Raw genomic sequence first — 72,089 nt, forward strand, 5'->3', positions numbered from 1 at the left:
GAATCTTGGACAAGACCACCGACAATGCGGTGTTGCACTCTCAAAGGGTAAAGAAGCCCAACCTTGCCTTGAAGGCCAATGTTATTGTAGAAGAAGAGGAAAAAGAGGAAGATGAGGAGAGCAACCACGAAGATACAAAATATGACTATCATGAACACATGGCTCTTGCGTGAAGGCAATTTTGGAGCAAGAAGAACACAAGTCCCAACTTCAACAAGAACAACTCAAGTGGGCTCAAGGGCAAGCAATGTGTGAGAACATGTTACAATTGTGGCAATGTGAGCCATTTTGTTGTGGATTGCCCTTAGGAGAAGCGGGAAGACAATGGTGGCAAGCTCATACGAAAGGACAAAGCCAAGTCTTTCCCTAACAAGAACAACTTCACCAAAAAGACTCCTACTCGAGGGTTGGTGGTTCAAGAAGAATACCATGAGGATGACAATGATGATGAAGATAATGAAGCCATGGCCATGGCCTCCGTTTCCATTGCCACAACTCCACGGGTGTCCCTCTTCGACTCAGCCAATGAGAACATCACCGCCAAGTGTCTCATGGCTAAAGACACCAACAAGGTAACCCCCAACATCAAAACCACCATCATTACTAATCCCTCCTTGACGGATGGCATTGATGAAAGTGAGGGATCTAATGAGGAAGTTAATGAATTTGAGTCTTTTATGAGTAAGCTCAAGGGCAAATCCAAGAAGCACTTTGTTGCTCTCTTGGAACAACTTGGTGAAGTCAATGACATGATCGAGGCTCACGAAGAAACCATCTCTAAGATGGAAGGTCATAGTCGTGACTATGTCGATGAGATATCGGATCTCTCTAATGCTCTTGAGGAAGAGCGTGGTCATCGTTTGGCTCTTGAGGAGTCACACAATGATGACCATGCTAAGTTAAAGAAAGATCTTGAGCATGCTCTTGTTGTGTCTCGTGTGCTAACTTCTGAGAAGGCTAAACTTGGTGTTGACCATGCTAGACTCAAGGAGGAGTTTGATTTACTTGACAAGTTCCACAAGGTCTTGAAGGGTGCTCATGCTAGCCTCAAGGAGTCTCATGCTCAACTCCAAGTTAAGCTAACCAAAGAAAAGGCAACCTTTCCTCATATGGTATTAATTGATAATGCAAATGCCACTAACCCATGTTGTGAGCATGTGCATCTTGTGGAGGAGAATGCCAAGTTGAAGGATCAACTTGAGAAAGGCCTTGTGACATGCATTCAAGGTGAGAAGAACCTCAACGACCTTTTGAGCAATCAAAAGGAAGTTGTGGCCAAGGAGGGAGTTGGGTTCGCACCCAAGTCCAAGAACAAGAACAAGAACGACAAGACCAAACGACCTCCTCCTCTCAAGCAAACTTTCGTAAAAGAGGGAGAGGGTGCTCCTAAGGAGAAGAGGAACAATGTGAAGGGTGGTAATGTCAAAAAGGGCAAAACCACCTCCTCCAACAAAGCCGGCGACTTTAACCCTTCTTATGTGTTGTGTCGTGCTAGTGATGGGCATGTTTATGCTAAATTTGTTGTTTCTCCTTATGAGTACATTGAATGGTATATTTGGGTTCCTAAGACCTTTGTTACTAACATCAAAGGACCCATTACTAAATAGGTACCTAAAACCAAGCATTGATCTCTTATAGGTGTTTGCTTCCGGTGGGGGATCATGGTTGCTCGATAGTGGAGCAACAAATCATATGACCGGGAGCAAGGACTTGGTGGTGGACATGCAAAAGATCCCATCTATGCCCACCAATGTCGAGTGGGGTGATGCCTCATCTTCTAAGGTATGGGTCTTGGCAAGGTTGTCATTTCTCAAGATCTAACGATCGAGAAAGTCATGCTTGTTGAGTCCCTTGCGTACAATTTACTTTCCGTTCGTCAACTTGCACTCATGGGCTTTGCCACTTTCTTTGATATTGATACCGTGGCCCTCTTGTGGAGCAAGACTCTTAAAGTAGCATTTCTTGGGCATGTCGAGAACGGTCTCTATGTGATTAACTTTTCGGAGCGACCCACTAAGACTGCGACATGCCTAATGGCTAAAGTTGATGTGGGATGGCTTTGGCATCACCGTTTAGCCCACGTCAATATGAGATCTTTGCAAAGTCTTCTCAAGGGGGACCATGTCCGTGGACTAACAAATGTTAGTTTTGCCAAAGATCGTGCTTGTAGTGCTTGTATCGAAGGAAAGCTTCATGAGAAGGCTCACCCTCCCACGACTATCATCTACTCGAAGAGACCCTTGGAGCTCCTTCACATGGACCTCTTTGGGCCTCCATCCTGTGATAGTCTTGGGGGTAGAAAGTATTGCTTGGTGATTGTGGATGATTATTCAAGATACACTTGGGTATATTTCTTCAAGAGGAAGAGTGAAACTCAACAAACCGTCATCGACTTTGCAAATGAAGCTCAACGTCAGCATGATGCAAAGATCTTGACAATAAGAAGTGACAATGGCACCGAGTTCAAGAACTACACCTTGGATGAGTTTCTTAGTGATGAGGTGATTAGGCATCAATATGCTGCACCATATACCCCTCAACAAAATGGTGTTGCGGAGAGGAAGAACCAGACGTTGATGGATGCGGCAAGGACCATGATGGCGGAGTTCAAGTCTCCATACAACTTTTGGGCTGAAGCCATCAACACCGCATGTCATGCATCCAATCGACTCTATCTCCGCAAAGGCTTGAACAAGACTCCTTATGAAATACTTACCGGTAACAAGCCCAACCTCAAGTACTTCTAGGTGTTCGGGTGTAAGTGTTTCATTATCAAGAAAGGTGTCCGTTTGTCTAAATTTGAGGCTAGAGCCTATGAGGGCATATTTGTTGGTTATGTTACAAACTCTCATGCTTACCGTGTCCTCAACAAGTCCACCGGACTCATTGAGGAGACGTGTAACGTGGAGTTTGACGAAAATAATGGCTCCCAAGTGGAGCAAAGTGGTACTTGTGATGTAGGTGATGAAATTCCTCCCCAAGCCATAAGAAGAATGGGTGTGGGTCATATCCTACCCATTGAGGAACCCCTTGTGGCCGAAGGAGAAGTACAATGCTCCACTCAAGTGGATCCATCACCAACCCAAGACCCACTCGCTTTCGAAGAACAAAGTGAAGGCCCTCAACCTCGTGAACAAGACCAAGGGCAAGATCAACCTCAAGATGGTGGTGAACCACCAAATGATGCCCAAGGTCAAGTTCTCCCCCTCGAGCAAGTTCAAGATCAAGAGCAAGCTCAAGATCTAGAACAATCTCAAGATGGCGCTCAAGATAATCAAGTTAATCCTCCTCCTTCCACATCCGAGGAGGAATTAGAGCGTTGTGCCGTGAAGATTGCTTCCAAGCTCACCAACCAAGGTCATCTCATGGAGAACGTGGTTGGAAGCCTAAGAAAGGGGGTAAGCACTCGTAGACAATTAGCAAACTATTGTGAACATCACGCGTTTGTCTCTTGTGTTGAACCCCAAAAGGTCTATGAGGCGCTCAAAGATTTGGATTGGCTCAATGCCATGCATGAAGAACTCAACAACTTCGAGTACAACAAGGTGTGGATATTGGTGCTAAGGCCGTCGGGGAACCACAACGTCATTGGAACCAAGTGGATTTTCAAGAACAAGCAAGATGCTCATGGGAACATCGTTCGCAACAAGGCAAGATTGGTAGCACAAGGCTACTCCCAAGTCGAGGGTATCGACTACGGTGAAACCTTTGCTCCCATTGCTCGCCTTGAATCCATTTGTTTGTTGATTGCTTATGCTTCCCATCACAACTTTAAGTTACAACAAATGGATGTGAAGAGTTCTTTCTTAATGGTCCTATTAATGAGTTGGTTTATGTCAAGCAACCCCCCGGGTTCAAGGATCCCTATTTCCCGGATCATGTGTATCAACTCGATAAGGCACTCTATGGCTTTAAGCAAGCCCCATGTGCGTGGTATGACCACCTTACCGAGTTGTTACAAGATCGTGGATTTGAGGTTGGGCAAATCGATCCCACTCTTTTTACTAAGAAGGTCAAAGTGGAGTTGTTTGTATGCCAAATATATGTTGATGATATTATCTTTGGTTCCCCTAACAAAGCTTTCAATGAGGAATTTGCCGCTCTCATGACCTCTAAGTTCAAGATGTCTTCGATGGGAGAGTTGAAGTTCTTCCTTGGTTTCGATATCAAGCAAAGAACAGAAGGTACCTTCATCAACCAAGCCAAATACACTCAAGACATGCTAAAAAGATTCAAGCTAAGTGATGTCGAGCCGACTTCTACTCCAATGCCTACCAAGTGCCAACTTGACATTGATCCCAATGGTAAAGTGGTGGATCAAAAGGTATATCACTCCATGATTGGCTCCTTGCTTTACCTTTGTGCATCTAGACCGGATATCATGTTGAGTGTGGGAATGTGTGCACGATTTCAAGCCGCACCGAAGGAAAGCCACTATGTGGTGGTCAAGCGAATCTTTCGATATTTGTCTCATACCACAAACTTTGGCTTATGGTACCCAAGAGGAGCAAACTTGAAGCTTGAAGGATATACGGACTCCGATTGGGCGGGAGACAAAGTGGATAGGAAGTCCACTTCCGGAGGGTGCCAATTTCTTGGTTGCTCTTTGGTGAGTTGGTCTTCCAAGAAGCAAAGTTGTGTGTCTCTCTCGTCCACTGAAGCAGAATATGTGGCGGCCGGTAGTTGTTGTGCACAACTCTTATGGATGAGGCAAACTTTAAAGGAGTACGGTGTCATTTGTGACAAAGTGCCTCTTTGGTGTGATAATAAAAGTGCGATCAAGATTTCTCTCAACCCAGTGCAACATTTCAAGATGAAGCATATTGAGATTCGGTATCACTTCATCCGGTACCACATTAGGCGAGGGGAGATCGAGCTCAAATATGTCAACACTCATGATAACCTTGCAGATATTTTCACGAAGCCCTTAGATGAAGCAAGATTTCGCGAGTTAAGGCATGAGCTAAATATCATTGATTCGAGCAATGTATCTTGAACCTATGCACATCCCACCACATTCAACATGTTGTCTAGTTTAGGTGTAGGCATGGACATAGGGGGGGTGTTGTTCTCTCAATGAACTCTCCCTCCCCCCATTATGCATAAATTGATCAAGTCTTTCACATTAACCATTTTTGATGGTACTTGTGCTTCAAGGACGAGTTTTGGTCATGGTCCCAAGGTTAAAATCTTCGTGGCGCCATACCTCTTGACCCAAACATAGGTGGCCTCGGCCACCGCCCTCTCTTGAAGAGCTGTGTCTTGGCCCTTGCTAGTGTGTTTGTTGCCGAGTTCGTTTTTCCTCCTCTTCTTGCCGTTGTTTTTCCCTTTTTCTGAGCCAAGCCATTGTTGTCTAGTTGCCGTGGCTTGCTGGGCGGTACTACCGCTGGTGGTGCATGGTACTACCGCTTATAAGCGGTACTACCGCCCACCAGAGCGGTACTACCGCTGCGGGGCGGGACCAGGGGGTTATATCGGGGCAGGGGGGTTTCTTCTCCCCCATACCCATTCGCTTCGCCCCCTCGTTCCTCTTTGTCTCTCCAGCAACTCCTCGCCGCGGGAGGGCTCCGGCGGACCTTCTTCTCTGGGGCGTCCCTCTCCATTTCCTTCGGTGGAGTCGATCCCCACCTCGTCCTCTTGCCATGGATGCCGGTATTGCCCCCGTTCCTCCTCTCTTTTTGTCTAGATTTCAGATCTAGCGTCTTAGGGGCAATAGTGGTTGAATCTCTAGATTTTTGGCTAAATCTAGGCTTGAGTAGGTTGGAGAAGGCAACTAGACTATTTGGATTAGTGTTTGGTATGAGTATTTTTGAATTTGGCAGGCCGGTAGTGTCGGATCTGACCACGGCAGTAGGGAACCGTTGTTTCCTCGCTTCAAGCGGTACTACCGCTTGGGCGGTACTGCCGCTTCCTGGTCGCGGTACTACCGCTGCCTGCCAAGTTCCATCATGTTCCTACCATTCCTTGATCTCTTTTGTTGTGTTTGTTGGCTTATGCTCGTTCTTTCTGGTTGTTTCGCGTGTTCTTGTGTTTCGTTCCAGGTGATGAACATCCTGAGCATCAAGCTCGCCGTGTCAACCCCGGTCGTGCCATGTCAAAGCACTACCGCACATCTGAGTCAGCAGGAGGTTCCTCTAGTGCTCCACCTCCACCTCAACTCAAGAAGAAGTCTGTCGTCAAGCCGAAGCCAAAGGGCAAAACTGTGCCTCAAATAAATGCCAAGGAGTTCTGGGCAAGGCGTCGCCGCAACCCCTATGTGGAAGACCAAGAACCCACTTTGGTCAACCGTCCGTTTTGGAACCGCTTTCAGTTTGCCATCTTCTTTGATGTGCTCAAGGCCAAGAAGAATCTCTATATTGATGTGCGCTCCATCGACACCGACTATATAGAGAAGGATCCTGAGTACTTTGGTGAAGCTCTTCAGATGTGCTCTCAGCTGAACATTCTTAGAATCATGCAGTTCAACAAGGACTATGATGCAGATATAGTGGCTCAATTCTATGCCACTGTCCATCTAGGGACTGATGAGGACATGACTCTGACTTGGATGACCAATGGCAAGTTGCTTTCTGTCAAGTGGAAGGCTTTCATGGAGTTACTTGGAGTGGAAGATCGTGGGCTTGAGATTCCTATGGGCTTTCGGCCTCGCCGCAACACAACCTCCACTCACAAGCAAGCCCTCTGGACCTACTACACTCTGAAGATCAACCCTGACACTAAGAAGGAAACATATGAGCTGCCTGCCTTTCTGGACATTCTTCACCGTGTCTTTCGTGAGACTCTCTTCCCTCGTATCGGGAATCTGGATATGGTTCACTCCTATCTCGTGGACATGCTTCTCTTCTTCCAGCATGAGAAGGAAGCAAACACTGGCGAGTCCCTGGACATTTCTCATGTTATGTGGTCTGAGCTCTTATCTACTACCTCTGAGCGCAAGTGCCCGATCTATGGACCGTTCATCATGTTGCTCATTGAGAAGGCCTGGGATCAGGTCTATCCCAAGGTTATGCTAGAGACTGGAGAGTTGGTGTCTCATGAGATCAAGCATCTGAGGAAGAAGGACAACTGGGGCACCCAGGTCCCTAAATCTAGGGGTACATCTTCTGCTGCTGCCATGGAGACCGAGGAGGAGGCTGAGGTTGATGATGACGATGACTATGAGCCTTCTGGGGCAGAGCCCTCTTGGGCAAAGAAGCTCAAGCTCATGATGAAGAAGCTTTTCTGCATGGAGTCTCATGGTCAGTACATGACTCATGTGGCTGAGAAGAAGGACAGGGGGCGTCACAAGGAGCTCATACGTCAGTTGGGTGCCACCATTAACAGTGGATCTGAGGACCACCTAACTGAGGAGGAGGAGTGAATTCAGCAGCACTGCCCATGGACAGATTCAGACGCCGAGCAGTTTCCGACCAATGACGGTGGTGCAGACGATCCTGCTGGGATATGATGTTCGAGTCCCTCGCTTGCTATCACCTAGAGCCGTAGCAAAACTCCTTCCCTTTTTGGTGTCTCGATGCCAAAGGGGGAGAGAGTTTAGGGATTTGTGTCGTTGTCTGATTTGCAAGTGTGTCTTTGTGGTGTCGTTGTGTTTTCTCATCGTTTGCTTTGTTTGGTTTTGTGCCAGTGAGACCTAAGTTCCAGACATATAGTGTGAGACATATGCTACCTTATCTTTTTTGTTCATTATCTATGTCTATCTAGTCCTTCGGTATCTTATGAGTTGCATGCTTATCCTATTATATACTCTGCTCTCATATATCCTGCTTAGGTTGTTGGTCTCTAAAATGTAGGGGGAGCGTTGATCCTAGTATGTGTGTCGTGCAGTCCAAAGCACTTATCTAGATAGCACACATCTAGGGGGAGCCCGTCTATATTTTAGAGTTGCGGGGTTTGCGCATGTCCTATGTCTTTTCTCGTTTGTGCAAATCCCGTATTGTCATCAATCCACCAAAAAGGGGGAGATTGTAAGGGCATATTTATCCCTAAGGTGTTTTGGTGATTGATGACAATGCTTTTACGGACTAATCGTGTGCATTGAACTTTTCAGAGATTCATCCTTTCGCACGAGATGATTCCCTCCTCTCGGTATGTTATTCAAGACGGTGCAGCTCTTTCGTTTCTATGTTGGTGGACTAGTTTCATAGGAGTCATCGTACTATCAAGAGGGGATCCGCTTTGGTAAGGCTAGGGTGGAATCAACATGTACACATCCTCATCGCACCCGCTGAACCTTCTCGCTTCAATGGAGTACTCTTTCCCCTCTCTCTTTGCTTTGTCTGGTTCCAGTGGTAGTACCGCGGGCCACAGCGGTAATACCTCCCAAGCACAACAAACGATAGTACCGCTCCTCAGCGGTAGTACTGCCTGGAGCCTTCCATCGTAGTACCGCTGCGACTCAGTGCTCCTACCGCCTCGACTCGAGGGCCCCTTTTCTCGTGTCGGGTTTTGCGGCACTAGCTGCGGCAGTAGAGGCGGTAGTACCGCTCCCAAGCGGTAGTACCACCCTTACCACCGCGGTAGTACCGCTCTGGGTCCAAGACCCCGCTCCTTTCCTTTTGTGCGGCAGTACCGCCAGGTGGGACGATAGTACCGCTGGCTCAGCGGTAGTACCGGCCACCCCAGCGGTAGTACCGCTCTCTGTAAGGCTGCTTGGGGGGTAACGGTTGGATTGTTCCCCCCACTATATAAGGGGGTCTTCTTCCCTAAAGTTGACCTACCTCTTCCCCCAAAAGCTCCATTGTTTCTCCAAGCGCCATTTTCACCCGATCTCTCTCTAAAAGCACAAGTGCTCCCTGGGTGATTTTGGTAATTAATGTCAACATATCTCTTGTTGGACTAACACTTTTACCTAGTATGTTTCAGATAAGTTCAACAATGAAGTGGCATGGACTAGAGGATGTGGAACCCCTTCAAGATGCTAAGGACAAAGGATTGGCTCAAGCTTCCAGGACAAGACTCTACATTTTCTATTTTAGTGGTCCAAGATCACATTGAGTGTATAGGAAAAGCCAATACTATCAAGAGGGGATGAGGTGTTGCTTAATGGCTTGCTTGCTCAAAGTGCTTAGTGATATGCTCCGAAGCCCTCAACTACCTTCTCACATCCACATATGACCAAAACCAAAAGTCAAAATCGGCCCCACCGATTCTTTCTCTCCGGCGCCACCGAGTTCAGATGTCATAGCCACTGCCACAAACCCTAGGCAAATCGGTCTCACCGATAGGGTCTCGATCTCACCGAGATGGGATTGTAATCTCTCTGTTTCCCTTCGTAACATTTCGGTACCACCGAGATGAGTGATCAGTCCCACCGAGATTGCAATGTAAACTCTCTGGTTCCCTTTCGTAACATTTCGGTCTCACCGAAATGAGCAAACCGGTCCCACGGAGTTTACCTGACCAACTCTCTGGTTAGCTTATTACCAAAACCGGTCCCACCGAGTTTGTGTAATCGGTCTCGCCGAGATTACGTTATTCCCTAACCCTAACCATATCGGTCCTACCGAGTTGCATGTCGGTCCCACCAAAAATCCTAACGGTCACTAGATTTGCTGAATCGGTCCAACCGAGTTTCTCAATTCGGTCCCACCGAGATTGGCAAGTTGTATGTAACCGTTAGATTTTGTGTGGAGGCTATATATACCCCTCCACCTCCTCTTCATTTGTGGAGAGAGCCATTAGAACGAACCTACACTTCCAACTTACATTTTCTGAGAGAGAACCACCTACACTTGTGTTGAGCCCAAGATATTCCATTCCTACCATATGAATCTTGATCTCTAGCCTTCCCCAAGTTGCTTTCCACTCAAATCTTCTTTCAACCAAATCCAAATCCTGTGAGAGAGAGTTGAGTGTTGGGGAGAGTTGAGTGTTGGGGAGACTATCATTTGAAGCACAGGAGCAATGAGTTCATCATCAGCACACCATTTGTTACTTCTTGGAGAGTGGTGTCTCCTAGATTGGCTAGGTGTCACTTCGGACCCTCCGACAAGATTGTGGAGTTGAGCCAAGGAGTTTGTAAGGGGAAGGAGATCGCCTACTTCGTGAAGATCTACCGCTAGTGAGGCAAGTCCTTCGTGGGCGACGGCCATGGTGGGATAGACAAGGTTGCTTCTTCATGGACCCTTCTTGGATGGAGCCCTCCGTGGACTCGCGTAGCCGTTACCCTTCGTGGGTTGAAGTCTCCATCAACATGGATGTACGATAGCACCACCTAACGGAACCACGACAAAAACATCTGTGTCGCCAATTGCGTTTGAATTCTCTAATCCCATCCCTTTACATTCTTGCAAGTTGCATGCTTTACTTTCCGTTGCTCATATACTCTTTGCATGCTTGCTTGTTATGTATTGTGATTGTTAAACTTGTGCCAAAACTCCACTTAAACTCAAAGAAACTAAAAACTACTACTTTTAGCACCTAGTGTCTAATCACCCCCCTCTAGAAACCTCTTCTTGATCCTTTCAATTGGTATCAGAGCGTTGGTTTCCATTGCTTTGGTTTAATCACCATTGGAGGAAGATGGATGAGTCTACTTTGGGGAGTCTTAGACATAGAGTGCCTATACTTGATGGAGAGTATTTTCATGAGTGGAAAAATGAGATGCTTGTGATTTTCAATCAATATCATTTGAACAAGTACATTGCTAGCCCTTGTGCACCTCATGTTGATCCTATGCATCCTACCCTTGATGAGTCAATTGACATGATTAGAAATCTTAGAGTTGTTAATCTTATCACTAGAGACTTGCCTAGAAACTTGATTGGAAACTTGTCTACTCTTGAGTGTGCCTACACTATATGGAAATTTCTTGAGGAACGATTTCCGGATTATTCCTTGAAAAATCTAGATGAAATTCTCCATAAGTCTATTGCCTTGAGTAAGATGAATTTCAGTGATCCTATGTTTGGTGATTGTCTATTTGAACTCACAAATCTTATGCGTGCCAAAGGAAATGTTGGAATCATTAGCGATATTATTTCCGAAGCTACTAGACTTCATAAAGGAGATCATTGTCAAACTCACTCTAACGAATCACCTTCTCTAGGAATTGATCCACCACATGACGATGTTGAACATGGATACTATGATGAGGATGATGATAGTGACTTTGATCTTTATGATGCAATGAGACACTTTGCTCTTATGGCAAATCTTCGCGGATATATGGCAGGAGGAAAGGAATGAGTTCTTGATAGTGGGTGTACCGATCACATGACCGGAGATAATACATGTTTCGTGAGCTTGCTGAAAACGAAGGTCCTCAAAAGTATGTCACCTTCGGTGACAACTCAAAGGTAAGGTGGTTGGCCTCGGTAAGGTGGCCATATCACATGATAGCTCCATACAAAATGTTATGCTCGTTGAATCCCTTGGCTACAACTTACTTTCAGTATCTAGACTTGCTGATTTCGGTTTCAATGTCCTATTTACTGAAGTAGATTGCCAAGTGTTTCAAAGGAGATAATCATAAAATGGTCTTTACTGGTATACGTAGAGGTGATCTTTACATTGTCAATTTCACTAAAAAGGCTCAACCTAGAACTTGCTTTATTGCTAAATCTTCTAAAGATTGGTTATGGCATAGACTATTAGGTCATGTTGGCATGCAAAACCTTGACAAGCTTATTAATGAAAATCATATCCTTGGCGTTAACGATGTCATATTTGATAAGGATAGACTCTACAACGCTTGTCAAGCAGGTAAACAGGTTGGAGGAAGGCATCCCGTGAAGAACATCTTGACCACAAGGAGGCCACTCGAGCTACTTCACATGGATCTTTTTGGTCCCAACGCTTACAAGAGTCTCGGTGGAAATTTTTTTGGTCTAGTTATAGTTGATGATTTTTCAAGATTTACGTGGGTGTTCTTTCTCGATGATAAATCGCAGGTCCAAAAGATCTTCAAAAACTTCGCTAGGAAGGCCCAAAATCAATTTGAAGTGAAGATCAAGAAGGTTCGCAGCAACAACGAAACGGAGTTCAAGAACGCAAATGTGGACACCTTTCTTGATGAAGAAGGGATTTAACATGAGTTCTCGGCTACGTACACACCTCAACAAAATGGAGTTGTTGAGAGGAAGAACCGGACGCTCATCGAAATGGCAAGAACGATGCTTTATGAGTACAAGATGCCGAAGCCCTTTTGGGCAGAAGCGGTTGACACACCTTGTCATGCAACAAATTGCTTGTATCTTCACAAGCTACTCGGAAATACGGCATACAAGCTCCTCACCGGTAACAAACCCCAAGTTGGATACTTTCGAGTATTCGGCTCAAAGTGCTACATTCTTGATAAGCATCATCGTTCTAAATTTGCTCCTAAGTCTCATGAAGGTTTCCTACTTGGTTATGGCTCAAACTCTCACACTTACCGTGTCTACAATAATTTCACCCGAAAGGTTGAAGAGACGGTAGATGTGAAGTTTGATGAATCTAATGGCTCGCAAGTAGAGCAATTGACAATTGATGTAGGAGACAAAGACCCCTCGGAAGCAATCCAAGACTTGTCTATTGGCAAGATTCGTCCAATGGAGGTGAAGGAGAGTACCTCATCCGTCCAAGTGGAAGCTTCTACCTCACGACAAGGCGAACGAAGAGTTGATACGGAAGCATCCACAAGTGGGACACACCAAGATGAAGAAAACGAGGAAGTACACCAAGAACGTCAACAACCTTCTTCTCCACGACGACAAGAGAACGACAATGCCAATAATGAAGAAGGCCAAGAAGAAGAACAAGATGAAGATGCTTAACCAAGACCCAAGAAAAAAGCTTTCACGAGTTCGAGCAAGAATTGCTAAAGACCATCCCGTCGAGCAAATCTACAATGATATCCAAACCAGGAGAATCACTCTCTCTAAAACTCGTTTAGCTAACTTTTGTGAACACTATTCATTCATCTCTAGCATTGAACCCATGAAGGTTGAAGAAGCATTGGAAGATCTGGATTGGATAAACGCCATGCATGAAGAGCTACACAACTTTGAGAGAAATCAAGTTTGGACATTGGTTGAGAAGCCCGACAACAACCACAACATCATCGGTACCAAATGGGTGTTTCGCAACAAGCAAGATGAAGATGGACAAGTAGTTCGCAACAAAGCACGTCTTGTCACCCAAGGCTACACACAAGTCAAAAGTATGGACTATGGTGAGACATATGCTCCCGTTGCTAGACTTGAGTCCATTTGCATCTTACTTGCCTATGCTAATCACCACGATATCACCTTGTACCAAATGGACATTAAAAGTGCCTTTTTAAATGGTGAAATAGAGGAGGGAGTCTATGTTAAGCAACCTCCTGGCTTTGTTAATCCTAAGAAACCTAATCATGTTTACAAACTTCACAAAGCTCTTTATGGTCTTAAACAAGCTCCTAGAGCTTGGTATAAATGCTTGACCAAGTTCCTTATTGAAAAAGGCTTTGAAATTGGAAAAATAGATTCTACTCTTTTTACTAAAAGGGTTAATGGAGAACTATTTGTATGCCACATTTATGTCGATGATATTATATTTGGATCAACTAACCCTCATTTTAGTGAAAAGTTTGGAAAGCTAATGTCGGAGAAGTTTGAGATGTCTATGATGAGTGAACTCAAATTATTTCTTGGTTTGCAAATCAAGCAAACTAAGGAAGGTACCTTTGTCTCTCAAACGAAGTACACCAAGGATGCAAAGGTATGACTACACCCATGGCTACTAGTGGACATCTTGATTTGACCAAAGATGGTGAACCGGCCAATCAAAAGGTTTATCGCTCTATGATTGGTTCATTGTTATATTTATGTGCTTCACGTCCTGATATTATGCTAAGTGTGTGCATGTGTGCACGATATCAAGCTGCTCCTAAAGAATGTCATCTTAAGGCTGTGAAAAGGATAGTGAGATACTTAATACATACACCAAACTTTGGCATTTGGTATCCAAAGAGGGCCTCTTTCGATCTTGTTGGCTACTCCGACTCGGACTATGCCGGTGACAAGGTTGATAGGAAGTCCACTTCGGGTACTTGTCAATTTCTTGGTAGATCTCTTGTATCTTGGTCTTCCAAGAAACAAAACTTGGTATCCTTATCCACCGCCGAAGCGGAATACATTGTCGCTGGTTCATGTTGTGCTCAATTACTTTGGATGTCCCAAACTCTTAAAGATTATGGGATATATGTGAAACATGTTCCATTACTTTGTGACAATGAAAGTGCTATCAAGATTGCTCACAATCCCGTGCAACATTCTCGAACTAAGCATATTGAAGTTCATCATCATTTCATTCGAGATCATATTGCCAAAGGGGACATTAATCTTAAGCATGTTGGCACCGAAAAGCAATTAGTGGATATTTTCACCAAACCACTTGACGAGAAAGTGTTTTGCAGGTTAAGAGGTGAATTTAACATCATTGATGCTTCAAACTTGGAGTAGGAACTCCATTTGATACATGCAAGACATGAGCCTATGACTAATCCTTGATATTTCTCATATGATAACAATCTTATGTCTTGGATATATTTGCACCTTGCATGTTATCTAACCCTTGTAGGTACTTGGATGAATCTAAGTCTATGAGATTGCAACTCACTCACATCTTGAGCAATCTCTACATAACCAAGTCTCTACACAGTGGTGGTTGAAGACAAGGAAGCACGGAACCATTCACAATATCCTTTGACAAATTCTATGTTGAGTTTCATGATTATCATTGGATACACAAGTGCTCTTCCTTGCAAAAACTAACCCATGCAGGTAGATGAACTCAAATTCCAAAGTGGTGCTCCCAACTCTTGATGAGCTACATCAACCTTGAGAAACCCACACAAGTTCAACTACATGATCACGATCAATACCACCACCCAAGGTATGTTATTCCATCTTAGAGAAGCTTTACTCCAAGACATGAGTCAAAGCACCTCAATAAGATGAGAATACATCAAAATGCTTAAACAAAAAATGGTAACCACATTTTGCGCTTAAACGATGAGTATGACCTATGATCAAGTGATCTCACTTGACTCCTAAGTCAATAAACTCTAACATAGTGACTTTGTCGCCGACCAATTCTAGATGAAGTTCTCTGGCGTTCCTTTCTGTGATCTTGCATTTTGTCTCATGCATATTTGTTTCCCCTATCAAAAAAAAACTTCATCTAGATTACTTTTAAGTTTCTTCTCTTTTATTTTCTGTTCTGCATTCCCTGCATCCAATTCATCGCAAATCTTTCAGTTAATTCCTTGCAAATCCTTGTAAGATCTTACTTGTCTAGTGAGCTGAGGTGACAAGTGTTTTCTCTGTGATGAACTCGGTCCCACCAGTCTGTTGTTTTCGGTTCAACCGAATCCTTTCGGTGCAACCGAAGCATAATACTCGGTGCCACCGATTTCACTACAAGAAAGACATTTTGCCACTTGTTCCTGCATTACTTTTGATCCAGCTCCACTCAATGAATCTTGTCCTCTACCAGCATCACATTTAACTTGTTGCTTTGTTCTATGACTCCGGGACCAAACTGATGTAGGGTGGAACCCTATAGCGTTGATCTTTCACGTTTGGAGTGGATCCTACGGGGAGACACGAAGAACGAGCGGAAGAACACGAGGAAATCACGGGGAGGAACGAGGGAAAACACTCAACCAACAAGGAATCGGTCACACAGGTGCTAGATCGAAGAACACAAAGAGATACACGAGATCCAAAGTCAACAAAGGTAAGGATACAAAGGTAACCGATCTTCTCGGTGAGGAGGCCTTGAATCCACAAAGGGATCTTCCCACGAGGGGGTCTTGAATCCGATAGGATCTACTCCAAAGAGGCCGCGGTCTCTCACGAGGAGGAGATCCGATGGATGAGCAAAGCTCTATCTCTAACTTGAGCTAAATCAACGCTAACCCTCAAAGTGGGGAGTGGGAGGTCTATTTATAGTGCTACGCCACGAAGGGGTAAGTGAGGGGCGAAGGGGTACACGGGCTTCGGCCCAAGTCACGCACGCAGGTGGGGTCCGGATGATCCGGATGGTGGCCCGGATGATCCGGGTGTCGGGGGTCCGGATGATCCGGGTGACTGTCCGGATGATCCGGCTTCGTCGAGCAGCTTCGGGTGTCTTCGGCCACGTTAGCCGGATCGTCCGGGTGGTCGTCCGGATCGTCCGGGCTCGGTCCGGATCGTCCGGTTGGGTGTCCGGATGATCCGGGCAAGTCCTGTCTTGCTCCATTTTTCTTCTTCCTTCTCCTCTTCCATGCTTCTGCGCACGCTCGGCCTTGGTCCTTGGGTTCTCCATGGTCTCCTCAGGTGTACCTGAGTATGCACAAGGTCCGCGCTTGAAGTAGCAACCATGTCTCACGTGAGGAAAGTGAAGGTTTAGAGAGGATCGAGTTCACCTTGTGTCCAATGGCGTATGCTCGAGGTCTCGTCATATGTCCTCTTGGGGCTCGAAGAGTAGTCGGAGTGTACATGGGGATGAACGTAGGATGCTCCGCATCATCTCCCCCCCCCCTTGTGAAAGATCTGACCTCGGATCGTGATCCTCATCACCATGGAAATGGTTGTCGTGAACGGACTTGTAATTGGGCGAGGTGGAAGGCATGGCGCAATCCAAGTAGTCCAAGGTGTAGCCGGAGTGGTATACCTGCAAAAGAAACAAACACAAACAACACTCGGAAATACCATGGTTAGCGCACACAAAGTGTCCATCATGCAAGAATGAGTCCGTGCGGCAAGATTGGCCGTGACAAAGCGCATGAAGCTTATCAAGATGATCTAGAATGAGATGCAAAGCATTCATGGGAGGAAATGCAAACATTGTGCACACAAATGTGTTGTAAATATGATCAATGCAACCACGGTGCAAAATGATGTCATAGTGAGACGGTTTATCAAATGCATGAACATGGCAACAGATGCTCAATATGTGAATATTATCATGCAATTGATGGTGGGCAATATGATCATGATGTATGAATATGCCATCAAGGAAGATCACAACAAATTTGCTAAGGAAGTGAACAAGCTCATATATCATGGATGACATGGTAATACAAGATGCAACAAGGCAATCATAATGTGAGTCAATCCATGCATAGTGTGCAAACTTGTGGTGAGTATGATATGTCCATCGAGCATGACATGTATGAGCACAATCAACAAATATGGAGGTGTTGGTGTACCAAAGCTCGATGTCGAGGCACGGGTGGAAGACCGAAGGTGCATCCAATAAGTGCGAGCGCTCCTCAATGTGAAGGTCCATGTAGCCAATCTCCAATGTCGTTCCTCCGTTCACGAGATGTATCATGTAGACAACAAGAAGGAAACAACAATGAAAGAGTGACCCATCCAATATGCGTAATTGAGGATGGCTCAAAGAGAAGGAGTTCACCTTTAAGAGTGTCACAAGGATGATGTAGTTGCGCATCTTGTATGCCTTCACATAACCAATATGCCGCATGATGGTACCGCCTTGTGAATCCTTCAAAATGAAAGAACATGACAAACACTCGGAAAAACAAATGAGGTTAGCGGAAGTGCAAAACCTATCATTCGTGTGGTAAGATACCCAACAAGTGTATGCATCATGCTCATCATAAGAATGGACAAGGGAGCATTTCATAGTATGAAGGCTTATGATGTAAGAACAACCAAATACAAGAGGCTCAATCAAACAATCATGCATCACAAGTAAAGTGTCCAAGTCTCCAAGATCAATAAGCATAGAAAGTTGGCACTCAATACAAGGTGATATGAGAGATGCAACTAATGGAGACAAGAGGCAATGATTATGACAAATAAAGTGAGAGGCATGAGCATATGTGTCATCAACCCAAGAAAGCAAGTGATAGTGGAACATGGGTGATGCAACCAAGCAAGCAATCATAGCAATCACGTCAAGCAAGCTAGTAGTGTGAAGATGAAACATATTAGAAGGAATAATGGCAAGCATGTCATGTGTGCAAATAGTGGGCATGAATAATGGACATGACATAGCACAAACATGAAAGCAAGATATGAGCAAAATATCATCAATGTATTGGCGAGAGACCATATGTGAATAGCAATGGGGCATCATGACTCTCCCAACACAACTATCAACAATAGCATGGGGCACATGATAAACATGGCAAAAGCAACAAGGATCTCCACCAAGCATGCAAATACACATAGAAGTATCATAATGGTGAATCATGGGTAGATGCAAGCAAGGGTCACAATTGCATGGCAAAGGCATAGAAGCAAGAATAACATGCAAAGTGAACACAATAGTGTGGGCATAAGGTGACAAGTGGTAAATAGCCCATAGCCATGTGGGAGCCAAGTAAAAGAGATGCGCGTAGTCCTTGCGCGAAGGGAACGGTGGTAAGGATAGTCCACGAGATCCCAAGTCATCGTTGCTCTCAAGAGCTCGTTTCGTCAACTCATGGGATTGTGAGGTTGACGAGTGTTCATAAGTACCTACACAAAACAAAGACAAAGAGAAAATTGTGTGTGCATGGTATATGTACACATCATCCATCATGATGCACACGTGCATGTGTCGGTTAGTACTAAATAGCCAATGCTCAAATAAATGAGATGCGTGATATAGAAACATGTCATCCATCATGAGAGGTTTGTTGTTATGTATCGCATAATGGAGACTCAAATTGTGTAATGCATCATGAGAAATATCTAGAGCATTGTTATTCATGGAATGCATATGGTGCAAGCAATCATGGGAATCATGCAAAGTATGAAATGCATCAAGATCTCCTAATATGTATGAGGAAACTATGGGGGTCTCCTCATGAGCATGAGTAGCAACATCACATGGAGAATATTGACAACATCCAAAACAATGCATATTCGAAACAATGTGATCATGGCATGACATAGTAGATGAATTGCACAAATCATGTAAAGGAAGCATGGCAATATCATCACAAGAGAAGCAAAAGTCAATGACCATCATCTCATCATCTATGCCATAAGTGCAAATGGGATTGATCTTAATGGGGCATGCATAGTTACTATGTTGAGATTGAAATGAAGCAATATGGGAGATCTCACTCATAGCATATGACAAGTTCAATGGATTGTCAAGCATAATGTGACCAATAGAATTTTCACAAGTTATCCTATGGAGCATAGCATCACAACTAGGCAACTCAACATGCTCATCATCATATTCATCATAAATAGGTAAGTCAAGACATGAAGAAGTTTCACTAGCATGAAGCATGGCAATAGGTGGGTCAACATCATGGGAGAAATCAATGTCAAGAGAGTCCACTAGTGGGACAAGAGAAGCACCATCACCTATGTTACCCTTGGAGCATCGCTCATGTGTTGTAGGTGAGGTGTCAAAGATCCAATCATTGTCATCTTCATCTTGATGGAACCATGTGGGGGGTGCATCATTGTCCACCATGGCCATCGGTGTTTCCATTGGAGGGATGGACTCGTCGAGGATAGGCATGTCGTCATGTAGGAGACCTAGCACCAAAGAAGAATACACACTAGGAGTAGAGGTTAAGTCGTTAGAAATCATAGTGGCATCACATGCTGTGTCAACTACCTCACTCACTAAGTTTTGTGGCTCACTCACTCCCTCAAGGATGCTCTCACTCGTATGGTAGGTGGAGTCACTCAAATGGCTCTCAACCTCACATAGGATGTGTTGCATGCTCTCCTGTGTGGGGCTAGTGGTGGTCACACTCATCCTCTCATAGGAAATGCTCTCAATGTCACGTATGGTGGAGTCACTCATGTCACTCATGTGGTGGTGCCTCTCCTCACATGGCACTTTGGGCATCTCTTCATATGTGGGTGTCGGAGAAGTGTAGGTGCAAATGTCTCCATGCGCGGTCGCGTAGCTTGACTCGGAGTATGAATCCAATGTGGGCGCCGTCTTCATGGTGTTGAAGAGGTTCGCGCTCGTCGCCGTGGTCGAAGGGGATGGCCCTTGCTCAACCGTCTTGTCACCGTCTTGGTGTGGGAGGTCCATATGATGTGGCACCTCGTAGCTCGTGTCCATGACCGAAGGGAGTTTCCCATGCTCGGCCATCTTCCTTGGGGGGCTTCCGAAGATGGAAGTGTCGCCCTCACTTGTAGGTAGTCGCCTTGAACTTGATGACGTCGATGTAGGCGTACACATGGGAAGTAGGCGAAGATGACGTACGTCCAAAGGCGAAGATGCCTTGATAGCACTTGGCAAAGATGCCGAAGTGGTTGATGTAGCCGTAGCGCCGTCTTGGTGGTGGTCATCTCGCGGTCTTCTTTTATGCTCATGAAGCTTCGACTTGGCGTGTTGGGACTTGTGCATTTGCGCTTGTGGAGCATCTTCATGATGATGGTGTCGTTGTCGCGCTTGAGCTCGAAGGCGTTCGTCGTCGTCGTGCACATGATGCTTGGAGGTGACTTTCCCTTCATGACGATGTGGATCACGAACGTGATGGTGGTCGCCATGTCGATGTTGACTTGGACGACTTGCGCTTGCATCTTGTTTGTGCTCCGAAGATGATCGACTTGGTCGCCGCTGCCTTGAAGATGACGAAGGGGAAGTAGACTTGATCAAGGCTCTAATCTCCTCCATCCTTGCATCTTGCTCCTCTTTATGTGCGGCAAGCTTCTTGTCGAAGTAGTCCCTTCTCCTTGTTTTGGAGTTATGAATGTCGATGGGGATGTTCTCGATGCGCTCTCGCAATCTTGATTGTGTGCCTTGCACTTGTCGTTGTAGATCGAAGATAGACGCTTTGGTTATGTAGTTGTTCACGCCATCGTTGTTGTCGAGGACCGGAGAGGAAATTCCTTGCCTATCCATCACAAGACTCGAGCAAATATGAGTGGGACAAAGAGAAGAACTTATACCAATGTACCTTGACCGATGTTGACAATGAATCAAGTTCACTCAAATGCGGACAATGAAATAGCACTATTGGTACCAATCCTTGTCGGTTCTCACACCTACACAAGTAAATCTTATAGTGGAGCTCGTTGAGGATAGTGGCACAAAAATTTAATGCAAAATGTTAGCAAGAGTCAATAATGTTGAAAGAGATTCACAAATTCGCAAGTGAAACAAGTAGACCAATAGCAATATGGAAGGCACACGGAAACGCACACACAGATAGATAAATGGGGTCGTGCAACCAAGGAATGAGCACAAAATGTGGAATCCACGGAAAACGCTCGTGTTGCACAACTCAAGAGAGACGCTAGCACGATTGCTCAATAGGCGGATACGACACTTGTGCACAACCTATAAGATGCAAAATGGATAAACTTCTATCCCAAGTATGCTATGTATGTATGGTTCCCGGTGTTTCTCTCAAGATGATCCAAGATGATCGGATATGACAATCTTATATGCAATGTGGTATGATGCTATGGCACTTGCTTACAAGCTTCTTTGCTCTCTTTCTCTTTTGCTTAAAAGCTTTATTTCTTTTTTTTGGCCACTTTGCACAATGCACAAACCAAGATAGCAATTGTGTATATGCGGGAACAAACTTGTGACACAAGATACGATAGCAATATATGCACCACGATGATATGGTATGTATGCTATGGGAAGTATGATCACTAATGTGCACAAGTAACGTTGCCGGCAATACTCAAATGGCTAGTCTCGATAGGCAAGCGACGCAAAAGTAAGGCTAGGGGTTAACAATGCAATAGCAAGGGAATATACAATGGAGGGATACCATGATACCAAGATGATATGGAGGTTACCGTCCGACGATGATGAGTAGCGGTGTTCTTGATGTAGATACCAAGATGATGGAGACTCGTCCCTAAGTAGCCGAAACACCTTAGGAAACGGAAAAACCGCGAACTCAAAATCTCACACGTCAAATGTCAAAATGGTGGTAGCGGAGAGCGGTGGTGGTGTTGCACTAGGCAATGCGGAAGTGGAATGATGGGCTATACACGAGTCGGAGTTGAAGTTGCCATCCCTAAGTAGCCGAAACACCTTAGGAGACACAAGCCACAACTCAAACAAGCTCAAACAAAATTGGGTTAGGTTGGGTTGGTGGAAGTGTATGATGGGCAAGGTTATGTGGAAGTGGTGGTGGTGGTTGATGAAGAAGTAATCGTACCTAAGTAGCCGAAACACCTTAGGAGACTCTAATCACAACTCATACAACCACATATGCAATGGGGAACAAAATGGGTTAGGTTGCGGAAGTCGGTGGTGGCTATGCGGATGATATGGTGGAAGCCCTAGGCAAAGATGCCAAAATCCCGAAAATTTGATGGTTTCAAATGGTGTTGGTGGTATTTTTGTGGGATGGGGGATGTCGATAGCTTCAAAACGAGCTAAAAAACATCAAAAACGGACTCCGGATGAATTAGTTATGACCAAACAAAATTTCAGCCGTGTCAGTTTCAGGGTTAACCGGACATCCGGGAGGAGGTCCGGATGATCCGGGCTAGGTCCGGATGATCCGGGTGTACATCCGGATGATCCGGGTTCGTCAGCTCCGGTTCTGTTTTCTGGGTGCGTGGGTTATCCGGACGTCCGGGAGAGGGTCCAGCTGATCCGGGAGGTGTCCGGATGATCCGGGAGAAGGTCCGGATGATCCTGGCAGGTCAAACTGCTCGGGATTTCCTCTCGGGGACGAATTTTTGGGCGGAAATGGATGATTTTCGGGGCAAAATTTGAGGGATTTCGTGGATGGAAGGTGGGGAAACTTGGGGAAATGCTAGATCCACTTGAAACCAAGCAAATCCACGGATCAAAATCAACAAAACATCATCAAACCAACAAATCACAAAAAATTTTGGGGCTATTTTTGGTGGGGATTTTCGGATTTAGGACGAAAACAACAAAATCAAGCTAGAAAACACGGGGTAGGGGCTCCAAAAACGTGATCAACGTGGCTCATGATACCATGATAATGTAGGGTGGAACCCTATAGCGTCGATCTTTCATGTTTGGAGTGGATCCTACGGGGAGACACGAAGAACGAGCGGAAGAACACGAGGAAATCACGAGGAGGAACGAGGGAAAACACTCAACCAACAAGGAATCGGTCACACAGGTGCTAGATCGAAGAACACAAAGAGATACACGAGATCCAAAGTCAACAAAGGTAAGGATACAAAGGTAACCGATCTTCTCGGTGAGGAGGCCTTGAATCCACAAAGGGATCTTCCCACGAGGGGGTCTTGAATCCGATAGGATCTACTCCGAAGAGGCCGCGGTCTCTCACGAGGAGGAGATCCGATGGATGAGCGAAGCTCTATCTCTAACTTGAGCTAAATCAACGCTAACCCTCAAAGTGGGGAGTGGGAGGTCTATTTATAGTGCTACGCCATGAAGGGGTAAGTGAGGGGCGAAGGGGTACACGGGCTTCGGCCCAAGTCACGCACGCAGGCGGGGTCCGGATGATCCGGATGGTGGCCCGGATGATCCGGGTGTCGGGGGTCCGGATGATCCGGGTGACTGTCCGGATGATACGGCTTCGTCGAGCAGCTTCGGGTGTCTTCGGCCACGTTAGCCGGATCGTCCGGGTGGTCGTCCGGGCTCGGTCCGGATCGTCCGGCTGGGTGTCCGGATGATCCGGGCAAGTCCTGTCTTGCTCCATTTTTCTTCTTCCTTCTCCTCTTCCATGCTTCTGCGCACGCTCGGCCTTGGTCCTTGGGTTCTCCATGGTCTCCTCAGGTGTACCTGAGTATGCACAAGGTCCGCGCTTGAAGTAGCAACCATGTCTCACGTGAGGAAAGTGAAGGTTTAGAGAGGATCGAGTTCACCTTGTGTCCAATGGCGTATGCTCGAGGTCTCGTCATATGTCCTCTTGGGGCTCGGAGAGTAGTGGGAGTGTACATGGGGATGAACGTGGGATGCTCCGCATCACAAACCCATTCATGACAAATTCCAGAAGCCCTTCTTTGAAATTGATGTCAAAGGGGGAGAGAGAGATCACATCAAAGCTTAATCATATCTCTAGGGGGAGAGAATACTCAAGGAGAGAGTAATCTTCAAGGATCCCAGATGCTTGGTGTTCAAGAGGAGAGATGTTACATGTCTTCTAGAGGGGAAAGACATGTTCATATGTGCTTATTTGCATTAGCTCTGTTCATTCGTTTCTTTGAGCTCTGATTTTCTGTTCCCTATCTTCTCTCAGTATCCCATGCTAGATTCAGGGGGAGCAAGACATCTAAGGGAAAGAAATTCTTTGTATTCTTTGCACATCTTTACCTTTGGGGACATGTCTATATCCAATGTGGTACTCAGTACTCACTCTCTACATGTCATCCCAGTCTTGGTACTCTTGTGGTTTCTTTTGTTTGCTCTTGCTAGTAGGTGCATCTGTGTTATCTAACCCTGTTTACGCAGGTTCACTCCATCCTAAGCCAACTCAAGACCACAAGGTAAGTATATGCATCACAGTCATGTGTATGAGGAATTCTTGCTAATGTACATGCTGTTTGCAAGAAGGACTCATGAGCATGAAGGTACATTTCACATTCACATCTTTTGCTATGATGCATATAGCCAAGACACATGTAACACATTGCCTACTCTGTCATGGTTATGCACTCACATGCTTTTATACTCCATATTTACTTGACTGCATACATGTAGGGGGAGCCTATGCATGTTACATGTCTGTCCAAAGCTTTACTTGCTATTCTCTATATCTTTATCTAAAGCTTTGATGTATGTTGTCACCAATTACCAAAAAGGGGGAGATTGAAAGCACAAGTGCTCCCTGGGTGATTTTGGTAATTAGTGTCAACATATCTCTTATTGGACTAACAATTTTACCTAGTATGTTTCAGATAAGTTCAACAATGAAGTGGCATGGACTAGAGGATGTGGAACCTCTTCAAGATGCTAAGGACAAAGGATTGGCTCAAGCTTCAAGGACAAGACTCTACATTTTCTATTTTAGTGGTCCAAGATCACATTGAGTCTATAGGAAAAGCCAATACTATCAAGAGGGGATGAGATGTTGCTTAATGGCTTGCTTGCTCAAAGTGCTTAGTGATATGCTCCGAGGCCCTCAACTACCTTCTCACATCCACATATGACCTAAACCAAAAGTCAAACTCAGCCCCACCGATTCTTTCTATCCGGCGCCACCGAGTTCAGATGTCATAGCCACTACCACAAACCCTAGGCAAATTGGTCTCACCGAGATGGGATTGTAATCTCTCTGTTTCCCTTCGTAATGTTTCGGTACCACCGAGATGAGCGATCGGTCCCACCGAGATTGCAATGTAAACTCTCTGCTTCCCTTTCGTAACATTTCGGTCTCACTGAAATGAGCGAACCTGTCCCACCGAGTTTACCTGACCAACTCTCTGGTTAGCTTATTACCAAAATCGGTCCCACCGAGTTTGTGTAATCGGTCTAACCGAGATTACGTTATGCCCTAACCCTAACCATATCGGTCCTACTGAGTTGCATGTCGGTCCCATCGAAAATCCTAACGGTCACTAGATTTGCTGAATCGGTTCGATCGAGTTTCTCAATTCGGTCCCACCGAGATTGGCAAGTTGTGCGTAACGGTTAGATTTTGTGTGGAGGCTATATATACCCCTCCACCTCCTCTTCATTCGTGGAGAGAGCCATCAGAATGAACCTACACTTCCAACTTACATTTTCTGAGAGAGAACCACCTACACTTGTGTTGAGGCCAAGATATTCTATTCCTACCATATGAATCTTGATCTCTAGCCTTCCCCAAGTTGCTTTCCACTCAAATCTTCTTTCAACCAAATCCAAATCATGTGAGAGAGAGTTGAGTGTTGGGGAAACTATCATTTGAAGCACAAGAGCAAGGAGTTCATCATCAACACACCATTTGTTACTTCTTGGAGAATGGTGTCTCCTAGATTGGCCAGGTGTCACTTGGGAGCCTCCGACAAGATTGTGGAGTTGAACCAAGGAGTTTGTAAGGGCAAGGAGATCGCCTACTTCATGAAGATCTATCGCTAGTGAGGCAAGTCCTTCGTGGGCCACGGCCATGGTGGGATAGACAAGGTTGCTTCTTCGTGGACCCTTCTTGGGTGGAGCCCTCCGTGGACTCGCGCAGCCGTTACCCTTTCGTGGGTTGAAGTCTCGATCAACGTGGATGTACGATAGCACCACCTATCGGAACCACGACAAAAACATCCGTGTCTCCAATTGCGTTTGAATTCTCCAATCCCATCCCTTTACATTCTTGCAAGTTGCATGCTTTACTTTCCGCTGCTCATATACTCTTTGCATGCTTGCTTGTTATGTATTGTGATTGTTAAACTTGTGCCAAAACTCCACTTAAACTCAAATAAACAAAAAACTGCTACTTTTACCACCTAGTGTCTAATCACCCCCCCCCCTCTAGACACCTCTTCTCGATCCTTTCACTCTCCCTAGCCAATCAAACTTGTTGATTTGGTCGGGATAGGTTGAGAAGGCCCCGATCTACACTTCCACCAAGAGAAATTTGATCCCCCCCCACTAATCCCTAGCGGATCTTGTTACTCTTGGGTGTTTGAGCACCCTAGACAGTTGAGGTCACCGCGGAGCCATAGTCCATTGTGGCGAAGCTTCGTGGTGTCGTTGGGAGCCTCCAATTAAGTTGTGGAGATAGCCCCAACCTTATTTGTAAAGGTTCGGTCGCCGCCTTCAAGGGCACCAATAGTGGAATCACGGCATCTCGCATTGTGTGAGGGCATGAGGAGAATACGGTGGCCCTAGTGGCTTCTTGGGGAGCATTGTGCCTCCACACCGCTCTAACGGAGACGTACTTCCCCTCAAAAGGAAGGAACTTCGGTAACACATCCCCGTCTCCATCGGCTCCACTCTTGGTTATCTCGTGCCTTTACTTGTGCAAGCTTATTTGTGTTGTATCCCTTGCTTGCTTGTGTACTTATTGTTGTTGCATCATATAGGTTGCTCACCTAGTTGCATATTTAAACAACCTATTTTGATGCAAAGTTTAATTTGGTAAAGAAAAACTAAAAATTGTTAGTTGCCTATTCACCCCCCCTCTAGCCAACTATATCAATCCTTTCAAAGGTGTTGTACACATAGAGCTTGAAGTCGACGTGGCGTGGGGTGGACTAATCATCTACCATGGAGTTATGTTGAAGGTGGAGCTGAGGTCAGATGGAAGACTTCACTTGGTGCTGATTGAGGGGCTAAGGTGTAAGAGATCAAAGAGTTGAAACCTATTCAGCGGGAAAAGCGAGTGACATGCAGTTCGGACTATAGCCCAGTGGTCTGATGGAAGCGTGAAACTCGTCATCGGTTGACGACAATCGGTGATACTCAGCAGTGGGGGTTGAATGGTGTGGGTTCGCGACCCTTGAGACTCAACCGGGACAGCGGAGGCTCGACACGGTAATAGCGGCGAGGCGTGCAGTACGCACAGGACATGAAGACAGGCCAGGGCTCTGGTGGTCATACATGTGGTGAGACAACTGCGAATTTGACTCGTGATGACTACAAGCAACGGTGAAATTCCTTCATGTTTCAGACAGACAGTCAAGAAAGGAGCGGTGATGTTGAGTTCAGGTAACTCTTATGTGTGACACCCAATATGTGAGTTGTTCATTTTCATGCCGGCCAGTGATCAGTATGTGATGACGTTGGACTGATACTCTGGAAGTTGGGAGTACAAACTAGAGTAACAAGAAACTTTAATTTGCTCGAGTGTTGACTTTGATCAAGAAAAAAAAGACTACAAGTTGCAGGTGAAGTCATATTGAGTCTTTGGAGTAGCAGTGGTGCTCATGGGATAAGCTCAAGTCCAATGTACATGAAAGTTTGACACATGGACGAATTCAAGGTGGTGGAGAATATTCGCCAAGGTGGAGTTTGTTGGTGTTGTGTCGAATATTATTTACAAGGTAGGTTACAATTGGACTCTGAGTAGTATTGTGTTTAGATATGATATGGAGTCGTGTCCTATTAGGACACTTGTATCATAGGCCTCTCATATATAGCGGAGGTAGACACACGATGTAATCTATGCCAACATAATAGCACAAGAACGCAGGGGAAGCCGGCGTCCAGGGCGACCGGGTAGGTATTGTAGCGGTGTCATGTGGAGGAGCGTCCATAGTCAGGCCCCGGGATGTAGCCATATCGGTGAACCTCGTTAACAAATCTTGATGTTGTGCTTGTGTGATTGCTTGGTCCTCGGATGATCAACGGTATGCCTCGAATTTATTCTAACAGATGGATCCCTAGGCCGCGCTCCTCGCGTCGGTCCTCCGCCGCTCTCTGACGATGGCGGAGACGGATGCGCGACGCCTCCGCCGGAAGAATGCCATGGCGCTCTGACTCTCCATCGAGATGTCGGAGCGCAAGGCAACCAAGGATGCGGCGGCAAAGGCGAAGGTCGCCATGCAAACGAGCAGGACCACCTGCTCCGCAGGCTGCCGGGCATGAGTTGCAACTCTGACTCTGACCTGATGGACGACTCCACCTCGAGCTCCAACAACGACGCGCCTCCGCACGCCGACGCCTACACGGAGGAGAGGCACAACCACGCCGACGACCGGAAGGAGAAGGAGCCGGCGAGGAAATGGTGATTTCCTTCGCCCTTCCCCGTTACATTTATATTTTAACTATGTTATAGTTCGTAGTATGGACTTACCGTTGAACTCCGATGAACTTTGCTTTTTTTGTCCGTCGATGCAAAGTTGATTCGATGAACTGTGTGTTGTTGATTGTGTTTACATAGCGTTGCATGGTTTGTGTGGTTTTGAGGGTTCGAATATGAGGAACACGAGTGTGGAAGCCACTAAATAAGGCATGCCCGGTCAGTGTCCGCGGATGCGTGCGGGCTCTTTTACGGCGTTTGAGGGCCTGGATTTGTAACTTGCGGGCGTAGATGCTCTAACTTGACACGGCTCGGGTAAGATGGCATTCAAAGGAAAAATGATACTTGCCGCCAAAAAAAAAGGAAGAATGATATTGTGCTTTTGATTTGACAAGGTGCTCCAGTTGCCACTAACCATTTTACCTGCAAACAGAATGGCTGAAAATGGTGTTGTACTTCTGATTTGACAAACAAACAGAATGGCTTTTCCGTAATGTCCGTATCACTGGACAGCGGACAGCACAAAGGAAATTTCGATCCAACTTTATTGATGCGTCAAATAACCTACAAGATCGCACTATCCCTATATACATCATCGCACTCGCGTACGTCTCTACTCCTCTTTGTCCACAGGGACAATGTACAATCAACTAGCACTACTACTCTTTTTCCACCCCCTCCCATTCTGGTTTTGACCTCTTCAAGCAGCATGTGCAACCCAGGGGAGTCGGTGCTCGATTGAATTGTCACCTGCCGCGCGAACCCAATAGAATTAACTGCCTTCAAATCCACCAGCAGCGTTGTCTTGGCGCCCTATTGGAACGTAACAGGGCAGTAATAGTCATCGTACGTGCACCTCCTCCTCGAGGACATGAGCCTCCCCAGCTTCCTTTTGCAGAGCTCGAACCTCGCTGGACGGTCGTCGTCGACGCTCTGCGTTGCCGCCGTTCTTCTCGGGATCCCGAGCTGCCGCTCCAGCTCGGCGAACTCCTCGGCTCTCCGGATCACATGGTCGTAGCAGATGTACCTGCCGCCGGCCGTGTTGTCGCCCATCGCCTCGTACACCCGGACGTGGGCCTCGGCCACCGTCGCCACGTTCGCCGTCGCCAGGACGCCATCCGCGAGCATGACACCAGATCCTTTGAGGTACGCGATGGATGCCGTAGAGTTGCGGCGGCGAAACCCCGGCCCCGTGACCAGCGCGGGGCAGACGGTGACGAGCTTGAGGTCTCTCCCCCGGGCCGCCCTCCAGGCCGCCTTCTCTGCCGCTGTCTTCCCAAGTGCAAACCATAGCTGAAAAAGACGCACCTCACATCATTACAATGCCCACAGATGTACTATCTCAAAAATCAGAAACTCCGCGATGCAGGAAATTAAAACCCTAATGGATTCAGATTGCTTGAAACCACGGACCTTGTTGTTGCGGCAGAAGCTCTCGTCGCTCCAGCAGTTCTCGTCCAGGATGGTCGGGCCCCGTCTTTCATTAGGATGGTTCTGCCACCACACGCAGGCCAGCAAGGACGAGGTGAAGACGCACTTCCTGACGGATTCCGTCCTCACGCACGCTTCGATCACCCGCTCCGCTGCTTGGGCTTCCAAGCTAGCCATATGTTTCTGTTAGAACAAGATCCACAGTGAAAAGGTTAAGTTCATGTTGTTCCAGTGAGATGCATGGTAAACCTGTCCTGGTGTTATGCTCTAGTATTGCCAAGGGAGTTGATGTGACCGAATTAGATATGGCGCCGACCGGACTAAACTGATGGCATTTTCCTAGACTCCAGGAGATTACCAGACTACCCGCGCAATTGGAGGACATAATGTTTCACAGTTCAGATCAGTCGTTAGCGTCTTCTTTATTTTGGGTTCTACTAGGTCAGATGAAACGGCAAAATGTCAACTTTAGGACACGTCACGAAGGTGCACTTTTCACTAGACCTAGTGGCTACTGGCTAGTGCTCGTGGCAGGCAATAATACCGAAAATGACACATCTATGCGGTCCTCAATAGTTTCACAAAAGGTTAACTGAATCAGTTTGGCTGTTACCACCAAACATAACCACATTGGTCAATTTCACCCCCACTAACCGCAATCTGTTGTCCATCCTCTACCAACCATTCAGTATGACTTGGAATACTTTGGCGTTCAGTTGGGTACTTGCGCCTTGAGTTAGATAGATACACCGCGCCTTCTGACTTCAACCCTTTAACCATGTCCTGCTCCTGGTCCATGGGTACAGGAGATTAAGGCTTTACTTGGGTCGTTTGCTGAACGCAAGATTTTGTGGGTTCGTCGTTCTATTAATGTTGCCGTGCATTAATTAGCTAGAGTAAGGGGTCGGTGATGAACTATGTAAGGTTTGGCTGGGGATTCCCCAGACTTTGTTCTTTATGTATGACATTCCGAGGTTTGATGATTAAATAAAGCGGCAGTATTAACCCTAAAAAAAACACGTCCTGCTTACTCGGTCTTGTCTATCGTTTGTTCCCTTTACGGTTTTCGTGCTGGTCAGTTTAACAATTAGTATTCCCCGCAAGAAAAAAAAAGTTTAACAATTAGTATTTCAAAATCACCATCTTTTAGAAAGTTCTTCCCTCGTCGAAATTTCCAGATCAAGAAACTACAAATCCTTAACGGCTTGACTTTGTGATGTGTTTATATGTGCACGTGCCAGCTTGTATCACCCATGTCTCATGTTCTTATTTTTCTTATAGGAAACTAGTTAACCGAACAAAAGAAAGCAGGTCCTCTTGCTTCCCTGCGTGTGTTTTTCGACGTGACGACTATGTAGGGAGCAGACACATAATTTATGGAGATTGTAGCAGCGACGATCACTCACCGTGTAGCCGGACATGCCCCCGGGATCTACAAACGCCGAGGTGTGGAACACACCGGTGCAGCCGTCGAACGCCCGGTGCAGGCTCTCGGGTTCCATCACATTCGCCATCACCGTCCAAACCCCATCCCGGCCGTCCTCCCCGAACATCTCCATCTCCCTCAGCTTGTCCAGGTCCTCTGCCAATAATAAAACAGACATATCAAGATCCACCACGTAAATACCCTCTTGCCATGTCATGTTGTAATTGATTGTGCAAATGATGTGCATTAGCCATAGCCTAACAATTTGTTAGCTGATGACCTAAAAGAACAATTTGTTAGCTAATGATCCAACAAGACATTTGTTACCTGTGCACAATAATTTGTTCAGCCAATCAACGGGTTGTTGACCGAGTAGCTAGTACTGTACTACTCCTTCTGTTTCTTTCTCTAAGTGTCGCTCACAAATGGCTGGCAGCATTAGTGCACTCCCTGAATACCAATCACGATGTAGTTGACCTAGTAATTTCCATCATCACGTCAAAAGAATACGGTTGTTCTGGCGTGGAAAATGCAGTAGATATTATTGTACTTCTTTGATTTGCAGACCAGTTCATCACCAACCGGAGGAACTTGAAAGAAAGCGATTGACCAGGAGGAAGGCGCGGAACGGAAAGCAGGGGAATTTTTTAGGAAGCCCCATATATATAAATTGTGCAAAACAGCATGAGAGCGAATTTGCGAATATAGTAATACCGAGACAAGTGTTATCTGGGCCATGTTCAACGTTCACCAGATGCTGGATTGTTTTGTAGCCACAGGTTCGATCTTCATTGATTAATCAGCTCTTTCGCTTGTTTCTTTTGGTCATTTATTAGTAGCTAGGTAAAGGCAAGCTGATTCGACTTGCTTAGCGATGTACAAGTCCGAATCTTCTAACCGGTGGAAAAGAAAACCACGTCTCTGGATGCTGTCTATGGGTGACGGCTAAGATTTCCTAGTAGCATATCCTAGCAAACATCTACTCTCTGTTTCGAATTACTTGTCACAATGATGGATGTCATTTCTGCGATGAGTAATCCCGAACAGAGGGAGTATTAAATTGCAAGAACTGGTCATTCGGGGCGTAAAGAAAATGGGGCGGAACAGTACACAAGCTAGTAGCTAGTGGTCTGGAATCATGAGGTTGAGAAGAAAGGGTGGTCCGATGCAGCACACCAATCCCAGTGCACCGGTTGGTTAGGTAGCACGGTGCCATCCGAACAAACTTTTGTTACAGGAGAGACAGAGAGTCGGGCTACAAGACGCTCGTTCGAAATGGTAAAATATGCCAACTTCTTACAAGCAAGGCCGTAACGAGTGTACGTTGCTGAGAAAAAGACTTGCCACAACAAAACAGGCCATTGACTTTCCACGTGTACTAGATGCCTACATGTAACAGTACTGCCCTTTTGGTGCAAGGTTGTAAATGCACCCAAGGTTAGATGCGCCAGATCGCTCCATAGCAGTGAGTTATATGGACGTACGGATGAATTCACGTATCAGAGGTAAATACGACTCCAGTCCATAAAAGAAAGTGTAAATGTTGCAACTGTGAATCACGCCTGGATTCAGACGTAGGCACTAGGCAGGGTGTGGACAGAAAACGACATGGCGCTCTGCCACGAAGGTGCGTCTCGCCCGCCACAAAGAACGATCCTAAAACAAATGATGTATCCGCGTATGTGTAAAGGTTGCAGTTCTTCTGAAGACGTCGCAACCGTGGCCGGGCCCCCCAAATCAAGCACAGGAAGCAGTAAAGGGAGATGAGCAGTTGGTTAATGGCCGGCCGGCGACGGCGAGGCTTTAGGATGGATGGCTGACTGACCTTGTGTCTCGAGGGCGAGGCGCACGGTGTATCCGTGGCGGAGGAGGCGGTCGACGATGGCGAAGCCGACGAAGGATATGCCGCCGGTCACGCACACGGTGCGCGGGCCCGCCGCGCCTTCGTCGCCGCCGGCCGCGCGCTTGACGTCGCTGTCGCCGGCCGAGGGGCGCCACCCGGCCGCGGCCGCGCCCCCGTGGAAGAGCGCGGCGCGCATCTCCTCCACCTCCGCCTGCATGCTCTGCGTGCTCCGTAAGACGCCCATGCCGCCTGGGCGGGCGCGTGCGTCCACCCCCCGGGTCTCTCGGTGGCGTGGTTTCTGCTTCTGGTGGAGTGATTTGCAAGTGTCAGCTGTGGGGTGGCTGCCTGGCTGGGCTCTGCGAGACGTGGATAATTATAGGAGGAGAGAGGAGAGGAGGTCTGTGCTCGCAGGCGCGGCGAGGTTTAGGTTAGGTGGGCTCTGTGCCGCGCTCTGCTCTACGGGTCGTCGGAGCGAGTCGTGGACTGGTGGTTATACTACAGGCTTGGAGCTTGGAACTGGATTGTCTGCGCGCCTTGCCTCGAGGTAGTTGCGCTGAGTGGCTGGGATCGCTCAGCCGTTCTGATCCCACGGTCACTGTCTAGCTTGCGCAGGTGAGGGCCGTCCAGAGAAATCGGCTCTAATAAATACTGTAGACGGGGATGGTGGAATCCGCATGTGTCCATAGATACACCATGGGATCTGCGCTGCAGAAGATGAACATGGGCTTGGTTCGTGGCATGGCAGGGCAGGCTCCACTATCTCCTCTCTTGCAGACTGCCACGCTCTTCCTCTCGGTGGAGGTAATGGAAGAGGTACTGTTGTGGACTCGTGGTTGGCTTGCAATGGGTTTTCCCCGGGAGGCAGGGCGATCCACCCACGTTGTCTGCATTAACAAACAGGGCCCCGGAGATCGTACACAAAATTATGGGTCGCTCCGTGGCGGTCCCGCTGTACAGAACGTCGCCGACACCATACCCTCCAGCAGATCCAAGAGCATTGCATTGCTCTCGTGGCTGAAACAAAACCAATCACCTAATCTCCTATGTCCAAGGTTTTTAGTGGGCCACGTAAAAGCATTGCAAGGGTAAACTTTAACAGAATGACTAATTCACATCTAGATGTTTTTAAGGATGTCACATATAAGTAGTTCGTCACACAATAATGGGCTTCAAGATTTGTACAAAGTATTGTTTAAATGTTTTTTGCTGATGTTGTATGATGTCATGCTTAGATGTGACATAGTTATGTCACATCTAGATGAGTCCTAGCCACACCCAAACTTTAACTCCTCGTTTTTGAAGGAGCTAAGAGCATCTGCGGACAGCAAATCCGGGCCCTCAAAGACGTGAACAGGAACAGGAACCTCCTCTCGCTCTCGCTCCGCCCACGCGCCGTCGGCCACGGCGGCCACCAAAAATCACCGGGAGATCTACTCCGACCACATCATCATGTCTCTAGCTAACCTCAAGTTCGATCAAGGCCAAGCTTTTCAAGAAGAAATCTGGAAAAAGTGGGGTGTTCGTACCAACTTCACAGATGAAGAAGGCTGTCAGTGTCAAAACCGGCGAATCTCGGGTAGGGGGTCCCGAACTGTGCGTCTAGGCGGATGGTAACAGGAGACAAGGGACACGATGTTTTTACCCAGGTTCGGGCCCTCTCGATGGAGGTAAAACCCTACTCCTGCTTGATTAACATTGATGATATGGGTAGTACAAGATTTGATCTACCACGAGATCAGAGAGGCTAAACCCTAGAAGCTAGCCTATGGTATGATTGTTGTTCGTCCTACGGACTAAAACTCTCCTGTTTATATAGACACCGGAGAGGGCTAGGGTTACACAGAGTTGGTTACAATGGGAGGAGATCTTCATATCATATCGCCAAGCTTGCCTTCCACGCCAAGGAAGGTCCTATCCGGACACGAGACGAAGTCTTCAATCTTGTCTCTTTATAGTCCGGGAGTCCGGCCAAAGGTCATAGTCCGGCCATCCGGACACCCCCTAATCCAGGACTCCCTCAGTAGCCCCTGAACCAGGCTTCAATGACGACGAGTCCGGCGCGCAAATTGTCTTCGTCATTGCAAGGCGGGTTCCTCCTCCGAATACTTCATAGAAGATGTTGAACACAAGGATAGTGTCCGGCTCTGCAAAATAAGTTCCACATACCACCGTAGAGAGAATAATATCTGCACCAATCTAATTCTGCTGACGTATTCCGCAGTCTGACATCACGCCACGACCAAGCCTTTATTCGAATCGTTTTACTGTTCCTCCTCAGCGCGTTTAGCGAGGTGGTTTCCTTGGCATGTCTTGTCAAAGCAGAGATCGTGTCCCCTTATTCCGGGATTCTCATCAATACGGTCGTGGGTAACCCAACCGTGCCTTTTGGTATGACTCCCTAATTGAAAGCGAGTCCCAAACGGTTACGGAGAGGGCTCTTGGTATTCAACTCCTTTATAAAGAGACCAAGGCTCGACTCCTTTCTTTTCAATCCAATCGAATCCGCCCCTCGCCTCGAGTTCCAACACCCAAAGCTCTAGTTTTAGGCGCTTCGGACCTTCGACGATGTCCGACTCCGACCTTCAAGGCCGGTGGATGCCTTCCTCCGTTACGGAAGAAGACGTGCGAAAACTGAGAGATGCCAGGTATCTAACCGGCGAAATCTCGCATAGGTTGTCTGCTCAAGGGCAGGCCATTCCCACTCCCCAGCCCGGTGAGAGCGTGGTGTTCACATCTCGCTTCCTTCGGGGGCTAGGCTTCCCGATTGATCCCTTCGTGAGGGGGCTATTGTTTTATTACGGGCTGGAATTCCACGACTTAGCTCCGGAGTCCATCCTCCAAATCTCATCATTCATTGTCGTGTGTGAGGCCTTCCTCCACATTACTCCTCACTTCGGATTGTGGCTTAGAACCTTCAAGGTGGAACCGAAGATGATCGAGGGGCAGCACGCTGAGTGCGGAGGAGCTATCATAAGCAAGGTGGCCGACGCTCCATGGCCCGAGGGCTCTTTCCAAGAGGAGTTCGGCTTATGGCAACGGGACTAGTTTTACATCACAGCCCCCAGGGGCACCAAATGGGTGGCGCCACCTGCTTTTTGCTCGGGTCCCCTGTCGGTGTCAAAACCGGCGGATCTCGGGTAGGGGGTCCCAAACTGTGCGTCTAGGCGGATGGTAACAGGAGGCAAGGGACACGATGTTTTTACCCAGGTTCAGGCCCTCTCGATGGAGGTAAAACCCTACTCCTGCTTGATTAATATTGATGATATGGGTAGTACAAGAGTGGATCTACCACGAGATCAGAGAGGCTAAACCCTAGAAGCTAGCCTATGGTATGATTGTTGTTCGTCCTACGAACTAAAACTCTCCGGTTTATATAGACACCGGAGAGGGCTAGGGTTACATAGAGTCGGTTACAATGGGGGGGAGATCTTCATATCGTATCGCCAAGCTTGCCTTCCACACCAAGGAAAGTCCCATCCGGACACGGGACGGAGTATTCAATCTTGTATCTTCATAGTCCGAGAGTCCGACCGAAGGTCATAGTCCGGCCATCCGGACACCCCCTAATCCAGGACTCCCTCAGTAGCCCCTGAACCAGGCTTCAATGACGACGAGTCCGGCGCGTTAATTGTCTTCGGCATTGCAAGACGGGTTCCTTCTCTGAATACTTCATAGATGATGTTGAACACAAGGATAGTGTACGGCTCTGAAAGATAAGTTCCACAGGCCACCGTAGAGAGAATAATATCTGCACAAATCTAATCTGCTGACGTATTCCGTAGCGTGACGTCACGGCCAGGCCTTTATTCGAATCGTTTTACTGTTCCACCTCAGCGCATTTAGCGAGGCGGGTTCCTTGGAACGTCTTGTCAAAGCAGAGATCGTGTCCCCTTATTCCGGGATTCATCAATACGGGCGTGGGTAACCCAACCGTGCCTTTGGTATGACTCCCTAATTGAAAGCGAGTCTCAAACGGTTACGGGGAGGGCTCTTGGTATTCAACTCCTTTATAAAGGGACCAAGGCTCGGCTCCCTTCTTCTCAATCCAATTGAATCCGCCCCTTGCTTTGAGTTCCAACACCCAAAGCTCTAGTTTTAGGCGCTTCGGACCTTCGACGATGTCCGGCTCCGACCTTCAAGGCTGGTGGATGCCTTCCTCCGTTACGGAAGAAGATGTGCGAAAGCTGAGAGATGCCAGGTATCTAACCGGCGAAATCTCACATAGGCTGCCTGCTCAAGGGCAGGCCATTCCCGCTCCCCAGCCCGGTGAGAGCGTGGTGTTCGCATCTCACTTCCTTCGGGGGCTAGGCTTCCCGATTGATCCCTTTGTGAGGGGGCTTATGTTTTATTACGGGCTGGAGTTCCACGACTTAGCTCCGGCGTCCATCCTCCAAATCTCATCATTCATTGTCGTGTGCGAGGACTTCCTCCATATCACTCCTCACTTCGGATTGTGGCTAAAAACCTTCAAGGTGGAACCGAAGATGATCGAGGGGCAGCACGCTGAGTGCGGAGGAGCTATAATAAGCAAGATGGACGACGCTCCATGGCCCGAAGGCTCTTTTCAAGAGGAGTTCGGCTTATGGCAACGGGACTGGTTTTACATCACAGGCCCCAAGGGCACCACATGGGTGGCGCCACCTACTTTTCGCTCGGGTCCCCCACCACGGCTAGCGTCATGGGTTAATGAAGGACTTATCTGGGGGACGCCCAAAGACGTGCCTTTGCTGCAGGACCGCATTCGAGATCTTCTAGAAAGAGATATCAATTTGACCGTAGTGGCGCAAGTCATGCTGACTTGCTGCACACTGCCCTGCAAACGTCGACTTCTCCGCCTGTGGGAATTTAATTTGGAGGGACCGCGAGTCCTCCAACATTTCATGGGTGCGACACCCGTGGAGATGTACAAGTTGTTCTTCGGATCACAAGCAAGGTGTCCGGATTTGTCCGAGGACGCAGGTCTGAGCTGCAATCGCCCGGATGCTAAGGTAAGTAGCCCCGTATTTGGACACACCATCCGTATTTTCATCCCAAAATTACCCTTAATAGAGTTGTCCTTTGAACAGGAGTGGATAGTGAAGGCAAAGCTTATCAGGTGTCCAGCCCCCCTGCCCGAGACCGCGCCGAATCCCATGCTAACTAGGATGCTAGAGGTTGCGCTTTTGGCGGAAGGCGAAGGGGGGAACCAAGGAGCTACTGCCTCCGTGAAGGAGGCTGTTAGGAAGGGAAGAATCAAAAATTCCCCCGGCCAGGGATAGAAAAGGACTGCTTCTGAAGACCTGGAGGTGATGGCCTCAAAACGGGGGAAGAAATCTTCACCAGAGGGTTCGGCACCGGAGAACGCCCCGGCCGAATCGCCCCCTAAAGGGGACCCGCTCTCTCCCGAGACATAAGTGAAGGGAGGGGTTCCATAATAAATGACACTCCTGTCTTATTTCTGAGGAAAGTGACCGAAACATTACCTTGCAGTTCGGATCTCAACCCTTCTCAGCAGAGCTCATCTTCAGGGGATCTTCGTTCGGAGATGATAGAGAGCAAAACGCCTCCTCTTGTTGCACCGTCTCACGAGGCAGGCGACCCCGAGGTGTCGTCTCGGAGGGTTTTCCCAAGTCCGGACCCTAAAAAAGGTGGTCAGGCTAGTCCGGCACCCTCTGGTGCGCAGTCGGAGGGGCTGAAGGATCTGCTTGGTAGGGCGTCCATCTCAGAAGAACACCGTATGTTGATGAATACGGTGATTGGAAGGGTTTCATCTGTGGAAAGCGGATTGTACGAGGCTGCCAAGAGTTTGCTAACAGGCTTTGAGGTACGCAAAAAGTTGTACCTTTTGGTAGAGCCGCATATTAAATGTGCCCTATATAAATAGTAGCCCCTGAGACTCTGTGTGTCGTCAAGAGTGACGGCGCACAGAGGATCATAACCCCAGGTATAATATGTTGCGTTTTCCATGAAGGTGGCGAGGCGTTCGGTGGCTAGCCGGACTGATGAATCTGCCGAGCTAATGCGGCAACTTGACGTAGCAGATGCCGACATCGCGCTTGTAAATAAGTGGCTGGACGAGGCACAAGGTATGTTCCAAAGACACCTGGTAATAGGAGCTCGATGCTCGGGCCTTATGTATATGTGCTTAATGTAGATGGTGATGCTGCCGTGGAGAACCTTCGGGTGGAACTTGCCCGAGCCAAGGAGCAAGCAAGGAGAAGCGATGCGGCTGCCGTTAAAGCGGCTGAAGAGCTAAAAGCCGAACAGGCTGTTCACTGCCAGAGCAAAAAGGTGGTAGCCGAAATGGCCATAAAATTGAAGGATGTTACCGACCGCTGTAAATTTCTTGAACAAGAAGATAGGGCGTCTCAGAAGGACCTTGAAAAGATCACTGCCGAAGCCAAGGATACTCGCTCTGCAATGAGAGCTATGAAGGAGGAGCCGCATCAGGCCGGAGATATCACGTCTGGAAAGCCCTATATGCTGGGGATGAAGTTCGGTGACCCCAAGTATGCTCCGTTAGACCGACAGTGGAGTGCGGAAAACACTTATCTGGATTTGGCAGCTAGTGCGGCGGACGCGAATGAACACTTCCGCGACCGAGGTGACCATGGATTGGAAGAGCTTTTCTGGTCGCAGTTCCACAATCCAGAACGCCCACTTTCGGTATCTGACCGTTTGGCCGCCTGGGCGGAGCTGAACAGGTTATCCGGACTCGCCATGAGGTATGTTGCGAGTCGTCTGTGGCAGGAGAAGCCGGAGCCGAAGAGTTATTTTGGCTTGGTGCAGCAGTTCCTTGGTTTGGTGCCGCATGCTGATGCAATGAAGAGGTAGGCATGCATAGAGGGCGCACAGATGGCTCTTGCCCGTGTCAAAACATACTGGGCAGATATGAAGGCTAGTGTTGTTGCATCCCGGGATTCGGACGAAAGCCGAGTACCTACCAAGCACTATTTTGAGGAAGTTCTCCATGGCGCTCGTTTAATAGAGTCGCAGTGCTCGAAGGATGTTGTGTTCGAATAGCTTATACTATTTGTAAAATGAGTATTTTGATGGAAAAAGCTTTTTATACTTGTGCTTGCAAGAATTATGATGCATCCTGTGCGGCCGTTTAATGTATATATTTGTATATAACCTGAAAGATGGCAGTCGTTGGCTTCAGCCCCCACGCATAGAATGCGGGGTGTTCACAAAAAGGTGCCTTTTCACACTTAATCCAACGTCTTGGTCCTATAAAGGAGGTGGTGGCGCGGCGAACTAGGCAACCGGACTATAATGCTTTATCACTTTCACTTAGCCATAGGAGTTTGACAGTGGGGCTACTGAATAGCCCCTAGGGGCACCACGCTCACCCGAATTCGGGGCGCGAGTGTGCCTGACCGGGAAGCGGCCCTTCGTTAATGTGGAGGAATCCTAAAGATTCCAAAAGTCATCAAGTGGTTGACCAGTCTCTCGCTATATCATGACAGTCACTTTTCGGCTTTCTCTACTGAGGTGCTCGCCTGGCCGAACTGGGGCACAATCACAGTAGTTCTCCTGGTGCCGCGTTAGCCGATATGACGGAACATAAGGCAGCAAAACACAGGAGCCGGGCAAACCCAACATTTGACCAAAGACATGATTCGGAGCTGATGCATATAGGGGCAAACTCGCGACGCCGAACACTCCCTAAGGTATTCGGTCTTTATGAGGATGGGCCAAAATAGAGCCCTTGGTAAAAAAGCCCCTGGTGTCCAGGTACGCGCAAAAATTCTGGCGTGGCCACATGCCAAGACGCCAGCCTCCTCCTTGGTTATGGAGAAAACCGGGGGATGTTGTCAACAAGAGACAGTAAAAAAGGTTTACGCAGGGTCTTAATCTAAAAAGAATCCTTGAAACGGGTCCCTGCTGCACGTCTGCACCTGTGTCTCCGTTGTGCTGTATCCTGGACGGGCGTAGCACGATGTTCGTCTGCGAAAGAGAGGAACTTAGTAAAAAATAAGTGTGCGAGAAATCTATATTAAAATAAGCAAAATATAGCTGGAGCAAGAATTGAGTCGTATTGTCTCCAGGCGTGAACACGCGGAGCCCCTTGTACGGGATTATGCGGCTATTAAGCATGTTTACGTCAGACTCGTCGAGCCATGTCCGGGATAGTAGGGCTGGACTAGTGGGCGGCAGTCCAGGCGGCCGCACCTTTGCCCGTACTTTGGGGGTCAATTTATATTCCCCTGTAATGAAATGATGCCCCTTGGGCCGGGCATTTTAAGTGTAAGGGATGCGTAATGCGGTATTGCGTTAAAGCGGGTGAAAGCTTCACGTCCCAGTAGCGCTTGATAGCGACTTACGAATGGGGCGATGTGGAATGTTAGCTTTTCGCTTCGGAAGTTGTCAGGTGAGCCGAACGTGACTTCTAACGGAAGGGAACCCATACTTTGGGTATCTGGACCCGGCGTGACTCCTTGAAAGGAAGTGTTGCCATGGCGGATTATAGCTGGGTTTACCCCGAGTTTGCGGATTGTGTCCTGATATAACAGGTTCAAGTCACTGCCGCCGTCCATAAGGACTTTTGTAAATTGGAGTCCGTTAATAATTGGATTCATGACCAAGGCAGTCCAGCCTGCGTTCCGGGCTCCTTTGGAGTAACCCAGATGATCGAAGGTGATTGGTTGTAACAACCAGTGGCGGTGCTCCTTTGGGGCTGGCCGTACGGCCGTGTCTTCGTAAGTGCCGTTCTGTTTTTCCCTTTTGTCATCTGAAGTGAATTTACTATCTTGACTTCTTGTGGGAACTTCTTTTGTTCTCCGGTGTTCTGCTTGTGGGGTGCGTCCTCATCCTCGCTTGGTGTGTCAAGCCCCTTGTGTTCGGCGTTGAGTTTGCTGGACTGCTTGAAGACCCAAAAATCTCTGTGGGTATGGTTTGCAGGTCTCCCAGGAGTGCTGTGGATTTGACATATTTTGTCCAAGATTTTGTTGAGGTTGGATAGCTCGTCCTTGTCATCTTTGGGGGGCGGCTTTTTCTGATTTTGCCGAGAGCTTTTGAATCCGGCGTTTACTGCCGTGCTCATCGGGCTGTTGTCCTTTATCCGGCGCGGTTCTTTGTTACGGCGCAGTTTCCCGTTCCCATCTTTGGGTTCGGATGTATTCGGGTCAGTGGTGCTGCTTCTTGCCAACCAGCTATCCTCTCCTGCACAAAAGCGGGTCATGAGGCTTGTTAATGTGGCCATTGTTCTTGGCTTTTCTTGGCCGAGGTGTCTGGCGAGCCATTCGTCTCGGACACTGTGTTTGAAAGCTGCTAGAGCCTCGGCGTCCGGACAGTCGACTATCTGATTCTTTTTAGTGAGGAATCTGTTCCAGAGTTTCCGGGCTGACTCTCCGGGCTGCTGAGTTATATGACTCAGATCATCTGCATCCGGAGGTCGGACATAGGTCCCTTGAAAATTTGCCCGGAAAGCATCCTCGAGCGCTTCCCGACTTCCCATGGTGTTTTCGGGAAGGCTTTTAAGCCAATGCCGGGCTGGCCCTTTGAGCTTAAGGGGTAAGTATTTTATGGCGTGGAGGTCATCTCCTTTGGCCATGTGTATGTGGAGGATATAATCCTCGATCCAGACTCCAGGGTCTGTTGTTCTGTCGTATGCTTCTATGTTTACGGGCTTGAATCCAGCTGGAAATTCATGGTCCAGCACCTCATCGGTGAAACATAGGGGATGCGCGGCGCCCCTGTATTTAGGTGTGCCACGATGTTCAGATATTTTTTGCATTGCATCGCCCACTGGAGCTTGCTTTCTCGGCCCGTAGATGGATCTGGTTGGGCCAGTTTTTTGATGCGAATTCTTGGACGGGTCGCGCGCCGCATTGAGTGCGGCGCCCTTCGTTGCTTGAGATCGATCGTGGGGTCGTCTATCCGACCTTGTGGCTTCCTTATTTTTTGACTGCTGGGGCTTTATGTCCTCTTCATCAAATTCCGTAAGTAGTTTCCGCTTCGGATAGCTCTTTGTATGACGACTGTTGCCGTATTTGTGTGCGGTATTGAGTACTTTGCCCTATCTGATCCTGAGTGCATCTTCCGCTGTTTTGAGCCTCCGCTTCTGCTTTTTCAGGCTACATGCAGTGGCAACGAGCCTTTGGTGGAGGTTCTGATGTTCCAGCAATTTGTCCGGTGTGAGGTCGTCCGGACTATTATCTTTCCCGGGGATGGGTTGTTCGGATTGTCCGCCCTGTTTGGACGGTTGCTCGATGGCATGTTCGTCTTCCGTTGATTCACCCTGCTCTATGGCTGGGTCTTTGTCGAGGTGGGGCTTGGCCTTGCGATTACGCCGCCGCTTTGATTGTTTTTCCAGGGAGCGATCCCTGGTTGCGCCCTTTTGATCCTCGTTGTCATTTCTGTTAGGTGTGTCCACCGTGTATACATCGTATGACGAGGCGGCTTTACAATGCCCTATAGGTGCTGGTTCTTGTTCGTCTCCTTTATCGGCGTCCATACCGTCGATGTCTTCGGAGTCGAAGTCGAGCATGTCGGTTTGATCGTCGACAGTGGCTACCAAGTGGGTGGTGGGTGGGTTTCGAATTTCTTCATTGACCGCATCCCGACCATGCTGACTGTAATCCGGCCAGGGCTCTCCTGACAAAGAGAGAGACTTTAGTGAATTCAGGATGTCGCCAAAGGGCGAGTGCTGAAAGACATCCGCGGCGGTGAACTCCATGATCGGAGCCCAATCGGGTTCGATCGGAAGGGGTGCGGAATATACGGAGTCCGGAGAGGAGTCTGGCACCTTGGAGTCATGGGCCCTGTAAAGGACTAGGCTGGTATTCGGCTCTATTGCCGTAGAGATTGCGGCTCCCGGGGTGGCGTCAAGCCGTCCATCCCCGACTAGCGCAGCAGGCTCCGAGCTAATGGTCGGAGCGGGCACCTGAGCGACGCTCTGGGCGTTGTCCGGCGGCAGAGCTAAATCATGCCCATCGTGACAGTGCAGCGTGCTCAGCCATGGCTCGAATCCGTCGAAGATCAAGTCCCCGCGGATGTCGGCCGTGTAATTTAAGCTTCCAAACCTGACCTGATGGCCAGGGGCGTAGCTTTCGATCTGCTCCAGATTGCCAAACGAGTTGGCCCGCAGTGCGAAGCCGCCGAATACGAAGATCTGTCCGGGGAGAAAGGTCTCCCCCTAGACCGCGTCGTGATTGATGATCGAAGAAGCCATCGGGCCTAAAGGCGACGACACAGAGGAACTCTCAATGAAAGCACCAATGTCGGTGTCAAAACCGGCGGATCTCGGGTAGGGGGTCCCGAACTATGCGTCTAGGCGGATGGTAACAGGAGGCAAGGGACACGATGTTTTTACCCAGGTTCGGGCCCTCTCGATGGAGGTAAAACCCTACTCCTACTTGATTAATATTGATGATATGGGTAGTACAAGAGTGGATCTACCACGAGATCAGAGAGGCTAAACCCTAGAAGCTAGCCTATGGTATGATTGTTGTTCGTCCTACGGACTAAAACTCTCCGGTTTATATAGACATCGGAGAGGGCTAGGGTTACACAGAGCCGGTTACAATGGGAGGAGATCTTCATATCGTATCGCCAAGCTTGCCTTCCACGCCAAGGAAAGTCCCATCCCGACACGGGACGGAGTCTTCAATCTTGTATCTTCATAGTCCGGGAGTCCGGCCGAAGGTCATAGTCCGGCCATCCGGACACCCCCTAATCCAGGACTCCCTCATCGCCCACCATGGTGAGCGTCATGGGTCAATGAAGGGCTTATCTGGGGGCCGTCCAAAGACGTGCCCCTACTGCAGGACCGCATTCAAGATCTCCTAGAAAGAGATATTAACTTGACCATAGTGGCGCAAGTTATGCTGATTCACCGCATGCTGCCCTGCAAACGCCGCCCTCTCCGCCTATGGGAATTTAATCCGGAGGGACTGCGAGTCCTCCAACATTTTATGGGCGCAACGCCCGTGGAGATGTACAAATTGTTCTTCGAATCACAAGCAAGGTGTCCGGACTTGTCCGAGGACGCAGGTCTGAGCTGCAATCACCCGGATACTCAAGTAAGTTGCCCCGTATTTGGACATGCCATCCATATTTTCATCATAACATTGCCCTTTAACAGAGGTATCCTTTGAACAAGAGTGGATAGTGAAGGCAAAGCTTATCAGATGTCCAGCCCCCCTCCTTGAGACCGTGCCGGATCCCGTGTTAACCAGGATGCTGGAGATTATGCTTTTGGCAGAGGGCGAAGAGGGGAACCAAGGAGCTACCGCCTCCGCGAAGGAGGCTGCCAGGAAAACCTGGGAAAGAAAAGGACTGCCTCTGAAGACCCGGAGGAGATGGCCTCGAAACGGGGGAAGAAATCTTTGCCAGAGGATCCGGCGCCGGAGAATGCCCCGGTCGCATTGCGCCCTCAAGGGGATCAGCTCTCCTCCGAGCCGTCAGTAAAGAGAGGGGTTACAAAATGAGTGACATCCCTGTTTTATTTCCGAGGAAGATAACCGAAATATTACCTTGCAGTTCGGATCTCAACCCTTCTCAGCAGAGCTCGTCTTCAGGGGATCTTCGTCCGGAGATGATGGAGAGCGAAATGCCTCCCCTAGCTGCACCGTCTTACGAGGCAGGCGACCCTGGGGTGTCGTCCCGAAGGGTTTTGCTCAGTCCGGACCCTGAAAAAGGTCGTCCGGCTAGTCCGGCACCCTCTGGTGCGCGGTCGGAGGGGCTGAGGGATCTTCTCGGGCAAGCGTCCATCTCAGAAGAACACCGTATGTTGATGAACATGGTGATAGGAAGGATTTCATCCACGGAAAGCGGATTGTACGAGGCCGCCTGGAGTTTACTGACAGGCTTTGAGGTACGTGAAAAGGTGTACCTTTTGGTAGAGCCGCAAATATAAAATGCGCCCTGTATAAATGGTAGCCCCTGAGACTCTGTGTGTCGTCAAAAGTGACGGCGCACAGAGGATCATAACCCCAGGTGTAATATGTCACCTTTTTATGAAGGTGGCGAGGCATTCGATGGCTAGCCGGACTGATGAATCTGCCGAGCTAAAGCGGCAACTTGACGTGGCGGATGCCGACATCGCGCTTGTAAATAAGCGGCTAGACGAGGCACAAGGTATGCTCCACAGACATCTGATAAGAGGGGTTCGATGCTCGTGCCTTATAAGATATGTGCTTAATGTAGATGGTGCTGCTGCCGTGGAGAACCTTCGGGCGGAACTTGCCCAAGCCAAGGAGCAAGCAAGGAAAAGTGATGCGGCTGCCGTTAAGGTGGCTGAAGAGCTAAAAGCTGAATAGGCTGCTCACTGCCAGAGAAAGAAAGCAATAGTCGAGATGGTTGTAAAATTGAAGGATGTTGCCGACCGCTGTAAATTTCTTGAACAAGAAGATAGGACGGCTCAGAAGGACCTTGAGAAGATCACTACCGAGGCCAAGGATACTCGCTGTGCAATGAGAGCTATGAAGGAGGAGCTACGTCAGGCCAGAGATATCACGGCTGGAAAGCCCTATATGTTGCGAATGAAGTTCGGGGATCCTAAGTATGCCCCGTTAGACCGGCAGTGGAGTGCGGAAAACACTTATCTGGATTTGGCAGCGAGTGCGGCAGACGCGACCGAACACTTCCGGGGTCGAGGTGGCCATGAATTGGAAGAAATTTTTTGGTCGCAGTTCCACAATCCAGAACGCCCACTTTCGGTATCCGACCGTTTGGCCGCCTGGGCAGAGCTGAACAAGTTATCCGGACTCGCCATGAGGTATGTTGCGAGTCGTCTGTGGCCGGAAGAGCCAGAGCCGAAGAGTTATTTTAGCTTGGTGCAGCAGTTCCTTGGTTCGGTGCTGCATGTTGATGCAATGAAGAGGTCGGCGTGCATAGAGGGTGCACAGATGGCTCTTGCCCGTGTCAAAACATACTGGGCGGATATGAAGGCCAGTGTTGTTGCATCCCGGGATTCGGACGAAAGCCGAGTACCCAAGCACTACTTTGAGGAAGTTCTTCAGGGTGCTCGTTTAATAGAGGCGCAGTGCTCGAAGGATGTTGTGTTCGAATAGCATGTGCTATTGTAAAACGAATATTTTGATAGAATATAAAAGCTTTTTATACTTGTGCTTGCAAGGATTATAATGCCTCCTGTGCGGCCGTTAATGTATATGTGTATATAACCTGAAAGATGGCAGTCGTTGGCTTCAGCCCCCACGCATATAATGCGGGGGTGTTCACAAAAAGGCGCCTTTTCACACTTAATCCAATGTCTTGGTCCTATAAAGGAGGTGATAGCGCAGCAAACTAGGCAACCGGACTATAATGCTTTATCACTTTCACTTAGCCATAGGAGTTTGACAGTGGGGCTACTTAATAGCCCCTAGGGGCACCGCGCTCGCCCGAATTCGGGGCGCGTGTGTGCCTGACCGGGAAGCGGCCCTTCGTTAATGCGGAGGAATCCTAAAGATTCCGAGAGTCATCGAGTGGTTTACGAGTCTCTCGCTATATCATGACAGTCAGTTTTCGGCTTTCTCTACTGAGGTGCTCGCCTGGCCGAACCGGGGCACAATCGCAGTAGTTCTCCTGGTGCCGCCTTAGCCGATAGAGCGGAACGTAAGGCAGCAAAACACAGGAGCCGGGCAAACCCAACATTTGACCAAAGACATGATTCGGAGCTGATGCATATAAGGCCAAACTCGCGACGCCGAACACTCCCTAAGGTATTCGGTCTTTATGAAAATGGGCCGAACAAAAGCCCTTGGTAAGAAGCCCCTGGTGCCCAGGAACGCGCAAAATTCTAGCGTGGCCACATGCCAAGACGCCAGTCTCCTCCTCGGTTATAGCGAAAACCGGGGGATGTTATCAACAAGAGACAGTAAAAAAGGTTTATGTAGGGTCTTAATCTGAAAAGAATCCTTAAAACGGGTCCCTACTGCACGTCTGCGCCTGTGTCTCCGTTGTGCCGTATCCTGAACAGGCGTAGCACGGTGTTCGTCTGCGAAAGAGAGGAACTTAGTAAAAAATAATCGTGCGAGAAATTTAAAATAAACAAAATATAATACAGAGACATGAGTAAAATTGAGCCGTATTGTCTCCTGGTGTAAACACGCGGAGCCCCTTGTACAGGGTTATGCGTCTATTAAGCCTTTGTATGGACTCGTCGAGCCGTGTCCGGGGTAGTAAAGCTGAATTAGTGTGCGGCTCTCAAGGCGGACGCACCATTATCCGTACTTCGGGGATCAATTAATATTTCCCTTTAATGAGATGATGCCTCGTGGACCGGGCATTTTGAGTGTAAGGGATGCATAATGCGGTATTGCGTTAAAGCGGGCGAAAGCTTCACATCCCAGTAGCGCTTGATAGCGACTTATGAATGGGGCGATGTGGAAGGTTAGCTTTTCACTTCGGAAGTTGTCGGGTGAGCCGAACATGACTTCTAACGAAAGGGAACCCATACTCTGGGTACCTGGGCCCGGCGTGACTCCTTGAAAGGAAGTGTTGCCATGGCGAATTATTGCTGGGTTTACCCCCAGTTTGCGGATTGTGTCCTGATATAACAGGTTTAGGTCACTGCCGCCGTCCATTAGGACTTGTGTAAATTGGAGTCCATCAATAATCGGATCCAAGACCAAGGCAGTCCAGCCTGCGTTCCGGATACCTCTGGAGTAATCCTGATGACCGAAGGTGATTGGTTGTAACAACCAGTGGCGGTGCTCCTCTGGGGCAGGCCATATGGCGCGTATCTTCGTAGGCGCCGTTCTGTTTTTCCCTTTTGTCACCTGAAGTGAATTTACTGTTTTGACTTCATGTGGGAACTTCTTTTGTTCTCCAGTGTTCTGCTTGTGGGGTGCGTCGTCATCCTCGCTTGGTGTGTCGATCCCCTTGTGTTCGGCATTGAGTTTGCCGGACTGCTTGAAGACCCAACAATCTCTGTGGGTGTGGTTTGCGGGTCTCCCGGGAGTACTGTGGATTTGACATATTTTGTCCAAGATTTTGTTGAGGTTAGATAGCTCGTCGTCATCTTTGGGGGGCGGCTTTTTCTGATTTTGCCGAGAGCTTTTGAATCCAGCGTTGACTGTCGTGCTCATCGGGCTGTTATCCTTGATCCGGCGCTGTTCTTTGTTACGACGCGGTTTCCCGTTTCCATCTCTGAGTTCGGATGTACTCGGGTCGCTGGTGCTGCTTCTTGCCAACCAGCTATCTTCTCCTGCGCAAAAGCGGGTCATGAGGCTTGTTAATGCGGCCATTGTTCTTGGCTTTTCTTGGCCGAGGTGTCCGGCGAGCCATTCGTCTCCGACGCTATGTTTGAAAGCTGCTAGGGCCTCGGCGTCTGGACAGTCGACTATCTGATTCTTTTTAGTAAGAAATCCGTTCCAGAGTTTCCGGGCTGACTCTCCGGGCTGCTGAGTTATATGACTCAGATCATCTGCATCCGGAGAGGGCTAGGGTTACACAGAGTTGGTTACAATGGGAGGAGATCTTCATATCATATCGCCAAGGTTGCCTTCCACGCCAAGGAAAGTCCTATCCGGACACGGGACGAAGTCTTCAATCTTGTATCTTTATAGTCCGGGAGTCCGGCCAAAGGTCATAGTCCGGCCATCTGGACACCCCCTAATCCAGGACTCCCTCAAAGGCCAAGAGGAATTTCTTTTGGTGGCGGAGTTCACCAGATCTAAGATCCGTCTTACAGAAGAATCTGTGGGTACAATTCTCCTTTCATGTTTTGCAGGTAGGGCATCACTCTATTGAGTGCAGCAACTTCTCAACTGGTCATTTAAGTTCTCTGTCTCCTCCAAAGAAGTTGGATATTCTACCATAAAAGGAGTTAACATCTCGGTTCCTGAATTCAATCTCAATTTCCTTCTTTGGGGTAGTGGAGGCCCCAATTCCAGTTATGAGTTAGATCTTTATCTCAAAGAGAAAGAGGTTCAATGGACACACATTTTCCGCAAACATCCTAGGAAATCATATGCTCAAGCTCTTACCACGCCTGTTGTTTTTCAAGATCATCAAGCTCCTCCTACAACTAATCTGAATCTTAGTTCATCTTCGGAATATTCAAATTCCACTCATGCATGGAGAAGTAACGGTCGCCCTAATCCAGCCCAAGGTTTTGATTCTCAGTTTAAATCCGTGTCACACGCCCCCACCAATCACGTCATTACCTATGGGCTGGCCATGCATGGGCAACCGTTAACTTCTCCGACGCCATATTGTGTTCGTTGCCTTACGCACGGGCACTACAGGCCGGATTGCACCAACAGGATCAAATGCAGGCATTGTAAACTCTGGGGTCACATAGCTCGGGATTGTTTCTCGGCCCCTCAGCCCACCAACTCCGCTTCTGCTCAGCGGCCCGCAGCTGAGAGATCGGCCCCGTCACCTTCCTTTGAACAGTGGAGGGCTGGCTCGATTCCCGCGACCGAAAAGGCAGGCCCCACAATCAGCGCCACTAATCGAGGCAATCCAGTGAATCCAACCAATTCTACCTCTTCGCTGGTTGGTACTAGCCATTACGCTGCCGCTCCGCCTTCCTCTTCGCATCTTCCCAACGCCTCGCTCACACTACTCCACCGCACCTCCTCACGGGCCACCACCATCATTCATCCGTCCAGGTGCTTTAGTATGGCTTCCGTCCCTTTCGATCCCACTCCTTTCATCCCTCCAGATTATCAAGCCATCAAAGTTGAAGGAAGACCAGCGAGGATTAGGGTCTTGGCGGGCTCATCTGCTCCTAGGCATGAATAGTGGGTGATTGCCACAATTGTCCCGATGCCAAATCTGCCAGTTCCGCTCAACAACATTCATGAGGTAATCTCAGAATTTCTGACAGATATCAAGCATATTGGTTTTTCGGAGATCAATCCATGCCCATTTGGTCAGGCATTTGTCAAGCTAGACAGTGTGTTTGATAGAGATACTCTATTGAGAGATAATCCCAACCCTTTCACGGATGTTCATGTGATTTTTCAAAAGCACAATGAAGGTTTAAATTGGAGAAAGTTAACCCTCAACAAAGAAGTTTGGCTTCTCCTTTGTGGTTTTCCATTTGACAAAAGATGCATGCATGAAGTTGCAAATGCTGTTACGAGCTTTGGCAAGTTAGTACATTGGGACAGAGTTAAGAGCGCTAGATGTAATCTGCTTGTCAATGTCAGAGTTGAGGAACTCAGGGATATTCCTGCCAGTGTTGTGATTGGAGAAGGAGATGATTTTCAGATAGGATCTTGGATTGTTCTAGTTGTTATTCTGCAGTAGAGGTTATTGGGAGCAGAGGCACCTGATGAGGACCCCATCCCTCCTGATGGGAACCAACATCCCATGCCACAGCAAGAGCATTTCCATGCAAACCAACACAACCATTTTATGGGACCTCTCCAGCACCATGAGCATGATGACATTCATAACAACCATGTTCCAGACCACAATGATATGGATTTGCACTTGGCTGTGCAGCAACCTGTCAATCCCAATCAGCAGGACCTTCAACTAGATGAGGATGAAGAGAACATGCCAGGTTGTGGACACTGGGCTTTGCCACAACAAGGACATGAGGTTGATTTGGAAAATCAACCTGGTGAATTTTTGGAATTAAATGATCTGATGGATCCTCTCCTAGAGGAAGATGCTGCTGCTCTGCAACATCTGAATGCAGTGATGGACAATAGTAGCATCACTTTATCCATGGCACCTACTAACTGCAATTTTCCATCTGCAGAATCTGCTAATGGGCCATTGAGAGCCGAACCACAGTTGCCTGACCTTAACCTGTAGGCTGAACCTATTCTTCTTCCTCCTATACCTTTGGTTCAAAATAGGGTCAATGCACATGTCCCACCATGCAGAACTGGTTACATGGAACCTGACTATTTGCTGGATGCTATTCTTGCTGATAAGAGTCCAATTTATTACTCTGCTTCTGACCCAATGCAACAAGAGGGTGTACTGAAAGCCCCATAGATCTCAACAGACATAGACCTGCTACAAGAAAGTGAATTGAAAGCTTTGACTACAATAGTAGAACCAGGGAAGGAAGTCAACCCTTCATCAGAGAGTATGATCAAGCGTACTGAACAAGGAGGAAGGGACATGAAGAATACTGATACTCAACCACAACAAGCTCTACCACCTCTTGACTCTCAGGTGGATATTGGTGAGTTTTATGAACACTCTCAGTCTGATCTTGCTACACCACCTAGTTTTCCTACTCCCAAGTGCCTGGATGTTAATCAAAACCTTCTTGTGGGTTTTGTGCACCTTCCCTCAGATCTTCTAGACCCAGTCATTATGGAAAAGGAAAGAACTGAACATATCAACACATCTTCCTCAGATGCTGCTCTACTGGGACATGGAGGTGCTGAAATCTGGAAGCAACATTTTACACCAAAAGCTGACAGCAAACAGGTAATCCAGGTCCCCATTGAGTGGGTCAACTTTTTATCAATGGCCCTCCTTTCACCTGATAAGTTTGAATGGGCAAAGAATTTTATTACCTCTCAAGTTTGGGACTATATTTTACAAGGATCTGAATCAAAGTTACTCAAACCTTTTGCCATCCCTGATACTTATGTCCCTTTGCATGGTACATGTTGTGCTTTGTAGTCTGCACAATCTACTAAAGTTGATCAAGAAAATGAGGCAACCCCACTCTGCAAGTCTTTTGAAGAAAGTACTGCCTCTTCTACCTTAGCTATTCAGAAGAACAAGAAAAGAAAACAGAAACTCCCTCTAGTGGAGACTAAGGTAAGGAGAAGTTGTAGAATTAAGGCTCTGAACAAAGGATTTAAAAGACCTAATTGCACTGATAGAAATTGTCTTGCCTGTCATGCTCTACCTCCTCCTATCCTTGGAAAAGTGGTTAAAAACTTAAATGTTTCCTTCTGCAAGGTTAATGCTCAGGAGACTACAGAGAACATTTTGAAACTGAAACTGGGACCAAAGAAGCTCAAGTACAATAACTCCAAAGCCGTGGAGACATGACAGAAGAGCAAGACCTCAAGCAAGAACCAGAGCTAGCTCCCTAGTCATACCCGACTTTATTTTGTTCTTCTCCGTGGGTAGTTGTTGGAAAGACTGTTGTTATGGCTAAGAACATGATTGCTTTTGTAATAGTGGTAGAACTTGACTGGTTCCTGCTCAGATTTCTATGTATGCCACCTTATGTTATTCTCAGTATCCTGTCTTTGTTTCATCCATGGCTAATCTTGGAATATATTAAACTGGAATGTGAGAGGGCTGAATGATGATAAGAAACACACTGCTATAGCTAATAAGATTGAGGAGGCTGCCTGCTCTATTCTGTGTCTGCAAGAGACTAAGAGAGAACTTTTTGAAAGTAATTATTTGAGGAACTTCTGCCCTAGACAACTTAATAAATTTGATTGTGTCCCATCTGTGGGGGCATCACGGGGACTTCTTGTGGTTTGGAATGATCACCTTTTCTCCGGCACTACAATTGAAAAAACTGCCTACTCTATCTCTATTGAGTTCACTTCCAAACACAATGGTGATAATTGGATCCTTACTAATGTGTATGGAACTTGTCAACATTATGATAGATTAAACTTCCTGGACTGGTTTCAGTGTGTTAATATATTGGATTCCACCAATTGGATGGTGCTTGGTGACTTCAATTACATCAGATAACCTCAAGATCACAACAGGGAGGGGGCAATGTTCAAGATATGCTGGCTTTCAATGAAGCCATTTCACAGCTAGCACTTATTGAAATCCCACTAAAAGGTCGCTCATCTACTTGGAGCAATATGCAAGAGGCATCATTACTGGAGAAACTTGACTGGTTTTCACCTTCGAGGAATGGACACTTACCTATCCTGACACTACAGCTCTCCCATTGGCCAGAACCACCTCGGACCACACCCCATGTGTGATCAAAATTGGCACCACTATACCAAAAATCCAAAATCTTCAGATTTGAGAACTATTGTCTTCATCACCATCACTAAATAGGTGGTCAGAGAAATTTGGGATCAACAAGTCTCTGAAACTGACAGTGCCAAGATTATATCTGCTAAATTCAAGAGACTTAGAAAGGGGCTTAAAAATTGTTCCAGAAACATTTCTGATCTTAAAGCTATCATCAAGAATATCAATGAAGTTATTTATGTCTACGATACCTTGGAGGAGTTCAGGCCTCTATACAGTGAAGAAGCAACAGGCAGATAGATCCTCAAAGATCATTTGAATCAAATTCTATCTTTTGAAAAGATGTACTGGAAGCAGAGGGCAACCATCAGAAATATTAAAGTGGGGGAAGCAAACACCAAATTCTTTCAGGCTAAAGCTACAATCAAGCATGGTTTAGTTTGTATCTCCATGCTCAGGGATGAAGAGGGGATGGAACATCATGACCACCACCCTAAAGTTGCCATTCTTTTCAAAGCATTCAAAGAAAGATTAGGCACTGTCAGCAACAATGCCAACCCATTGATGCTGCATCAGCTGATTCAACCTTCTAATGAACTTCAAGATTTAGAAAGCCCTTTCACCAAGGAAGAGATTGATGATATTATCAAACATATGCCAAGTGATAAATCACCTGGACCAGAGGATTTAATGCAGCTTTTCTCAAATTTTGTTGGGACATCATAGCCCCAGACTTCTACAATTTCATAAATGATTTCTATTCAGGCAGGGTCAACATCCAGAGCATCAACTACTCCTATATCACATCATACTCAAGATCAAATCTGTAGACTCTCCTAGTGCTTTTAGGCCCATTTCTCTGCTTAACTGCACTATCAAAATTCCGACGAAACTTCTTGCCAATAGACTGCAAAAGGTCATGCCCAAATTGATTCACATCAATCAATATGGTTTCCTCAATAAAAGATGTCTCCAACACTTCCTGGCATGGTCATATGAATACATCCATCAATGTCATCAATCTAGAAAGGAGATATTCTATTGAAGTTGGATTTTGAAAAAGCTTTTGATATGCTAAGCCATGATACTATTTTTGAAATCTTAGCAGCATATGGGTTTGGACAAAAATGGATGAAACAGATCTATAGCACTGGGTTTTCTTCTGTCCTACTAAATGGGATTCCTGGAAAGCAGTTCCTTTGTAAAAAAGGAGTCAGGAAGGGAGATCCTTTATCTCCCCTCATAATTGTGTTGTCTACTAATATTATATAAGCTATGATGAATGAGGCTATGCACAACTCCCTCATTGAATCACCTCTTCAACATGTTACTTGCCCCAAATTCCCAATCATACAATATGCAGATGACACAATTCTGGCTTTACCAGCTGATTCAAGCCAACTTCTCCAAGTCAAGAACCTACTCCTCCATTTTGCAGCATACAATGGACTCAAAGTGAACTACTCCAAATCAACAATGATTGCCATTAATACTCTAGAGCACAAGATGCAAGAGTTGTCTGCCCTTCTGGGATGTCAAATTGGGAGTCTACCAATTAAATACCTCGGGCTACCTTTGGCAATTAACAAGCCAAGAATTGAGGATTATTTCCCACTTCTGAAAAGAATTGATACTAGACTGCAGGGCTGCTCCACCATGCTCTCATTTGGAGATAAACTCACTTTGATTAAGTCATTTTCTCCAGCATGCCCACCTTTTACATGAGCACTCTCACCATTCCACCTATAGTCATTCTGCAAATCAACAAATATCTCAAGAACTGCTTCTGGAAGAAATATGGTACTGAAGCTAAGGGGCAACCCTTGATTTCATGGGACAAGGTTTGTAAACCAAAAAATCCATGGAGGTCTTGGCATTATTGATATTGCCACTCACAACAAGACTCTTCTCATGAAATTTCTCCACATGTTTCTGAACAAAGAAGACACTCCATGGGTGAAAATCATTTGGGAAGCATACTACTCCTCATCACTGCGAGGGGATAGATTGGTAGGCTCATTCTGGTGGAAATCTATTTTGAAACTGCTACCAGTCTACAAGGACAACTCATTTGCAAACCTGGGGTTCGAGATACCATTCAGTTATGGTCTGATAACTGGAGACAAAACAAGATGAAAGATTCATACCCTAAACTCTTCTCATTTGCAATCAATAAGGATATCACCCTGCATCAGGCACTTCAGAATGAGGACCCAACATCCTTTTTCCAAATACCTCCTACAGTGGAAGCACATAGGCAATTTGAACATATGCTAGCCATCCTTCAGGACTTACCCAGAAGCAACCAATAGGACAAATGGGTCTACTCATGGAGCTCAAGCGCCTACTCCTCGATGAAGATGTATAAATGCCTTATGGGTCCAGCAACATGCCACCTTCTATTGAAATTGCTATGGAAAACAGCAGCTATGCTCAGACACAAGATTTTCCTTTGGCTCCTTCTTTATGATAGAATCAACACAAGGAATCTTTTGAGAAGAAAAAGTATGCATCTTCAATCCTATAATTGTGTCCTATGTAGTGACCAAGCAGAGGAAACTGCACTTCACCTATTTTGGGACTGCCCATTTGCTCTTAGATGTTGGGACACTTTTGCACTTGACAAAAAGAGAGGCACCTCCACATTTGATGAGATTTGTCTAACCTTAATGAAGCTCCCCCAAGGAATTGCATTTGATATCATTTTGGCAGGCTGTTGGGGCATTTGGAGTGTACACAATGACAAGATCTTTAGACATGCTGCTGTCCATATACAGAGTTGGAAATATTATTTGAAGGAAGGAATGATCAGAGCACAATACAGAGCTAAAATGACCAAGGCCACCAAGATTCAATGATGGATAGATAGTTTTATTTAACTTTCTTTATGATGTCCCCTAGAACTGGTATTGGTTGAGCTACTAATGTAGGCTCTTGCTGTATATATTTTTGCTATTTTAATGAAAATACCGTAGTACAATTGCTCTATGCTCAGTGGGTAAAAAAATCCAGCCCTCAAACGCCCACAGATGCGTACAGTGATCAATCACGTCTTAAATAATCGATTTCGCATCCACGTACCTCATATCCGGCCGCCTATATTCATAGTACGCATGGAGTGTGATGAACTATTCTATGTGATCAAACAACGAACAAAGATATCGGCATCAGACGGACAAGAAATGCACATAAACCCACCACATCATCCAAACGATCACCACAGTTCATCGCCGGACAAGTTCTTAACTTAAACAACTAAAAATGATAATATAAACGAAGGAGGGGCGGGATCACAACTTCCTCACTGGGCCATGGTCATCGGTGGAGGAGGTGGAACTGTGGTCATCGCCACCGTCGGATGAGGAGACGGAGAGGGCGATGAGCCCCCTCCATCCGGGCGGATGGCTCTATCCTGCTGTCGCTTCAGTTTGGCCACCTGAGCCGCCTCCACTGTTGCCTCCACCGCCTCGCGCTCTGACTACTCAATGGAAAGCTGGGAATGCCTTCATGTTCTTCCTCCATAGGCGGTGAGCATCCGTCTCTGCCGTTGTCAGCGACCGGCGGTAAACCCAAGCGAGGAGCCACTCATCCTCGTCGGGCTCCGCCGGTAACCCGGGATGGCAGCGCACAGATTGCTCTGCCACGACTCTCTCTTGCCCGCTGCCCCTTGCGACGGGCAGTGCATGCCTCCGATTCTGGCGTACACAAATCCTTCACATCCAACTCCTCAATTATACATCCATGCTTCCTAGGAGGTGTAGCATACATTGTTGGGAAACGAAGCATGCAATTTCAAAAAAAAATCCTATGCTCACGCAAGATCTATCTAGGAGATGCATAGCAACGAGGGGGAGAGTGTGTCTACATACCCTCATAGACCGTAAGCGGAAGCGTTTGACAACGCGGTTGATGTAGTTGAACTTCTTCTAGCTTCAACCGATCAAGTACCGAACGTACGACACCTCCGAGTTCTACACACGTTCAGCTCGATGACGTCCCTCTTCCTCTTGATCCAGCAAGATGTAGAAGAAGTAGATGAGTTCCGTCAGCACGACGGCATGGTGATGGTGATGGTGAAGTGATCCGCGCAGGGCTTCGCCTAAGCACCGCGAGAATATGACCAAGGGTGTAAACTGTGGAGGGGGTGCCGCACACCGCTAACAATTGATGTTGTGTGTTCTAGGTGCCCCCCTCCCCACATATATATAGGTGGGAGGGGAGGAGAGGCAGCTAGGGGGTGCTACGTCTTGAGCTTGCGTTAGTTTTCCTTGAAGAGGAAAGGTTTATGCATCAATAGTAGCGTAAGTATTTCCCTCAGTTTTTGAGAACCAAGGTATCAATCCAGTAGGAGGCTCCTCAGAAATCCCACGCATCTACACAAACAAACAAGAACTCACAACCAACGCAATAAAGGGGTTGTCAATCCCTTCACGGCCACTTGCGAAAGTGAGATCTGATAGAGATAATATGATAAGATAAATATTTTTGGTATTTTTATGATATAGATTGGAAAAGTAAAAGATGCAAATAAAAAAGTAGATTGAAAGCTTATATGATAAAAGATAGACCCGGGGGCCATAGGTTTCACTAGTGGCTTCTCTCAAGATAGCATAAGTATTACGGTGGGTGAACAAATGAGTGTCAAGCAATTGATAGAAAAGTGAATAATTATGAGATTATCTAGGCATGATCATGTATATAGGCATCACGTCCGTGACAAGTAGACCGACTCCTGCCTGCATATACTACTATTACTCCAAACATTGACCGCTATCTAGCATGCATCTAGAGTATTAAGTTCATAAAGAACAGAGTAACGCATTAAGAAAGATGACATGATGTGGAGGGATAAACTCATGCAATATGATATACCCCATATGTTTATCCTCGATGGCAACAATACAATACGTGCCTTGCTGCCCCTGCTGTCACTGGGAAAGGACACCGCAAGATTGAACCCAAAGCTAAGCACTTCTCCCATTGCAAGAAAGATCAATCTAGTAGGCCAAACCAAACTTATAATTCGAAGAGACTTGCAAAGATAACTTAATCACACATAAAAGAATTCAGAAGAGATTCAAATATTTCTCATAGATAAACTTGATCATAAACCCACAATTCATCGGATCTCGACAAACACACCGCAAAAAGAGTTACATCAAATAGATCTCCAAGAAAATCAAGGAGAACTTTGAATTGAGATTCATAGAGAGAGAAGGAGCCATCTAGCTAATAACTATGGACCCGAAGGTCTGTGGTAAACTACTCACAACTCATCAAAAGGGCCTTGGAGATGATGTAGAGGCCCTCCATGGTCGATTCCCCCTCCGACAGAGTGCCGACGAAGGCTCCAAGATGGGATATCGCGGATACAGAAGGTTACGGCAGTGGAAAATAGTTTTTCGTGGTGCTCCTCGATGGTTTTAGGGTACGTGGGTATATATAGGAGGAAAAAGTAGGTCGATGGACGCTCGAGGGGCCCACGAGGGTGGGGGGCGCACCCAACTGTAGGGGGCGCATCGGGCACCCTCGTGGCCGCCTCCTATGTTGCTTGACGTCCACTCCAAGTCCCCTGGATCACGTTTGTTCCAAAAAGATCGCTCCCGAAGGTTTCATTCCGTTTGCACTCCGTTTGATATTCCTTTTCTTCGAAACACTGAAATAGGCAAAAAAAACAATAATTCGGGTTGGGCCTCCGGTTAGTAGGTTAGTCCCAAAAATGATATAAAAGACTAAAGTAAAGCCCATAAACATCCAAAACGGGTAATATAATAGCATGGAACAATCAAAAATTATAGATACGTTGGAGACGTATCAAGCATCCCCAAGCTTAATTCCTGCTCGTCCTCGAGTAGGTAAATGATAAAAACAGAATTTTTGATGTGGAATGCTACCTAGCATAATTCTCAATGTATTTTTCTTTATTGTGGCATGAATGTTCAGATCCAAATGATTCAAAATAAAAGTTCATATTGACATAAGAAATAGTAATGCTTCAAGCATATTAATCAAAGCAATCATGTCTTCTTAAAATAACATGGCTAAAAAAGTTCATCTCTACAAAATCATATAGTTAGGCTATGCTTCATTTTCGTCACACAAAAATGCTCTCACCTTGCACACCCCCAATGACAAGCCAAGCAATTGTTTCGTACTTAAATAATCTCAAACTTTTTTAAACTTTCACGCAATACATGAGTGTGAGCCATGGATATAGCACTATGGGTGGAATAGAATATGATGATGGAGGTTGTGTGGAGAAGACAAAAAAGGAGAAAGTCTCACATTGACAATGATAATCAACAGGCTATGGAGATGCCCATCAATTGATGTCAACATGAGGAGTAGGGATTGCCATGCAACTGATGCACTAGAGCTATAAATGTATGAAAGCTCAACAAAAGAAACTAAGTGGGTGTGCATCCAACTTGCTTGCTCACGAAGACCTAGGGCATTTTGAGGGAGCCCATTGTAGAAATATACAAGCCAAGTTCTATAATGAAAAATTCCCACTAGTATATGAAAGTGACAACATAAAAGACTTTCTATATGAAGAACATGGTGCAACATTGAAGCACAAGTGTGGAAAAGGATAATAACAATGCCCCCCTTTTTTATTTTATTTTATTTTTTGGGCCTTTATATTTTCTAGCCTTTTTTTAGTTTGGGAACAATGCTCTAATAATGATGATCAACACACTTCTATTTATTTACAACTCATGAATTACAACTCAAAACTAGAACAAGATATGACTCTATATGAATGCCTCCGGTGGTGTACCGGGATGGGCAATGAATCAAGAGTGACATGTATGAAAAATTATGCATGGTGGCTTTGCCACAAATACGATGTCAACTACATGATCATGCAAGGCAATATGACAACGATGATGCGTGTCATGATGATGAACGAAACGGTGGAAAGTTGCATGGCAATATATCTCGGAATGGCTATGGAAATGCCATAATAGGTTGGTATGGTGGCTGTTTTGAGGAAGATATAAGGAGGTTTATGTGTGATAGAGCATATCGTATCACGGGGTTTGGATGCGCCGGTGAAGTTTGCACCAACTCTCAAGGTGAGAAAGGGCAATGCACGGTACCAAAGAGGCTAGCAATGATGGAAGGGTGAGAGTGCGTATAATCCATGGACGCAACATTAGTCATAAAGAACTCATATACCTATTGCAAAAATCTACAAGTCATAAAAAACCAAGCACTACGCGCATGCTCCTAGGGGGATAGATTGGTAGGAAAAGACCATCGCTCGTCCTCGACCGCCAGTCATAAGGATGACAATCTAAGAACACCTCATGTTTCAAATTTGTTACACAACTTTTACCATACGTGCATGCTATGAGACTTGCCAACTTCAACACAAGAATTCTTTAAATTCATAATCACCCAACTAGCATGACTCTAATATCACTAGCTCCATATTTCAAAACAATTATCAAGTATCAAATTGATCATAGCATCCAATTCACTTCCTATGATAGTTTTTATTATGCCCAACTTGGATGCCCATTATTCCAGGACCAATTTTATAATCATAGCAAATACCATGCTGTTCTAAGAGACTCTCAAAATAATATAAGTGAAGCATGAGAGATTAACAATTTCTACAAAATCAAGCCACCGCCATGCTCTAAAGGATATAAGTGAAGCACTAGAGCAAAACTATCTAGCTCAAAAGATATAAGTGAAGCCCATAGAGTATTCTAATAAATTCCAATCAAGTGGGTTTCTCCCAAAAGGTGTGTACAGCAAGGATGATTGTGGTAATCTAAAAAGCAAAGACTAATATCATACAAGACGCTCCAAGCAAAAACATATCATGTGGCGAATAAAAATATAGCTCCAAGTAAAGTTACCGATAGACGAAGACGAAAGAGGGGATGCCTTCCGGGGCATCCCCAAGCTTAGGCTTTTGGTTATTCTTGAATATCTTGGGGTTCCATGGGCATCCCCAAGCTTAGGCTCTTGTCACTCCTTATTCCATAGTCCATCAAATTTTTACCCAAAACTAGAAAACTTCACAACACAAAACTCAACAGGAAATCTCATTAGCTCCATTAGTGCAAGAAAGAAAAACCACCACATAAGGTACTATAATGAACTCATTCTTTATTTATATTGGTGTTAAACCTACTGTATTCCAACTTATCTCTGGTTCATGCGCCTTAATACTAGCCATAGATGCATCAAAATAAGCAAACAACACGCGAAAAACAGAATCTGTCAAAACCAGAAAAGTCTGTAGCAATATGTAACCTTCGAATACTTATGTAACTCTACAAATCCTACCAAAATAGTAAGTCCTGGGAAATTTGTCTATTGATCTACAGAAAAAAGAATCAATGCAAAAGCACATTTCTGTGAATTACTAAAATTATTTTCGTGCGTGCAAATTTTCTGTTTTTCAGCAGAATCAAATTAACTATCACCATAGGTTATCCTATAGGCTCTACTTGGCACAAACACTAATTAAAACATAAAAACACATCTAAACATAAGGTATATGAAAAGTTTATTACTAAACAGAAGCAAAAAACAAAAAACAAAAATAAAATTGGGTTGCCTCCCAACTAGCGCTATTGTTTAACGCCCCAAGCTAGGCATAAAAGCGAGGGTAGATCTAAGTACTGCCATCTTTAATTTTAAGTTTTTTAGCGGAGTCATGTTCGAATCCGGGAGGTTCTTTACATTTACCTTCGTACTCGTAAATTTTAAGATCTAAAGAATCCAACCGCTTATGGCAAAGAGTAATCAACATATTCATGCGGTGAAGATTTCCGCTAACACTCTTAAGAGGTTCAAGAGACTTCTGTAAGATTTTTGTTACTTCGCAAATCTTTTCAAACACTCGTGTTTCTTCTTGGGTAGGATGAGGTCCCCCTTTTTGAGGTAGTGTTCCCACTATTCCCTCTATAATTTCATGTGCAATACTGGGATCAATTTCAATACAATTTCCCTTGGCAATGCAATCCAAGAGTTGTCTATGAGACATATTTAGCCCAACATAAAAATTGCGAAGTAGGATTCTAAAATTCACCTCTAGGGTGCAATTACGATAAGATTCCATCATCCTACACCAAGCATCTTTTAAGTTTTCCCCTTGCCTTTGCTTGAAGTGTAGAACTTCAAACTCGGGATACATAGGAGCGGATAAAGGACTAGCCATAGCGACCAGCACACAAAAGACAAGCGAAAGAGAGAGGAGATTGGGAAAGAGAGGGCGAATAAAACGGCAAGGGTGAAGTGGGGGAGAGGAAAATGAGAGGCAAATGGCAAATAATGTAATGCGAGGGAGATGAGTTTGTGATGGGTACATAGTATGTCTTGACTTGAGCGAAGACCTCCCCGGCAACGGTGCCAGAAATCCTTCTTGCTATGTCTTGAGCTTGTGTTGGTTTTCCTTGAAGAGGAAAGGGTGATGCAACAATAGTAGCGTAAGTATTTCCCTCAGTTTTTGAGAACCAAGGTATCAATCCAGTAGGAGGCTCCTCAGAAGTCCCACGCACCTACACAAACAAACAAGAACTCGCAACCAACGCAATAAAGGGGTTGTCAATCCCTTCACGGCCACTTGCGAAAGTGAGATTTGATAGAGATAATAGTATAAGATAAATATTTTTGGTATTTTTATGATATAGATTAGAAAAGTAAAAGATGCAAATAAAAGTAGTTTGAAAGCTTATATGATAAAAGATAGACCCGGGGGCCATAGGTTTCACTAGTGGCTTCTCTCAAGATAGCATTAGTATTACGGTAGGTGAACAAATTACTATCGAGCAATTGATAGAAAAGCAAATAATTATGAGATTATCTAGGCATGATCATGTATATAGGCATCACGTCCGTGACAAGTAGACCGACTCCTGCCTGCATCTACTACTATTACTCCACACATCGACTGCTATCCAGCATGCATCTAGAGTATTAAGTTCATAAAGAACAGAGTAACGCATTAAGAAAGATGACATGATGTAGAGGGATAAACTCATGCAATATGACATAAACCCCATCATTTTATCCTCGATGGCAACAATACAATACGTGCATTGCTGCCCCTGCTGTCACTGGGAAAGGACACTGCAAGATTGAACCCAAAGCTAAGCACTTCTCCCATTGCAAGAAAGATCAATCTAGTAGGCCAAACCAAACTAATAATTCGAAGAGACTTGCAAATATAACTTAACCACACATAAAAGAATTCAGAAGAGATTCAAATATTTCTCATAGATAAACTTGATCATAAACCCACAATTTATCGGATCTCGACAAACACACCGCAAAAAGAGTTACATCGAATAGATCTCCAAGAAGATCAAGGAGAACTTTGTATTGAGATTCAAAGAGAGAGGAAGCCATCTAGCTAATAACTATGGACCTGAAGGTCTGTGGTAAACTACTCACAACTCATCGAAAGGGCCTTGGAGATGATGTAGAGGCCCTCCGTGGTGGATTGCCCCTCCGACGGAGCGCCAGCGAAGGCTCCAAGATGGGATATCGCGGATACAAAAGGTTACGGCGGTGGAAAATAGTTTTTCGTGGTGCTCCTTGATGGTTTCAGGGTACGTGGGTATATATAGGAGGAAGATGTAGGTCGATGGATGCTCGAGGGGCCCACGAGGGTGGGGACGCGCCCACCTGTAGGGGGCGCACTGGGCACCCTCGTGGCCGCCTCCTCTGTTGCTTGACGTCCACTCCAAGTCCCCTGGATCACGTTTGTTCCAAAAAGATCGCTCCCAAAGGTTTCATTCCGTTTGGACTCCATCTGATATTCCTTTTCTTCGAAACACCGAAATAGGCAAAAAAACAGCAATTCGGGCTGGGCCTCCGGTTAGTAGGTTAGTCCCAAAAATGATATAAAAGTGTAAAGTAAAGCCCATAAACATCCAAAACGGGTAATATAATAGCATGGAACAACCAAAAATTATAGATCGTTGGATACGTATCAAGCATCCCCAAGCTTAATTCTTGCTCGTCCTCGAGTAGGTAAATGATAAAAACAGAATTTTTGATGTGGAATGCTACCTAGCATAATTCTCAATGTAATTTTCTTCATTGTGGCATGAATGTTCAGATCCAAATGATTCAAAATAAAAGTCCATATTGACATAAGAAATAGTAATACTTCAAGCATATTAATCAAAGCAATCATGTCTTCTATATGAAAGTGACAACATAAAAGACTTTCTATATGAAGAACATGGTGCAACTTTGAAGCACAAGTGTGGAAAAGGATAATAACATTGCCCCCCTTTTTTATTTTTTTTATTTTTGGGGCCTTTTTTTTCTTTTGGCCTTTCTTTCTTTTTTTTGGGGACAATGCTCTAATAATTTTGATCATCACACTTCTATTTATTTACAACTCATGAATTACAACTCAAAACTAGAACAAGATATGAATCTATATGAATGCCTCCGGCGGTGTACCGGGATGGGCAATGAATCAAGAGTGATATGTATGAAAAATTATGCATGGTGGCTTTGCCACAAATACGATGTCAACTACATGATCATGCAAGGCAATATGACAACGATGATGCGTGTCATGATGATGAACGAAACGGTGGAAAGTTGCATGGCAATATATCTCGGAATGGCTATGGAAATGCCATAATAGGTAGGTATGGTGGCTGTTTTGAGGAAGATATAAGGAGGTTTATGTGTGAGAGCGTATCGTATCACGGGGTTTGGATGCACTGGCGAAGTTTGCACCACTCTCAAGGTGAGAAAGGGCAATGCACAATACCGAAGAGGCTAGCAATGATGAAAGGGTGAGAGTGCGTATAATCCATGGACTCAACATTAGTCATAAAGAACTCATATAACTATTGCAAATATCTACAAGTCATCAAGAACCGAGCACTACGTGCATGCTCCTAGGGGGATAGATTTGTAGGAAAAGACCATCGCTCGTCCCCGACCGCCACTCATAAGGATGACAATCTAAGAACACCTCATGTTTCAAATTTGTTACACAACTTTAACCATACGTGCATGCTACGAGACTTGCCAACTACAACACAAGAATTCTTTAAATTCATAATCACCCAACTAGCATGACTCTAATATCACTACCTCCATATCTCAAAACAGTTATCAAGTATCAAATTGATCATAGCATCCAATTCACTTCCTATGATAGTTTTTATTATGCCCAACTTGGATGCCCATTATTCCAGGACCAATTTTATAATCATAGCAAATACCATCGGAAGGGCCTTGGAGATGATGTAGAGGCCCTCTGTAGTCGATTCCCCCTCCGGCGGAGCGCCAGCGAAGGCTCCAAGATGGGATATCGCGGATACAGAAGGTTACGACAGTGGAAAATAGTTTTTTGTGGTGCTCCTCGATGGTTTCAGGGTACGTGGGTATATATAGGAGGAAGAAGTAGGTCGGTGGACGCTCGAGGGGCCCACGAGGGTGGGGGGAGCGCCCACCTATAGGGGCTCGCCGGGCACCTTCGTGGCCGCCTCCTCTGTTGCTTGACATCCACTCCAAGTCCCGTGGATCACATTTGTTCCAAAAAGATCGCTCCCGAAGGTTTCATTCCTTTTGGACTCCGTTTGATATTCCTTTTCTTTGAAACACTGAAATAGGCAAAAAAAACAGCAAGTCAGGCTGGGCCTCCTGTTAGTAGGTTAGTCCCAAAAATGATATAAAAGTGTAAATTAAAGCCCATAAACATCCAAAACGGGTAATATAATAGCATGGAACAATCAAAAATTATAGATACGTTGGTGTCCCAAGTAGGATCATAATCCGACTTGGGGTTTCCCCAAGTGACGCCCCCTTTCCTTTTTTCACTGGAGAAGAAAGGGAAGGGGGAAGAGAGAAAGGAAGGCTGGGACGAACCCCCCCTTTTCCTTCTCCAATTCGGCCATATACAATAGGGGGGCGCCACCCCTTGTGGGCTGGTGTGCTCCCCTCTCATGGCCCATATTGCCCGTATCTTCCCCCCCGGGGGTTCCGGTAACCCACCCGGTACTCCGATAATTACCCGATATACTTCGGAACACTTCCGGTGTCCGAATACTATCGTCCTATATATCAATCTTTACCTATATACCATTTCAAGACTCCTCATCATGTCCATGATCTCATCTAGGACTCCAAACAACATTCGGTCACCAAATGACATAACTCATATAATACTAAATCGTTAGCGAACGTTAACCGTGCGGACCCTATGGGTTCGAGAACTATGTGTAGACATGACCAAGACACCTCTCCGGTCAATAATCAATAGCGGAACCTGGATGCTCATATTGGCTCCTACATATCTACGAAGATCTTTATCGGTCGAACCATTATGACAACACATGTTATTCCCTTTGTCCATCGGTATGTTACTTGCCCGAGATTTGATCGTCGGTATCTTCATACCTAGTTCAATCTCATTACCGACAAGTCTCTTTACTCGTTCTGTAATACATCATTCTGAAACTAACTCATTAGTCACTTTGCTTGCAAGGCTTCTTATGATGTGTATTACCAAGAGGGCCCAGAGATACCTCTCCGATACTCAGAGTGACAAATCCTAATCTTGATCTATGCCAACCCAACGAACACCTTCAGAGATACCTGTGGAGCATCTTTATAATCACCCAACTATGTTGTGACATTTGATAGCACACAAGGCATTCCTCCGGTATTCGAGAGTTGCATAATATCATATTCGAAGGAATATGTGAGGAAATATGCCCTAGAGGCAATAATAAAGTTGTTATTTTATATTTCCTTATATCATGATAAATGTTTATTATTCATGCTAGAATTGTATTAACTGGAAACTTGATACATGTGTGGATACATAGACAAAACAACGTGTCCCTAGTAAGCCTCTACTAGAGTAGCTCGTTAACTAAAGATGGTTAAGTTTCCTAACCATAGACATGAGTTGTCATTTGATGAATGGGATCACATCATTAGGAGAATGATGTGATGGACAAGACCCATCTGTTAGCTTAGCATACTGATTGTTCAGTTTTATTGCTATTGCTTTCTTCATGTCAAATACATATTCCCTCGACTATGAGATTATGCAACTCCTGGATACCGGAGGAATGCCTTGCGTGCTATCAAACATCACAATGTAACTGGGTGATTATAAAGATGCTCTACAGGTATCTCTGAAGGTGTTTGTTGGGTTGGCATAGATCGAGATTAGGATTTGTCACTCCCAGTATCGGAGAGGTATCTCAGGGCCCTCTCGGTAATGCACATCATAAGAAGCCTTGCAAGCGTTGTGATTAATGAGTTAGTTGTGGGATGATGCATTACGAACGAGTAAAGAGACTTGCCGGCAACGATATTGAACTAGGTATGAAGATTCTGACGATCGAATCTCGGGCAAGTAACATACCGATGACAAAGGGAATAATATATGTTGTCATTACGGTACGACCGATAAAGATCTTCGTAGAATATGTAGGAGCCAATATGAGCATCCATGTTCCGCTGTTGGTTATTGACCGGAGAGGTGTCTCGGTCATGACTACATAGTTCTCGAACCCGTAGGCTCCGCACGCTTAACGTTCGATGACGATTTTATATTATGTGAGTCATGTGATTTGGTGACCGAATGTTGTTTGGAGTCCTGGATGAGATCTCTGACATGACGAAGAGTCTCGAAATGGTTGAGAGGTAAAGATTGATATATAGGACGATGGTATTCGGACACCGAAAGTGTTCCGGGGGTACCAGGTACGTATCGGGTCACCGGAAAGGGGTTCCGGGCACCCCCGACAAAGATATGGGCCTCATTGGGCCAAGCGGGGAAACACAGCAGCCAGCAGGGGCTACTGCACCCCCATATGGGCTGCACATGAGGGAAAGGAAATGGGAGAAGAGAGAAGGAAGGGGAGGGATTCGGCCTCCCCCTTCCTTCCCTTCCCCCTCCTCTTCCCTTCCCCCTCCGGTGGATATGGTAAGGGGGGAGGCCGGATTGGGAGGCGGCCAAGTAGGATTCCTCCTACTTGGGGCACCCCCTTGGCTGCCTCTCCTCCCCTCCAATCTATACATATGAGGGGTGGCACAGCTAGAACACACAACATTGATTCTTAGCCGTGTGCGACGGCCCCCTTCCCAGTTTACGCCTCCGGTCATATTCACGTAGTGCTTAGGCGAAGCCCTGCGCGGATCACTTCACCAGCACCGTCACCACAACATCGTGCTGACGAAACTCTCCCTTGACACTTTGCTGGATCAAGAGTTCAAGGGACGTCATCGAGCTGAACGTGTGAAGAACTCGGAGGTGTCGTACGTTCGGTGCTTGATCGGTTGGAATGAGAAGAAGTTCGACTACATCAACCGCGTTGTCAAATGTTTCCGCTTTTGGTCTACGAGGGTATGTGTGCACACTCTCCCCTCTTGTTGCTATGCATCTCCTAGATAGATCTTGCGTGAGCGTAGGAATTTTTCTAAATTGCATGCTACATTTCCCAACAATGGTATCAGAGCAGGTCTATGCGTAGATGATATGCACGAGTAGAACACAAAGAGTTGTGGGCGGTGATAGTCATATTGCTTACCACCAACATCTTATTTTGATTCGGTGATATTGTTGGATGAAGCGGCCCGGACCAACCTTACATGACCACGTTCATGAGACCGGTTCCACCGACAGACATGCAACTAGTTTTGCATAAAGGTGGCTGGCGGGTGTCTGTTTCTCCAACTTTAGTTGAATCGAATTTGATAGTGGCTGGTCCTTGTTGAAGGTTAAAACGGCAAACTTAATGAAACACCGCTGTGGTTTTGATGCGTAGGTAAGAACGGTTCTTGCTAGAAGCTCGTAGCAGCCACGTAAAACTTGCAACAACAAAGTAGAGGATGTCTAACTTGTTTTTGCAGGGCATGTTGTGATGTGATATGGTCAAGACAAGATGTGATATATGTTGTTGTATGAGATGATCATGTTTTGTAGAAGTTATCGGCAACTGGTAGGAGCCTTATTGTTGTCGTTTTATTGTATGAAGTGCAAACGCCATGTAATTGCTTTACTTTATCATTATGCATTAGCAATAGTTGTAGAAGCAATAGTTGGCGAGACGACCATGACGCTACAATGGAGATCAAGGTGTCAAGCCGGTAACGATGGATATCATGACGGTGCTTTGGAGATGGAGATCAAAATCACGAGATGATGATGGCCATATCATGTCACATATTTTGATTGCATGTGATGTTTATCTTTTATGCATCTTATTTTGCTTAGTATGGTGGTAGCATTATAAGATGATCCCTCACTAATTCAAGGTATAAGTGTTCTCCCTGAGTATGCACCATTGCGATAGTTCTTCGTGTTGAGACACCATGTGATAATCGGGTGTGATAGGCTCTATGTTCACATACAACGGTATAAGTGTTCTCCCTGAGTATGCACCATTGTGATAGTTCTTCGTGTTGAGACACCATGTTATTAAGAAATTTGATTAATTGAACTTAATTTATCATGAACTTAGTCGTGATAGTATTTGCATATCTATGTTTTAGACCAATAGCTCACATTGTGGCTCCACTATTTTTTATATGTTCCTAGAGAAAAATAAGTTGAAAGATGTTAGTAGCAACAATGCGGACTAGGTCCGTAATCAGAGGATTATCCTCATTGCTGCACAGAAGAATTATGTCCTTGATGCACTGCTAGGTGATAGACCGATTGCAGGAGCAGATGCAGACGTTATGAACATTTGACAAGTTTGATATGATGACTACTGGATAGTTTAGTGCGCCATACTTTACGGCTTACAATCGGGGCTTCAAAGATGTTTTGAACGTCGTGGAGCATATGAGATGTTCCAAGAGCTGAAAATGGTATTTCAGACTCATGCCCGTGTCGAGAGGTATGAGACCTGTGACAAATACTTTGCCTACAAGATGGAGGAGAATAGCTCAGCTAGTGAGCATGTGCTCAGAATGTCTGGGCACTACAACCACTTGAATCAAGTGGGAGTTAATCTTCCAGATAAGATACTGATTGACAGAGTTCTCTAGTCACTATCACCAAGCTACTAGAACTTCGTGATGAACTATAATGTGCAAGGGATAACGAAAAAGATTCCTGAGCTCTTCACCATGCTGAAATCGGTGAAGGTAGAAATCAAGAAAGAGCATCAAGTGTTGATGATTAACAAGACCACTAGTTTCAAGATAAAGGGCAAGGGAAAGAAAGGGAACTTCAAGAAGAATGACAAGCAAGTTGCCGCTCCCATGAAGAAGCCCAAAACTGGACCCAAGCCTGAAACTGAGTGCCTCTACTGCAAAGGAAATGGTCACTGGAAGCGGAACTACCCCAAATACTTGGTGGATAAGAAGGATGGCAAAGTGAACAAAGGTATATTTGATATACATGTTATTAATGTGTACTTTACTAGTGTTCATAGTAACCCCAGGGTATTTGATACCGGTTCAGTTGCTAAGATTAATAACTCGAAGCAGGAGTTGCAAAATGAACAGAGACTAGTTAAGGGCGAGGTGACGATGTGTGTTGGAAGTGATTCCAAGGTTGATACAATCACCATCGCACACTCCCACTACCTTTGGGATTAGTGTTGAACCTAAATAAATGTTATTTGGTGTTTGGTTGAGCATGAATATTATTTGATCATGTTTATTGCAATACAATTATTCATTTAAGTCAGAGAATAATTGTTGTTCTGTTTACATGAATAAAACCTTATATGGTCATACACCCAATGTGAATCGTTTATTGAATCTCGATCATAGTGAAACACATATTCATAATATTGATGCCAAAAGATGCAAAGTTGATAATGATAGTGCAACATATTTGTGGCACTGCCGTTTAGGTCATATTGATGTAAATCGCATGAAGAAACTCCATGCAGATGGACTTTTGGAATCACTTGATTATAAATCATTTGATACTTGCGAACCATGCCTCATGGGCAAGATGACTAAAACTCCATTCTCGTGAACAATGGAGCGAGCCAATGACTTATTGGAAATAATACATACCGATGTATGCGGTCCAATAAGTATTGAGGCACGCAGCGGGTATCGTTATTTTCTGATCTTCACAGATG

At 46.3% G+C, this 72,089-nt stretch overlaps 1 protein-coding gene across 1 annotated transcript; it reads right to left on the minus strand.

The window, feature by feature from the left end:
* Positions 1-29,033: 29,033 nt before the first annotated feature.
* On the minus strand, positions 29,034-33,970 carry LOC119276357 (cinnamoyl-CoA reductase-like SNL6). The gene is made up of 4 exons (XM_037557406.1): positions 33,193-33,970; positions 31,348-31,523; positions 29,924-30,124; positions 29,034-29,803 (listed from the first exon to the last, which is right to left on the minus strand). Exons 1-4 carry the CDS (start codon positions 33,452-33,454, stop codon positions 29,324-29,326), a joined length of 1,119 nt encoding a protein of 372 aa, XP_037413303.1. The 5' UTR covers positions 33,455-33,970; the 3' UTR covers positions 29,034-29,323.
* Positions 33,971-72,089: the final 38,119 nt, after the last annotated feature.

Source organism: Triticum dicoccoides, chromosome 3B, assembly GCF_002162155.2.
Source record: "Triticum dicoccoides isolate Atlit2015 ecotype Zavitan chromosome 3B, WEW_v2.0, whole genome shotgun sequence".
Classification (NCBI taxonomy): Eukaryota; Viridiplantae; Streptophyta; class Magnoliopsida; order Poales; family Poaceae; genus Triticum; species Triticum dicoccoides.

What these genes read in the sequence shown, in the direction of transcription:
- LOC119276357 (XM_037557406.1), bottom strand. Translation starts at nt 33,454, where the DNA reads ATGGGCGTCTTACGGAGCACGCAGAGCATGCAGGCGGAGGTGGAGGAG. An exon ending in GGGGCATGTCCGGCTACACG is followed by an intron (nt 30,125 to 31,347) that starts GTGAGTGATCGT and finishes TTGTTCTAACAG; the next exon opens with AAACATATGGCTAGCTTGGA. An exon ending in GCTTCTGCCGCAACAACAAG is followed by an intron (nt 29,804 to 29,923) that starts GTCCGTGGTTTC and finishes CGTCTTTTTCAG; the next exon opens with CTATGGTTTGCACTTGGGAA.